This window comes from Equus caballus, chromosome 7 (assembly GCF_041296265.1).
Source record: "Equus caballus isolate H_3958 breed thoroughbred chromosome 7, TB-T2T, whole genome shotgun sequence".
NCBI classification, from domain to species: domain Eukaryota; kingdom Metazoa; phylum Chordata; class Mammalia; order Perissodactyla; family Equidae; genus Equus; species Equus caballus.
Genome location: NC_091690.1, coordinates 44,769,250 through 44,838,334, shown reverse-complemented (window position 1 = coordinate 44,838,334; position 69,085 = coordinate 44,769,250).

The following is a 69,085-nucleotide window of genomic DNA, read 5'->3' as shown; positions in this document are numbered from 1 at the left end:
AGTCTGCCCTTGAGGACACAAGACAGGACTTTCTCCCTTTGAGCTCTAGGCCCATGTAGGAAACGGCAGAGCTGAACTTCTGCTTCAGCGAGATCAGGCCTGGGAAGAAAGTGCGTTTCGCAGGCCTTTGTAAGACATGTTCCTGGTAGGCTTGTAGGAGCCCTGTGCAGAGCGAGTTGTTTCTTAGCTGCCCAAAGAGCTGGAAGCCGGACTCTGAGGGACTTGCCTCCCCTTGTGGAAACAAGGCAGGACTTTGTGAATTGCAGGTCTAGGGTCAAATAGGACACGGCAGAGCAGAAGTTCTACTTCAGCGAGATCAGGTCTGGGAAGAAACTGCGTTTCACTGGCCTTTGTAAGACATGTTCCCGGTAGGCTGTAAAACAGCAGTGCAGAGCAAGCTGTTTCTCAGCTGCCCAAAGAGCTGGAAGTCGGACGCTGTGCGGTCTCTCTGCCCTTGAGGACACAAGGCTGGACTCTCTCCCTTTGAGCTCTAGGGCCATGTAGCACACGGCAGAGCTGAACTTCTGCTTCAGCGAGATCAGGCCTGGGAAGAAAGTGCGTTTCGCAGGCCTTTGTAAACATGTTCCTGGTAGGCTTGTGGGAGCCGTGTGCAGAGCGAGTTGTTTCTTAGCTGCCCAAAGAGCTGGAAGCCGGACGCTGAGGGACTTGACTCCCCTTGTGGAAACAAGGCAGGACTTTGTGAATTGCAGCTCTAGGGTTAAATAGGACACTGCAGAGCAGAAGTTCTACTTCAGCGAGATCAGGCCTGGGAAGAAACTGCGTCTCACAGGCCTTTGGAAGACATGCTCCCGGTAGGCTTGTAAAAGCCCTGTGCAGAGTGAGCTGTTTCTTAGCTTCCCAAAGAGCTGGAAGCCGGACGCTGTGGGACCTGTCTGCCCTTGAGGACAAAAGGCAGAACTTTGTCCCTTTCAGCTCCAGGCCCATGTAGAACACGGCAGAGCAGAAGTTCTACTTCAGCGAGATCAGGCCTGGGAAGAAACTGCTTTTCACAGGCCTTTGTAAGACATGTTCCCGGTAGGCTGTAAAACAGAAGTGCAGAGCAAGCTGTTTCTCAGTTGCCCAAAGAGCTGGAAGCAGGACGCTGTGGGGCCTGTCTGCCCTTGAAGACACAGCACAGGACTTTGTCCCTTTCAGCTCTAGGCCCATGTAGGCCACGGCAGAGCAGAAGTTCCACTTCAGCGAGATCAGGCCTGGGAAGAAACTGCGTTTCACAGGCCTTTGTAAGTCATGTTCCCGGTAGGCTTTAAGAGCCCTGTGCAGAGCGAGTTGTTTGTTAGCCTGCCTAAGAGCTGGAAGCCGGACGCTGTGGGACCAGTCTGCCCTTGAGGACACAAGACAGGACTTTGTCCCTTTTAGCTCTAGGCCCATGCAGGACACGGCAGAGCGGAAGTTCTACTTCAGCGAGATCGGGCCTGGGAAGAAACTGCGTTTCACAGGCCTTTGTAAGACATGTTCCCGGTAGGCTGTAAAACAGCAGTGCAGAGCAAGCTGTTTCTCAGCTGCCCAAAGAGCTGGAAGCCGGAAGCTGTGGGGCCTCTCTGCCCTTGAGGACACAAGGCTGGACTTTCTCCCTTTGAGCTCTAGGCCAGTGTAGGACACGGCAGAGCTGAACTTCTGCTTCAGCGAGATCAGGCCTGGGAAGAAATTGCGTTTCCCAGGCCTTTGTAAACATGTTCCTGTTAGGCTTGTAGGAGCCCTGTGCAGAGCGAGTTGTTTCTTAGCCTGCCAAAGACCTGGAAGCCGGACGCTGTGGGACCAGTCTGCCCTTGAGGACACAAGACAGGACTTTGTCCCTTTCAGCTCTAGGCCCATGCAGGACACGGCAGAGCAGAAGTTCTACTTCAGCGAGATCAGATCTGAGAAGAAACTGCGTTTCACAGGCCTTTGTAAGACATGTTCCCGGCAGGCTGTAATACAGCAGTGCAGAGCAAGCTGTTTCTCAGTTGCCCAAAGAGCTGGAAGCCGGATGCTGTGCGGTCTCTCTGCCCTTGAGGACACAAGGCTGGACTTTCTCCCTTTGAGCTCTAAGCCCATGTAGGACACGGCAGAGCTGAACTTCTATTTCAGCGAGATCAGGCCTGGGAAGAAACTGCGTTTCACAGGCCTTTGTAACCATGTTCCTGGTAGGCTTGTAGGAGCCGTGTGCAGAGCGAGTTGTTTCTTAGCTGCCCAAAGAGCTGGAAGCCGGACGCTGAGGGACTTGCCTCCCCTTGTGGAAACAAGGCAGGACTTTGTGAATTGCAGCTCTAGGGTCAAATAGGACACGGCAGAGCAGAAGCTCTACTTCAGCGAGATCAGGCCTGGGAAGAAACTGCGTTTCACAGGCCTTTGTAACACATGCTCCCGGTAGGCTTGTAAAAGCCGTGAGCAGAGTGAGCTGTTTCTTAGCTTCCCAAACAGCTGGAAGCCGGACGCTGTGGGACCAGTCTGCCCTTGAGGACAAAAGGCAGAACTTTGTCCCTTTCAGCTCTAGGCCAGTGTAGGACATGGCTGAGCACAAGTTCTACTTCAGCGAGATCAGGCCTGGGAAGAAACTGCGGCTCACAGGCCTTTGTAAGACATGTTCCCGGTAGGCTTTAAGAACCCTGTGCAGAGCGAGTTGTTTCTTAGCCTCCCAAAGAGCTGGAAGCCGGACGCTGTGGGACCAGTCTGCCCTTGAGGACACAAGACAGGACTTTGTCCCTTTCAGCTCTAGGCCCATGCAGGACACGTCAGAGCAGAAGTTCTACTTCAGCGAGATCAGGTCTGGGAAGAAACTGCGTTTCACAGGCCTTTGTAAGACATGTTCCCGGTAGGCTGTAAAACACCAGTGCAGAGCGAGCTGTTTCTTAGCTGCCCAAAGAGCTGGAAGCCGGACGCTGTGGGGCCTGTCTGCCCTTGAGGACAAAAGGCAGAACTTTGTCCCTTTTAGCTCTAGGCCCATGTAGGACACGGCAGAGCAGAAGCTCTACTTCAGCGAGATCAGTCCTGGGAAGAAACTGCGTTTCACATGCCTTTGTGAGACATGCTCCCGGGAGGCTTGTAAAAGCCCTGAGCAGAGTGAGCTGTTTCTTAGCTTCCCAAAGAGGTGAAGCCGGACGCTGTGGGACCTGTCTGGCCTTGAGGACAAAAGGCAGAACTTTGTCCCTTTCAGCTCTAGGCCCATGTAGGACACGGCAGAGCAGAAGTTCTACTTCAGCGAGATCAGGCCTGGGAAGAAACTGCGTTTCACAGGCCTTAGTGAGACATGTTCCCGGTAGGCTTTAAGAGCCCTGTGCAGAGCGAGTTGTTTCTTAGCCTGCCAAAGAGCTGGAAGCCGGACGCTGTGGGACAAGTCTGCCCTTGAGGACAGAAGACAGGACTTTCTCCCTTTGATCTCTAGGCCCATGTAGGACACGGCAGAGCTGAACTTCTACTTCAGCGAGATCAGGCCTGGGAAGAAACTGCGTTTCACAGGCCTTTGTAAACATGTTCCTGGTAGGCTTGTAGGAGCCGTGTGCAGAGCGAGTTGTTTCTTAGCTGCCCAAAGAGCTGGAAGCCGGACGCTGAGGGACTTGCCTCCCCTTGTGGAAACAAGGCAGGACTTTGTGAATTGCAGCTCTAGGGTCAAATAGGACACGGCAGAGCAGAAGTACTACTTCAGCGAGATCAGGCCTGGGAAGAAACTGCGTTTCACAGGCCTTTGTAAGACATGTTCCCGGTAGGCTTTAAGAGCCCTGTGCAGAGCGAGTTGTTTCTTAGCCTGCCAAAGAGCTGGAAGTCGGACGCTGTGGGACCAGTCTGCCCTTGAGGACACAAGACAGGACTTTGTCCCTTTCAGCTCTAGGCCCATGCAGGACACGGCAGAGCAGAAGTTCTACTTCAGCGAGATCAGATCTGAGAAGAAGCTGCGTTTCACAGGCCTTTGTAAGACATGTTCCCGGTAGGCTGTAAAACAGCAGTGCAGAGCAAGCTGTTTCTCAGCTGCCCAAAGAGCTGGAAGCCGGACGCTGTGGGGCCTCTCTGCCCTTGAGGACACAAGGCTGGACTTTTTCCCTTTGAGCTCTAGGCCCATGTAGGACACGGCAGAGCTGAACTTCTACTTCAGCGAGATCAGGCCTGGGAAGAAACTGCGTTTCACAGGACTTTGTAAACATGTTCCTGGTTGGCTTGTAGGAGCCGTGTGCAGAGCGAGTTGTTTCTTAGCTGCCCAAAGAGCTCGAAGCCGGATGCTGAGGGACTTGCCTCCCCTTGTGGAAACAAGGCAGGACTTTGTGAATTGCAGCTCTAGGGTCAAATAGGACACGGCAGAGCAGAAGCTCTACTTCAGCGAGATCAGGCCTGGGAAGAAACTGCGTTTCACAGGCCTTTGTAAGACCTGCTCCCGGTAGGCTTGTAAAAGCCCTGAGCAGAGTGAGCTGTTTCTTAGCTTCCCAAAGAGCTGGAAGCCGGACGCTGTGGGACCAGTCTGCCCTTGAGGACAAAAGGCAGAACTTTGTCCCTTTCAGCTCTAGGCCAGTGTAGGACATGGCTGAGCACAAGTTCTACTTCAGCGAGATCAGGCCTGGGAACAAACTGCGTCTCACAGGCCTTTGTAAGACATGTTCCCGGTAGGCTGTAAAACACCAGTGCAGAGCGAGCTGTTTCTTAGCTGCCCAAAGAGCTGGAAGCCGGACCCTGCGGGGCCTGTCTGCCCTTGAAGACACAGCAGAGGACTTTGTCCCTTTCAGCTCTAGGCCCAGGTAGGACACGGCTTAGCAGAAGTTCTACTTCAGCGAAAGCAGGCCTGAGATGAAACTGCGTTTCATAGGCCTTTGTAAGACATGCTCCCGGTAGGCTTGTAAAAGCCCTGAGCAGAGCGAGCTGTTTCTTAGCTGCCAAAAGAGCTGGAATCCGGACGCTGTGGGACCTGTCTGCCCTTGAGGACAAAAGGAAGAACTTTGTCCCTTTCAGCTATAGGCCCATGTAGAACACGGCAGAGCAGAAGTTCTACTTCAGCGAGAGCAGGCCTGAGATGAAACTGCGTTTCACAGGCCTTTGTAAGACATGCTCCCGGTAGGCTTGTAAAAGCCCTGAGAAGAGTGAGCTGTATCTTAGCTTCCCAAAGAGCTGGAAGCCGGACGCTGTGGGACCTGTCTGCCCTTGAGGACAAAAGGCAGAACTTTGTCCCTTTCAGCTCTAGGCCCATGTAGGCCACGGCAGAGCAGAAGTTCCACTTCAGCGAGATCAGGCCTGGGAAGAAACTGCGTTTCACAGGCCTTTGTAAGTCATGTTCCCGGTAGGCTTTAAGAGCCCTGTGCAGAGCGAGTTGTTTGTTAGCCTGCCTAAGAGCTGGAAGCCGGACGCTGTGGGGCCTCTCGGCCCTTGAGGACATAAGGCTGGACTTTCTCCCTTTCAGCTCTAAGCCCATGTAGGACACGGCAGAGCTGAACTTCTACTTCAGCGAGATCAGGCCTGGGAAGAAACTGCGTTTCACAGGCCTTTGTAACCATGTTCCTGGTAGGCTTGTAGGAGCCGTGTGCAGAGCGAGTTGTTTCTTAGACTGCAAAAGAGCTGGAAGCCGGACACGGTGGGGCCTCTCTGCCCTTATGGACACAAGGCTGGACTTTCTCCCTTTGAGCTCTAGGCCCATGTAGGACACGGCAGAGCAGAAGTTCTACTTCAGCGAGATCAGGCCTGGGAAGAAACTGCGTTTCACAGGCCTTTGTAAGACATGTTCCCGGTAGGCTTTAAGAGCCCTGTGCAGAGCGAGTTGTTTCTTAGACTGCAAAAGAGCTGGAAGCCGGACACGGTGGGGCCTCTCTGCCCTTATGGACACAAGGCTGGACTTTCTCCCTTTGAGCTCTAGGCCCATGTAGGACACGGCAGAGCAGAAGTTCTACTTCAGCGAGAGCAGGCCTGGGAAGAAACTGCGTTTCATAGGCCTTTGTAAGACATGCTCCCGGTAGGCTTGTAAAAGCCCTGCGTAGAGTGAGCTGTTTCTCGGCTTCCCAAAGAGCTGGAAGCCGGACGCTGTGGGACCTGTCTGCCCTTGAGGACAAAAGGCAGAACTTTGTCCCTTTCAGCTCTAGGCCCATGTAGGACACGGCAGAGCAGAAGTTCTACTTCAGCGAGATAAGGCCTGGGAAGAAACTGCGTTTCACAGGCCTTTGTAAGACATGTTCCCGGTAGGCTTTAAGAGCCCTGTGCAGAGCGAGTTGTTTCTCAGCCTGCCAAAGAACTGGAAGCCGGACGCTGTGGGACCAGTCTGCCCTTGAGGACACAAGACAGGACTTTGTCCCTTTCAGCTCTAGGCCCATGCAGGACACGGCAGAGCAGAAGTTCTACTTCAGCGAGATCAGGTCTGGGAAGAAACTGCGTTTCACTGGCCTTTGTAAGACATGTTCCCGGTAGGCTGTAAAACAGCAGTGCAGAGCAAGCTGTTTCTCAGCTGCCCAAAGAGCTGGAAGTCGGACGCTGTGCGGCCTCTCTGCCCTTGAGGACACAAGGCTGGACTCTCTCCCTTTGAGCTCTAGGGCCATGTAGCACACGGCAGAGCTGAACTTCTGCTTCAGCGAGATCAGGCCTGGGAAGAAAGTGCGTTTCGCAGGCCTTTGTAAGCATGTTCCTGGTAGGCTTGTAGGAGCCGTGTGCAGAGCGAGTTGTTTCTTAGCTGCCCAAAGAGCTGGAAGCCGGACGCTGAGGGACTTGCCTCCCCTTGTGGAAACAAGGCAGGACTTTGTGAATTGCAGCTCTAGGGTCAAATAGGACACTGCAGAGCAGAAGTTCTACTTCAGCGAGATTAGGCCTGGGAAGAAACTGCGTCTCACAGGCCTTTGTAAGACATGCTACCGGTAGGGTTGTAAAAGCCCTGAGCAGAGTGAGCTATTTCTTAGCTTCCCAAAGGGCAGGAAGCCGGACGCTGTGGGACGAGTCTGCCCTTGAGGACAAAAGGCAGAACTTTGTCCCTTTCAGCTCTAGGTCCATGTAGGACATGGCAGAGAAGAAGTTCTACTTCAGCGAGATCAGGTCTGGGAAGAAACTGCGTCTCACAGGCCTTTGTAAGACATGTTCCCGGTAGGCTTTAAGAGCCCTGTGCAGAGCGAGTTGTTTCTTAGCCTGCCAAAGAGCTGGAAGCCGGACGCTGTGGGACCAGTCTGCCCTGGAGGACACAAGACAGGACTTTCTCCCTTTGAGCTCTAGGCCCATGTAGGAAACGGCAGAGCTGAACTTCTGATTCAGCGAGATCAGGCCTGGGAAGAAAGTGCGTTTCGCAGGCCTTTGTAAACATGTTCCTGGTAGGCTTGTAGGAGCCCTGTGCAGAGCGAGTTGTTTCTTAGCTGCCCAAAGAGCTGGAAGCCGGACTCTGAGGGACTTGCCTCCCCTTGTGGAAACAAGGCAGGACTTTGTGAATTGCAGGTCTAGGGTCAAATAGGACACGGCAGAGCAGAAGTTCTACTTCAGCGAGATCAGGCCTGGGAAGAAACTGCGTCTCACAGGCCTTTGTAAGACATGTTCCCGGTAGGCTGTAAAACAGAAGTGCAGAGCAAGCTGTTTCTCAGTTGCCCAAAGAGCTGGAAGCAGAACGCTGTGGGGCCTGTCTGCCCTTGAAGACACAGCACAGGACTTTGTCCCTTTCAGCTCTAGGCCCATGTAGGACACGGCAGAGCAGAAGTTCTACTTCACCGAGTTCAGGTCTGGCAAGAAACTGCGTTTCACAGGCCTTTGTAGGACATGTTCCCAATAGGCTGTAAAACACCAGTGCAGAGCGAGCTGTTTCTTAGCTGCCCATAGAGCTGGAATCAGGACGCTGTGGGGCCTGTCTGCCCTTGAAGACACAGCAGAAGACTTTGTCCCTTTCAGCTCTAGGCCCATGTAGGACACGGCAGAGCAGAAGTTCTACTTCAGCGAGATTAGGCCTGGGAAGAAACTGCGTCTCACAGGCCTTTGTAAGACATGCTACCGGTAGGGTTGTAAAAGCCCTGTGCAGAGTGAGCTATTTCTTAGCTTCCCAAAGAGCAGGAAGCCGGACGCTGTGGGACGAGTCTGCCCTTGAGGACAAAAGGCAGAACTTTGTCCCTTTCAGCTCTAGGTCCATGTAGGACATGGCAGAGAAGAAGTTCTACTTTAGCGAGATCAGGCCTGGTAGGAAACTGCGTCTCACAGGACTTTGTAAGACATGTTCCCGGTAGGCTTTAAGAGCCCTGTGCAGAGCGAGTTGTTTCTTAGCCTGCCAAAGAGCTGGAAGCCGGACGCTGTGGGACCAGTCTGCCCTTGAGGACACAAGACAGGACTTTGTCCCTGTCAGCTCTAGGCCCATGCAGGACACGGCAGAGCAGAAGTTCTACTTCAGCGAGATCAGGCCTGGCAAGAAACTGCGTTTCGCAGGCCTTTGTAAGACATGTTCCCGGTAGGCTGTAAAACACCAGTGCGGAGCGAGCTGTTTCTTAGCTGCCCAAAGAGCTGGAAGCCGGACGCTTGGGACCTGTCAGCCCTTGAAGACACAGCACAGGACTTTGTCCCTTTCAGATCTAGGCCCATGTAGGACACGGCAGAGCAGAAGTTCTACTTCAGCGAGAGCATGCCTGAGATGAAACTGCGTTTCATAGGCCTTTGTAAGACATGCTCCCGGTAGGCTTGTAAAAGCCCTGAGCAGAGTGAGCTGTTTCTTAGCTTCCCAAAGAGCTGGAAGCCGGACGCTGTGGGACCAGTCTGCCCTTGAGGACACAAGACAGGACTTTCTCCCTTTGAGCTCTAGGCCCATGTAGGAAACGGCAGAGCTGAACTTCTGCTTCAGCGAGATCAGGCCTGGGAAGAAAGTGCGTTTCGCAGGCCTTTGTAAGACATGTTCCTGGTAGGCTTGTAGGAGCCCTGTGCAGAGCGAGTTGTTTCTTAGCTGCCCAAAGAGCTGGAAGCCGGACTCTGAGGGACTTGCCTCCCCTTGTGGAAACAAGGCAGGACTTTGTGAATTGCAGGTCTAGGGTCAAATAGGACACGGCAGAGCAGAAGTTCTACTTCAGCGAGATCAGGTCTGGGAAGAAACTGCGTTTCACTGGCCTTTGTAAGACATGTTCCCGGTAGGCTGTAAAACAGCAGTGCAGAGCAAGCTGTTTCTCAGCTGCCCAAAGAGCTGGAAGTCGGACGCTGTGCGGCCTCTCTGCCCTTGAGGACACAAGGCTGGACTCTCTCCCTTTGAGCTCTAGGGCCATGTAGCACACGGCAGAGCTGAACTTCTGCTTCAGCGAGATCAGGCCTGGGAAGAAAGTGCGTTTCGCAGGCCTTTGTAAACATGTTCCTGGTAGGCTTGTGGGAGCCGTGTGCAGAGCGAGTTGTTTCTTAGCTGCCCAAAGAGCTGGAAGCCGGACGCTGAGGGACTTGACTCCCCTTGTGGAAACAAGGCAGAACTTTGTGAATTGCAGCTCTAGGGTTAAATAGGACACTGCAGAGCAGAAGTTCTACTTCAGCGAGATCAGGCCTGGGAAGAAACTGCGTCTCACAGGCCTTTGGAAGACATGCTCCCGGTAGGCTTGTAAAAGCCCTGTGCAGAGTGAGCTGTTTCTTAGCTTCCCAAAGAGCTGGAAGCCGGACGCTGTGGGACCTGTCTGCCCTTGAGGACAAAAGGCAGAACTTTGTCCCTTTCAGCTCCAGGCCCATGTAGAACACGGCAGAGCAGAAGTTCTACTTCAGCGAGATCAGGCCTGGGAAGAAACTGCTTTTCACAGGCCTTTGTAAGACATGTTCCCGGTAGGCTGTAAAACAGAAGTGCAGAGCAAGCTGTTTCTCAGTTGCCCAAAGAGCTGGAAGCAGGACGCTGTGGGGCCTGTCTGCCCTTGAAGACACAGCACAGGACTTTGTCCCTTTCAGCTCTAGGCCCATGTAGGCCACGGCAGAGCAGAAGTTCCACTTCAGCGAGATCAGGCCTGGGAAGAAACTGCGTTTCACAGGCCTTTGTAAGTCATGTTCCCGGTAGGCTTTAAGAGCCCTGTGCAGAGCGAGTTGTTTGTTAGCCTGCCTAAGAGCTGGAAGCCGGACGCTGTGGGACCAGTCTGCCCTTGAGGACACAAGACAGGACTTTGTCCCTTTTAGCTCTAGGCCCATGCAGGACACGGCAGAGCGGAAGTTCTACTTCAGCGAGATCGGGCCTGGGAAGAAACTGCGTTTCACAGGCCTTTGTAAGACATGTTCCCGGTAGGCTGTAAAACAGCAGTGCAGAGCAAGCTGTTTCTCAGCTGCCCAAAGAGCTGGAAGCCGGAAGCTGTGGGGCCTCTCTGCCCTTGAGGACACAAGGCTGGACTTTCTCCCTTTGAGCTCTAGGCCAGTGTAGGACACGGCAGAGCTGAACTTCTGCTTCAGCGAGATCAGGCCTGGGAAGAAATTGCGTTTCCCAGGCCTTTGTAAACATGTTCCTGTTAGGCTTGTAGGAGCCCTGTGCAGAGCGAGTTGTTTCTTAGCCTGCCAAAGACCTGGAAGCCGGACGCTGTGGGACCAGTCTGCCCTTGAGGACACAAGACAGGACTTTGTCCCTTTCAGCTCTAGGCCCATGCAGGACACGGCAGAGCAGAAGTTCTACTTCAGCGAGATCAGATCTGAGAAGAAACTGCGTTTCACAGGCCTTTGTAAGACATGTTCCCGGCAGGCTGTAATACAGCAGTGCAGAGCAAGCTGTTTCTCAGTTGCCCAAAGAGCTGGAAGCCGGATGCTGTGCGGTCTCTCTGCCCTTGAGGACACAAGGCTGGACTTTCTCCCTTTGAGCTCTAAGCCCATGTAGGACACGGCAGAGCTGAACTTCTATTTCAGCGAGATCAGGCCTGGGAAGAAACTGCGTTTCACAGGCCTTTGTAACCATGTTCCTGGTAGGCTTGTAGGAGCCGTGTGCAGAGCGAGTTGTTTCTTAGCTGCCCAAAGAGCTGGAAGCCGGACGCTGAGGGACTTGCCTCCCCTTGTGGAAACAAGGCAGGACTTTGTGAATTGCAGCTCTAGGGTCAAATAGGACACGGCAGAGCAGAAGCTCTACTTCAGCGAGATCAGGCCTGGGAAGAAACTGCGTTTCACAGGCCTTTGTAACACATGCTCCCGGTAGGCTTGTAAAAGCCGTGAGCAGAGTGAGCTGTTTCTTAGCTTCCCAAACAGCTGGAAGCCGGACGCTGTGGGACCAGTCTGCCCTTGAGGACAAAAGGCAGAACTTTGTCCCTTTCAGCTCTAGGCCAGTGTAGGACATGGCTGAGCACAAGTTCTACTTCAGCGAGATCAGGCCTGGGAAGAAACTGCGGCTCACAGGCCTTTGTAAGACATGTTCCCGGTAGGCTTTAAGAACCCTGTGCAGAGCGAGTTGTTTCTTAGCCTCCCAAAGAGCTGGAAGCCGGACGCTGTGGGACCAGTCTGCCCTTGAGGACACAAGACAGGACTTTGTCCCTTTCAGCTCTAGGCCCATGCAGGACACGTCAGAGCAGAAGTTCTACTTCAGCGAGATCAGGTCTGGGAAGAAACTGCGTTTCACAGGCCTTTGTAAGACATGTTCCCGGTAGGCTGTAAAACACCAGTGCAGAGCGAGCTGTTTCTTAGCTGCCCAAAGAGCTGGAAGCCGGACGCTGTGGGGCCTGTCTGCCCTTGAGGACAAAAGGCAGAACTTTGTCCCTTTTAGCTCTAGGCCCATGTAGGACACGGCAGAGCAGAAGCTCTACTTCAGCGAGATCAGTCCTGGGAAGAAACTGCGTTTCACATGCCTTTGTGAGACATGCTCCCGGGAGGCTTGTAAAAGCCCTGAGCAGAGTGAGCTGTTTCTTAGCTTCCCAAAGAGGTGAAGCCGGACGCTGTGGGACCTGTCTGGCCTTGAGGACAAAAGGCAGAACTTTGTCCCTTTCAGCTCTAGGCCCATGTAGGACACGGCAGAGCAGAAGTTGTACTTCAGCGAGATCAGGCCTGGGAAGAAACTGCGTTTCACAGGCCTTAGTGAGACATGTTCCCGGTAGGCTTTAAGAGCCCTGTGCAGAGCGAGTTGTTTCTTAGCCTGCCAAAGAGCTGGAAGCCGGACGCTGTGGGACAAGTCTGCCCTTGAGGACAGAAGACAGGACTTTCTCCCTTTGATCTCTAGGCCCATGTAGGACACGGCAGAGCTGAACTTCTACTTCAGCGAGATCAGGCCTGGGAAGAAACTGCGTTTCACAGGCCTTTGTAAACATGTTCCTGGTAGGCTTGTAGGAGCCGTGTGCAGAGCGAGTTGTTTCTTAGCTGCCCAAAGAGCTGGAAGCCGGACGCTGAGGGACTTGCCTCCCCTTGTGGAAACAAGGCAGGACTTTGTGAATTGCAGCTCTAGGGTCAAATAGGACACGGCAGAGCAGAAGTACTACTTCAGCGAGATCAGGCCTGGGAAGAAACTGCGTTTCACAGGCCTTTGTAAGACATGTTCCCGGTAGGCTTTAAGAGCCCTGTGCAGAGCGAGTTGTTTCTTAGCCTGCCAAAGAGCTGGAAGTCGGACGCTGTGGGACCAGTCTGCCCTTGAGGACACAAGACAGGACTTTGTCCCTTTCAGCTCTAGGCCCATGCAGGACACGGCAGAGCAGAAGTTCTACTTCAGCGAGATCAGATCTGAGAAGAAGCTGCGTTTCACAGGCCTTTGTAAGACATGTTCCCGGTAGGCTGTAAAACAGCAGTGCAGAGCAAGCTGTTTCTCAGCTGCCCAAAGAGCTGGAAGCCGGACGCTGTGGGGCCTCTCTGCCCTTGAGGACACAAGGCTGGACTTTTTCCCTTTGAGCTCTAGGCCCATGTAGGACACGGCAGAGCTGAACTTCTACTTCAGCGAGATCAGGCCTGGGAAGAAACTGCGTTTCACAGGACTTTGTAAACATGTTCCTGGTTGGCTTGTAGGAGCCGTGTGCAGAGCGAGTTGTTTCTTAGCTGCCCAAAGAGCTGGAAGCCGGACGCTGCGGGGCCTGTCTGCCCTTGAAGACACAGCAGAGGACTTTGTCCCTTTCAGCTCTAGGCCCAGGTAGGACACGGCTTAGCAGAAGTTCTACTTCAGCGAAAGCAGGCCTGAGATGAAACTGCGTTTCATAGGCCTTTGTAAGACATGCTCCCGGTAGGCTTGTAAAAGCCCTGAGCAGAGCGAGCTGTTTCTTAGCTGCCAAAAGAGCTGGAAGCCGGACGCTGTGGGACCTGTCTGCCCTTGAGGACAAAAGGAAGAACTTTGTCCCTTTCAGCTATAGGCCCATGTAGAACACGGCAGAGCAGAAGTTCTACTTCAGCGAGAGCAGGCCTGAGATGAAACTGCGTTTCACAGGCCTTTGTAAGACATGCTCCCAGTAGGCTTGTAAAAGCCCTGAGAAGAGTGAGCTGTATCTTAGCTTCCCAAAGAGCTGGAAGCCGGACGCTGTGGGACCTGTCTGCCCTTGAGGACAAAAGGCAGAACTTTGTCCCTTTCAGCTCTAGGCCCATGTAGGCCACGGCAGAGCAGAAGTTCCACTTCAGCGAGATCAGGCCTGGGAAGAAACTGCGTTTCACAGGCCTTTGTAAGTCATGTTCCCGGTAGGCTTTAAGAGCCCTGTGCAGAGCGAGTTGTTTGTTAGCCTGCCTAAGAGCTGGAAGCCGGACGCTGTGGGGCCTCTCGGCCCTTGAGGACACAAGGCTGGACTTTCTCACTTTGAGCTCTAAGCCCATGTAGGACACGGCAGAGCTGAACTTCTACTTCAGCGAGATCAGGCCTGGGAAGAAATTGCGTTTCCCAGGCCTTTGTAAACATGTCCCTGTTACGCTTGTAGTAGCCCTGTGCAGAGCGAGTTGTTTCTTAGACTGCAAAAGAGCTGGAAGCCGGACGCTGTGGGGCCTGTCTGCCCTTGAGGACACAAGACAGGACTTTGTCCCTTTTAGCTCTAGGCCCATGTGGGACACGGCAGAGCAGAAGTTCTACTTCAGCGAGAGCAGGCCTAAGATGAAACTGCTTTTCATAGGCCCTTGTAAGACATGCTCCCGGTAGGCTTGTAAAAGCCCTGTGCAGAGCGAGTTGTTTCTTAGCCTGCCAAAGAGCTGGAAGTCGGACGCTGTGGGACCAGTCTGCCCTTGAGGACACAAGACAGGACTTTGTCCCTTTCAGCTCTAGGCCCATGTAGGACACGGCAGAGCAGAAGTTCTACTTCACCGAGATCAGGCCTGGCAAGAAACTGCGTTTCACAGGCCTTTGTAAGACATGTTCCCGGCAGGCTGTAATACAGCAGTGCAGAGCATGCTGTTTCTCAGTTGCCCAAAGAGCTGGAAGCCGGATGCTGTGCGGTCTCTCTGCCCTTGAGGACACAAGGCTGGACTTTCTCCCTTTGAGCTCTAGGCCCATGTAGGACACGGCAGAGCTGAACTTCTACTTCAGCGAGATCAGGCCTGAGATGAAATTGCGTTTCATAGGCCTTTGTAAGGCATGCTCCCGGTAGGCTTGTAAAAGCCCTGAGCAGAGTGAGCTGTTTCTTAGCTTCCCAAAGAGCTGGAAGCCGGACGCTGTGGGACGTGTCTGCCCTTGAGGACAAAAGGCAGAACTTTGTCCCTTTCAGCTCTAGGCCCATGTAGGACACGGCAGAGCAGAAGTTCTACTTCAGCGAGATCAGGCCTGGGAAGAAACTGCGTTTCACAGGCCTTTGTAAGACATGTTCCCTGTAGGCTTTAAGAGCCCTGTGCAGAGCGAGTTGTTTCTTAGCCTGCCAAAGAGCTGGAAGCCGGATGCTGTGGCACCAGTCTGCCCTTGAGGACACAAGACAGGACTTTGTCCCTTTGATCTCTAGGCCCATGCAGGACACGGCAGAGCTGAACTTCTACTTCAGCGAGATCAGGCCTGGGAAGAAACTGCGTTTCACAGGCCTTTGTAAACATGTTCCTTGTAGGCTTGTAGGAGCCGTGTGCAGAGCGAGTTGTTTCTTAGCTGCCCAAACAGCTGGAAGCCGGACGCTTAAGGACTTGCCTCCCCTTGTGGAAACAAGGCAGGACTTTGTGAATTGCAGCTCTAGGGTCAAATAGGACACGGCAGAGCAGAAGTACTACTTCGGCGAGATCAGGCCTGGGAAGAAACTGCGTTTCACAGGCCTTTGTAAGACATGTTCCCGGTAGGCTTTAAGAGCCCTGTGCAGAGCGAGTTGTTTCTTAGCCTGCCAAAGAGCTGGAAGCCGGACGCTGTGGGACCAGTCTGCCCTTGAGGACACAAGACAGGACTTTGTCCCTTTCAGCTCTAGGCCCATGCAGGACACGGCAGAGCAGAAGTTCTACTTCAGCGAGATCAGATCTGAGAAGAAGCTGCGTTTCACAGGCCTTTGTAAGACATGTTCCCGGTAGGCTGTAAAACAGCAGTGCAGAGCAAGCTGTTTCTCAGCTGCCCAAAGAGCTGGAAGCCGGACGCTGTTGGGCCTCTCTGCCCTTGAGGACACAAGGCTGGACTTTCTCCCTTTGAGCTCTAGGCCCATGTAGGACACGGCAGAGCTGAACTTCTACTTCAGCGAGATCAGGCCTGGGAAGAAACTGCGTTTCACAGGACTTTGTAAACATGTTCCTGGTTGGCTTGTAGGAGCCGTGTGCAGAGCGAGTTGTTTCTTAGCTGCCCAAAGAGCTGGAAGCCGGACGCTGTGGGACCAGTCTGCCCTTGAGGACAAAAGGCAGAACTTTGTCCCTTTCAGCTCTAGGCCAGTGTAGGACACGGCAGAGCAGAAGTTCTACTTCAGCGAGATCAGGTCTGGGAAGAAACTGCGTTTCACAGGCCTTTGTAAGACATGTTCCCGGTAGGCTGTAAAACAGCAGTGCAGAGCGAGCTGTTTCTTAGCTTCCCAAAGAGGTGAAGCCGGACGCTGTGGGGCCTCTCGGCCCTTGAGGACACAAGGCTGGACTTTCTCACTTTGAGCTCTAAGCCCATGTAGGACACGGCAGAGCTGAACTTCTACTTCAGCGAGATCAGGCCTGGGAAGAAATTGCGTTTCCCAGGCCTTTGTAAACATGTCCCTGTTACGCTTGTAGTAGCCCTGTGCAGAGCGAGTTGTTTCTTAGACTGCAAAAGAGCTGGAAGCCGGACGCTGTGGGGCCTGTCTGCCCTTGAGGACACAAGACAGGACTTTGTCCCTTTTAGCTCTAGGCCCATGTGGGACACGGCAGAGCAGAAGTTCTACTTCAGCGAGAGCAGGCCTAAGATGAAACTCCTTTTCATAGGCCCTTGTAAGACATGCTCCCGGTAGGCTTGTAAAAGCCCTGTGCAGAGCGAGTTGTTTCTTAGCCTGCCAAAGAGCTGGAAGCCAGACGCTGTGGGACCAGTCTGCCCTTGAGGACACAAGACAGGACTTTGTCCCTTTCAGCTCTAGGACCATGCAGGACACGGCAGAGCAGAAGTTCTACTTCAGCGAGATCAGGTCTGGGAAGAAACTGCGTTTCACAGGCCTTTGTAAGACATGATCCCGGTAGGCTGTAAAACAGCAGTGCAGAGCAAGGTGTTTCTCAGCTGCCCAAAGAGCTGGAAGCTGGACGCTGTGGGGCCTGTCTGCCCTTGAAGAAACAACCGAGGACTTTGTCCCTTTCAGCTCTAGGCCCATGTAGGACACGGCAGAGCAGAAGTTCTACTTCACCGAGATCAGGCCTGCGAAGAAACTGCGTTTCACAGGCCTTTGTAAGACATGTTCCCGGTCAGCTGTAAAACAGCAGTGCAGAGCAAGCTGTTTCTCAGCTGCCCAAAGAGGTGGAAGCCGGACGCTGTGGGACCAGTCTGCCCTTGAGGACACAAGACAGGACTTTGTCCCTTTCAGCTCTAGGCCCATGTAGGACACGGCAGAGCAGAAGTTCTACTTCACCGAGATCAGGCCTGGCAAGAAACTGCGTTTCACAGGCCTTTGTAAGACATGTTCCCGGCAGGCTGTAATACAGCAGTGCAGAGCATGCTGTTTCTCAGTTGCCCAAAGAGCTGGAAGCCGGATGCTGTGCGGTCTCTCTGCCCTTGAGGACACAAGGCTGGACTTTCTCCCTTTGAGCTCTAGGCCCATGTAGGACACGGCAGAGCTGAACTTCTACTTCAGCGAGATCAGGCCTGAGATGAAATTGCGTTTCATAGGCCTTTGTAAGGCATGCTCCCGGTAGGCTTGTAAAAGCCCTGAGCAGAGTGAGCTGTTTCTTAGCTTCCCAAAGAGCTGGAAGCCGGACGCTGTGGGACGTGTCAGCCCTTGAGGACAAAAGGCAGAACTTTGTCCCTTTCAGCTCTAGGCCCATGTAGGACACGGCAGAGCAGAAGTTCTACTTCAGCGAGATCAGGCCTGGGAAGAAACTGCGTTTCACAGGCCTTTGTAAGACATGTTCCCGGTAGGCTTTAAGAGCCCTGTGCAGAGCGAGTTGTTTCTTAGCCTGCCAAAGAGCTGGAAGCCGGATGCTGTGGCACCAGTCTGCCCTTGAGGACACAAGACAGGACTTTGTCCCTTTGATCTCTAGGCCCATGCAGGACACGGCAGAGCTGAACTTCTACTTCAGCGAGATCAGGCCTGGGAAGAAACTGCGTTTCACAGGCCTTTGTAAACATGTTCCTTGTAGGCTTGTAGGAGCCGTGTGCAGAGCGAGTTGTTTCTTAGCTGCCCAAACAGCTGGAAGCCGGACGCTTAAGGACTTGCCTCCCCTTGTGGAAACAAGGCAGGACTTTGTGAATTGCAGCTCTAGGGTCAAATAGGACACGGCAGAGCAGAAGTACTACTTCGGCGAGATCAGGCCTGGGAAGAAACTGCGTTTCACAGGCCTTTGTAAGACATGTTCCCGGTAGGCTTTAAGAGCCCTGTGCAGAGCGAGTTGTTTCTTAGCCTGCCAAAGAGCTGGAAGCCGGACGCTGTGGGACCAGTCTGCCCTTGAGGACACAAGACAGGACTTTGTCCCTTTCAGCTCTAGGCCCATGCAGGACACGGCAGAGCAGAAGTTCTACTTCAGCGAGATCAGATCTGAGAAGAAGCTGCGTTTCACAGGCCTTTGTAAGACATGTTCCCGGTAGGCTGTAAAACAGCAGTGCAGAGCAAGCTGTTTCTCAGCTGCCCAAAGAGCTGGAAGCCGGACGCTGTGGGGCCTCTCTGCCCTTGAGGACACAAGGCTGGACTTTCTCCCTTTGAGCTCTAGGCCCATGTAGGACACGGCAGAGCTGAACTTCTACTTCAGCGAGATCAGGCCTGGGAAGAAACTGCGTTTCACAGGACTTTGTAAACATGTTCCTGGTTGGCTTGTAGGAGCCGTGTGCAGAGCGAGTTGTTTCTTAGCTGCCCAAAGAGCTGGAAGCCGGACGCTGTGGGACCAGTCTGCCCTTGAGGACAAAAGGCAGAACTTTGTCCCTTTCAGCTCTAGGCCAGTGTAGGACATGGCTGAGCACAAGTTCTACTTCAGCGAGATCAGGCCTGGGAAGAAACTGCGTCTCACAGGCCTTTGTAAGACATGTTCCCGTTAGGCTTTAAGAACCCTGTGCAGAGCGAGTTGTTTCTTAGCCTGCCAAAGAGCTGGAAGCCGGACGCTGTGGGACCAGTCTGCCCTTGAGGACGCAAGACAGGACTTTGTCCCTTTCAGCTCTAGGCCCATGCAGGACACGTCAGAGCAGAAGTTCTACTTCAGCGAGATCAGGTCTGGGAAGTAACTGCGTTTCACAGGCCTTTGTAAGACATGTTCCCGGTATGCTGTAAAACACCAGTGCAGAGCGAGCTGTTTCTTAGCTGCCCAAAGAGCTGGAAGCCGGACGCTGTGGGGCCTGTCTGCCCTTGAGGACAAAAGGCAGAACTTTGTCCCTTTTAGCTCTAGGCCCATGTAGGACACGGCAGAGCAGAAGCTCTACTTCAGCGAGATCAGGCCTGGGAAGAAACTGCGTTTCACATGCCTTTGTGAGACATGCTCCCGGGAGGCTTGTAAAAGCCCTGAGCAGAGTGAGCTGTTTCTTAGCTTCCCAAAGAGGTGAAGCCGGACGCTGTGGGGCCTCTCGGCCCTTGAGGACACAAGGCTGGACTTTCTCACTTTGAGCTCTAAGCCCATGTAGGACACGGCAGAGCTGAACTTCTACTTCAGCGAGATCAGGCCTGGGAAGAAATTGTGTTTCCCAGGCCTTTGTAAACATGTCCCTGTTACGCTTGTAGTAGCCCTGTGCAGAGCGAGTTGTTTCTTAGACTGCAAAAGAGCTGGAAGCCGGACGCTGTGGGGCCTGTCTGCCCTTGAGGACACAAGACAGGACTTTGTCCCTTTTAGCTCTAGGCCCATGTGGGACACGGCAGAGCAGAAGTTCTACTTCAGCGAGAGCAGGCCTAAGATGAAACTGCTTTTCATAGGCCCTTGTAAGACATGCTCCCGGTAGGCTTGTAAAAGCCCTGTGCAGAGCGAGTTGTTTCTTAGCCTGCCAAAGAGCTGGAAGCCGGACGCTGTGGGACCAGTCTGCCCTTGAGGACACAAGACAGGACTTTGTCCCTTTCAGCTCTAGGACCATGCAGGACACGGCAGAGCAGAAGTTCTACTTCAGCGAGATCAGGTCTGGGAAGAAACTGCGTTTCACAGGCCTTTGTAAGACATGTTCCCGGTAGGCTGTAAAACAGCAGTGCAGAGCAAGCTGTTCCTCAGCTGCCCAAAGAGCTGGAAGCCGGACGCTGTGGGGCCTCTCTGCCCTTGAGGACACAAGGCTGGACTTTCTCCCTTTGAGCTCTAGGACCATGTAGGACACGGCAGAGCTGATCTTCTGCTTCAGCGAGATCAGGCCTGGGAAGAAATTGCGTTTCCCAGGCCTTTGTAAACATGTCCCTGTTACGCTTGTAGTAGCCCTGTGCAGAGCGAGTTGTTTCTTAGACTGCAAAAGAGCTGGAAGCCGGACGCTGTGGGGCCTGTCTGCCCTTGAGGACAAAAGGCAGAACTTTGTCCCTTTTAGCTCTAGGCCCATGTGGGACACGGCAGAGCAGAAGTTCTACTTCAGCGAGAGCAGGCCTAAGATGAAACTCCTTTTCATAGGCCCTTGTAAGACATGCTCCCGGTAGGCTTGTAAAAGCCCTGTGCAGAGCGAGTTGTTTCTTAGCCTGCCAAAGAGCTGGAAGCCAGACGCTGTGGGACCAGTCTGCCCTTGAGGACACAAGACAGGACTTTGTCCCTTTCAGCTCTAGGACCATGCAGGACACGGCAGAGCAGAAGTTCTACTTCAGCGGGATCAGGTCTGGCAAGAAACTGCGTTTCACAGGCCTTTGTAAGACATGTTCCCGGTAGGCTGTAAAACACCAGTGCAGAGCGAGCTGTTTCTTAGCTGCCCAAAGAGCTGGAAGCCGGACGCTGCGGGGCCTGTCTGCCCTTGAAGACACAGCAGAGGACTTTGTCCCTTTCAGCTCTAGGCCCAGGTAGGACACGGCAGAGCAGAAGTTCTACTTCAGCGAAAGCAGGCCTGAGATGAAACTGCGTTTCATAGGCCTTTGTAAGACATGCTCCCGGTAGGCTTGTAAAAGCCATGAGCAGAGCGAGCTGTTTCTTAGCTGCCAAAAGAGCTGGAAGCCGGAAGCTGTGGGGCATCTCTGCCCTTGAGGACACAAGGCTGGACTTTCTCCCTTTGAGCTCTAGGCCCATGTAGGACACGGCAGAGCTGAACTTCTGCTTCAGCGAGATCAGGCCTGGGAAGAAATTGCGTTTCCCAGGCCTTTGTAAACATGTTCCTGTTAGGCTTGTAGGAGCCCTGTGCAGAGCGAGTTGTTTCTTAGCCTGCCAAAGACCTGGAAGCCGGACGCTGTGGGACCAGTCTGCCTTTGAGGACACAAGACAGGACTTTGTCCCTTTCAGCTCTAGGCCCATGCAGGACACGGCAGAGCAGAAGTTCTACTTCAGCGAGATCAGATCTGAGAACAAACTGCGTTTCACATGCCTTTGTAAGACATGTTCCCGGTAGGCTGTAAAACAGCAGTCTAGAGCAAGCTGTTTCTCAGCTGCCCAAAGAGCTGAAAGCCGGACGCTGTGGGGCCTCTCGGCCCTTGAGGACACAAGGCTGGACTTTCTCCCTTTGAGCTCTAAGCCCATGTAGGACACGGCAGAGCTGAACTTCTACTTCAGCGAGATCAGGCCTGGGAAGAAACTGCGTTTCACAGGCCTTTGTAACCATGTTCCTGGTAGGCTTGTAGGAGCCGTGTGCAGAGCGAGTTGTTTCTTAGCTGCCCAAAGAGCTGGAAGCCGGACGCTGAGGGACTTGCCTCCCCTTGTGGAAACAAGGCAGGACTTTGTGAATTGCAGCTCTAGGGTCAAATAGGACACGGCAGAGCAGAAGCTCTACTTCAGCGAGATCAGGCCTGGGAAGAAACTGCGTTTCACAGGCCTTTGTAACACATGCTCCCGGTAGGCTTGTAAAAGCCGTGAGCAGAGTGAGCTGTTTCTTAGCTTCCCAAACAGCTGGAAGCCGGACGCTGTGGGACCAGTCTGCCCTTGAGGACAAAAGGCAGAACTTTGTCCCTTTCAGCTCTAGGCCAGTGTAGGACATGGCTGAGCACAAGTTCTACTTCAGCGAGATCAGGCCTGGGAAGAAACTGCGGCTCACAGGCCTTTGTAAGACATGTTCCCGGTAGGCTTTAAGAACCCTGTGCAGAGCGAGTTGTTTCTTAGCCTCCCAAAGAGCTGGAAGCCGGACGCTGTGGGACCAGTCTGCCCTTGAGGACAAAAGGCAGAACTTTGTCCCTTTCAGCTCTAGGCCAGTGTAGGACATGGCTGAGCACAAGTTCTACTTCAGCGAGATCAGGCCTGGGAACAAACTGCGGCTCACAGGCCTTTGTAAGACATGTTCCCGGTAGGCTGTAAAACACCAGTGCAGAGCGAGCTGTTTCTTAGCTGCCCAAAGAGCTGGAAGCCGGACGCTGCGGGGCCTGTCTGCCCTTGAAGACACAGCAGAGGACTTTGTCCCTTTCAGCTCTAGGCCCAGGTAGGACACGGCAGAGCAGAAGTTCTACTTCAGCGAAAGCAGGCCTGAGATGAAACTGCGTTTCATAGGCCTTTGTAAGACATGCTCCCGGTAGGCTTGTAAAAGCCCTGAGCAGAGCGAGCTGTTTCTTAGCTGCCAAAAGAGCTGGAATCCGGACGCTGTGGGACCTGTCTGCCCTTGAGGACAAAAGGAAGAACTTTGTCCCTTTCAGCTCTAGGCCCATGTAGGCCACGGCAGAGCAGAAGTTCCACTTCAGCGAGATCAGGCCTGGCAAGAAACTGCGTTTCACAGGCCTTTGTAAGTCATGTTCCCGGTAGGCTTTAAGAGCCCTGTGCAGAGCGAGTTGTTTGTTAGCCTGCCTAAGAGCTGGAAGCCGGACGCTGTGGGGCCTGTCTGCCCTTGAGGACAAAAGGCAGAACTTTGTCCCTTTTAGCTCTAGGCCCATGTAGGACACGGCAGAGCAGAAGCTCTACTTCAGCGAGATCAGGCCTGGGAAGAAACTGCGTTTCACATGCCTTTGTGAGACATGCTCCCGGGAGGCTTGTAAAAGCCCTGAGCAGAGTGAGCTGTTTCTTAGCTTCCCAAAGAGGTGAAGCCGGACGCTGTGGGGCCTCTCGGCCCTTGAGGACACAAGGCTGGACTTTCTCCCTTTGAGCTCTAAGCCCATGTAGGACACGGCAGAGCTGAACTTCTACTTCAGCGAGATCAGGCCTGGGAAGAAATTGCGTTTCCCAGGCCTTTGTAAACATGTCCCTGTTACGCTTGTAGTAGCCCTGTGCAGAGCGAGTTGTTTCTTAGACTGCAAAAGAGCTGGAAGCCGGACGCTGTGGGGCCTGTCTGCCCTTGAAGACAAAAGGCAGAACTTTGTCCCTTTTAGCTCTAGGCCCATGTAGGACACGGCAGAGCAGAAGCTCTACTTCAGTGAGATCAGGCCTGGGAAGAAACTGCGTTTCACATGCCTTTGTGAGACATGCTCCCGGGAGGCTTGTAAAAGCAATGAGCAGAGTGAGCAGTCTCTTAGCTTCCCAAAGAGGTGAAGCCGGACGCTGTGGGACCTGTCTGGCCTTGAGGACAAAAGGCAGAACTTTGTCCCTTTCAGCTCTAGGCCCATGTAGGACACGGCAGAGCAGAAGTTCTACTTCACCGAGATCAGGTCTGGCAAGAAACTGCGTTTCACAGGCCTTTGTAAGACATGTTCCCGGTAGGCTTTAAGAGCCCTGTGCAGAGCGAGTTGTTTCTTAGCCTGCCAAAGAGCTGGAAGCCGGATGCTGTGGCACCAGTCTGCCCTTGAGGACACAAGACAGGACTTTGTCCCTTTGATCTCTAGGCCCATGCAGGACACGGCAGAGCTGAACTTCTACTTCAGCGAGATCAGGCCTGGGAAGAAACTGCGTTTCACAGGCCTTTGTAAACATGTTCCTTGTAGGCTTGTAGGAGCCGTGTGCAGAGCGAGTTGTTTCTTAGCTGCCCAAACAGCTGGAAGCCGGACGCTTAAGGACTTGCCTCCCCTTGTGGAAACAAGGCAGGACTTTGTGAATTGCAGCTCTAGGGTCAAATAGGACACGGCAGAGCAGAAGTACTACTTCGGCGAGATCAGGCCTGGGAAGAAACTGCGTTTCACAGGCCTTTGTAAGACATGTTCCCGGTAGGCTTTAAGAGCCCTGTGCAGAGCGAGTTGTTTCTTAGCCTGCCAAAGAGCTGGAAGCCGGACGCTGTGGGACCAGTCTGCCCTTGAGGACACAAGACAGGACTTTGTCCCTTTCAGCTCTAGGCCCATGCAGGACACGGCAGAGCAGAAGTTCTACTTCAGCGAGATCAGATCTGAGAAGAAGCTGCGTTTCACAGGCCTTTGTAAGACATGTTCCCGGTAGGCTGTAAAACAGCAGTGCAGAGCATGCTGTTTCTCAGCTGCCCAAAGAGCTGGAAGCCGGACGCTGTGGGGCCTCTCTGCCCTTGAGGACACAAGGCTGGACTTTCTCCCTTTGAGCTCTAGGCCCATGTAGGACACGGCAGAGCTGAACTTCTACTTCAGCGAGATCAGGCCTGGGAAGAAACTGCGTTTCACAGGACTTTGTAAACATGTTCCTGGTTGGCTTGTAGGAGCCGTGTGCAGAGCGAGTTGTTTCTTAGCTGCCCAAAGAGCTGGAAGCCGGACGCTGTGGGACCAGTCTGCGCTTGAGGACAAAAGGCAGAACTTTGTCCCTTTCAGCTCTAGGCCAGTGTAGGACATGGCTGAGCACAAGTTCTACTTCAGCGAGATCAGGCCTGGGAAGAAACTGCGTCTCACAGGCCTTTGTAAGACATGTTCCCGGTAGGCTTTAAGAACCCTGTGCAGAGCGAGTTGTTTCTTAGCCTGCCAAAGAGCTGGAAGCCGGACGCTGTGGGACCAGTCTGCCCTTGAGGACGCAAGACAGGACTTTGTCCCTTTCAGCTCTAGGCCCATGCAGGACACGTCAGAGCAGAAGTTCTACTTCAGCGAGATCAGGTCTGGGAAGTAACTGCGTTTCACAGGCCTTTGTAAGACATGTTCCCGGTATGCTGTAAAACACCAGTGCAGAGCGAGCTGTTTCTTAGCTGCCCAAAGAGCTGGAAGCCGGACGCTGTGGGGCCTGTCTGCCCTTGAGGACAAAAGGCAGAACTTTGTCCCTTTTAGCTCTAGGCCCATGTAGGACACGGCAGAGCAGAAGCTCTACTTCAGCGAGATCAGGCCTGGGAAGAAACTGCGTTTCACATGCCTTTGTGAGACATGCTCCCGGGAGGCTTGTAAAAGCCCTGAGCAGAGTGAGCTGTCTCTTAGCTTCCCAAAGAGGTGAAGCCGGACGCTGTGGGACCTGTCTGGCCTTGAGGACAAAAGGCAGAACTTTGTCCCTTTCAGCTCTAGGCCCATGTAGGACACGGCAGAGCAGAAGTTCTACTTCACCGAGATCAGGTCTGGCAAGAAACTGCGTTTCACAGGCCTTTGTAAGACATGTTCCCGGTAGGCTGTAAAACACCAGTGCAGAGCGAGCTGTTTCTTAGCTGCCCAAAGAGCTGGAAGCCGGACGCTGCGGGGCCTGTCTGCCCTTGAAGACACAGCAGAGGACTTTGTCCCTTTCAGCTCTAGGCCCAGGTAGGACACGGCAGAGCAGAAGTTCTACTTCAGCGAAAGCAGGCCTGAGATGAAACTGCGTTTCATAGGCCTTTGTAAGACATGCTCCCGGTAGGCTTGTAAAAGCCCTGAGCAGAGCGAGCTGTTTCTTAGCTGCCAAAAGAGCTGGAAGCCGGACGCTGTGGGACCTGTCTGCCCTTGAGGACAAAAGGAAGAACTTTGTCCCTTTCAGCTATAGGCCCATGTAGAACACGGCAGAGCAGAAGTTCTACTTCAGCGAGAGCAGGCCTGAGATGAAACTGCGTTTCACAGGCCTTTGTAAGACATGCTCCCGGTAGGCTTGTAAAAGCCCTGAGCAGAGTGAGCTGTATCTTAGCTTCCCAAAGAGCTGGAAGCCGGACGCTGTGGGACCTGTCTGCCCTTGAGGACAAAAGGCAGAACTTTGTCCCTTTCAGCTCTAGGCCCATGTAGGACACGGCAGAGCTGAACTTCTGCTTCAGCGAGATCAGGCCTGGGAAGAAATTGCGTTTCCCAGGCCTTTGTAAACATGTTCCTGTTAGGCTTGTAGGAGCCCTGTGCAGAGCGAGTTGTTTCTTAGCCTGCCAAAGACCTGGAAGCCGGACGCTGTGGGACCAGTCTGCCCTTGAGGACACAAGACAGGACTTTGTCCCTTTCAGCTCTAGGCCCATGCAGGACACGGCAGAGCAGAAGTTCTACTTCAGCGAGATCAGATCTGAGAAGAAACTGCGTTTCACATGCCTTTGTAAGACATGTTCCCGGTAGGCTGTAAAACAGCAGTCTAGAGCAAGCTGTTTCTCAGCTGCCCAAAGAGCTGGAAGCCGGACGCTGTGGGGCCTCTCGGCCCTTGAGGACACAAGGCTGGACTTTCTCCCTTTGAGCTCTAAGCCCATGTAGGACACGGCAGAGCTGAACTTCTACTTCAGCGAGATCAGGCCTGGGAAGAAACTGCGTTTCACAGGCCTTTGTAACCATGTTCCTGGTAGGCTTGTAGGAGCCGTGTGCAGAGCGAGTTGTTTCTTAGCTGCCCAAAGAGCTGGAAGCCGGATGCTGAGGGACTTGCCTCCCCTTGTGGAAACAAGGCAGGACTTTGTGAATTGCAGCTCTAGGGTCAAATAGGACACGGCAGAGCAGAAGCTCTACTTCAGCGAGATCAGGCCTGGGAAGAAACTGCGTTTCACAGGCCTTTGTAAGACCTGCTCCCGGTAGGCTTGTAAAACCCCTGAGCAGAGTGAGCTGTTTCTTAGCTTCCCAAAGAGCTGGAAGCCGGACGCTGTGGGACCAGTCTGCCCTTGAGGACAAAAGGCAGAACTTTGTCCCTTTCAGCTCTAGGCCAGTGTAGGACATGGCTGAGCACAAGTTCTACTTCAGCGAGATCAGGCCTGGGAAGAAACTGCGTCTCACAGGCCTTTGTAAGACATGTTCCCGGTAGGCTTTAAGAACCCTGTGCAGAGCGAGTTGTTTCTTAGCCTGCCAAAGAGCTGGAAGCCGGACGCTGTGGGACCAGTCTGCCCTTGAGGACGCAAGACAGGACTTTGTCCCTTTCAGCTCTAGGCCCATGCAGGACACGTCAGAGCAGAAGTTCTACTTCAGCGAGATCAGGTCTGGGAAGTAACTGCGTTTCACAGGCCTTTGTAAGACATGTTCCCGGTATGCTGTAAAACACCAGTGCAGAGCGAGCTGTTTCTTAGCTGCCCAAAGAGCTGGAAGCCGGACGCTGTGGGGCCTGTCTGCCCTTGAGGACAAAAGGCAGAACTTTGTCCCTTTTAGCTCTAGGCCCATGTAGGACACGGCAGAGCAGAAGCTCTACTTCAGCGAGATCAGTCCTGGGAAGAAACTGCGTTTCACATGCCTTTGTGAGACATGCTCCCGGGAGGCTTGTAAAAGCCCTGAGCAGAGTGAGCTGTCTCTTAGCTTCCCAAAGAGGTGAAGCCAGACGCTGTGGGACCTGTCTGGCCTTGAGGACAAAAGGCAGAACTTTGTCCCTTTCAGCTCTAGGCCCATGTAGGACACGGCAGAGCAGAAGTTCTACTTCAGCGGGATCAGGTCTGGCAAGAAACTGCGTTTCACAGGCCTTTGTAAGACATGTTCCCGGTAGGCTGTAAAACACCAGTGCAGAGCGAGCTGTTTCTTAGCTGCCCAAAGAGCTGGAAGCCGGACGCTGCGGGGCCTGTCTGCCCTTGAAGACACAGCAGAGGACTTTGTCCCTTTCAGCTCTAGGCCCAGGTAGGACACGGCAGAGCAGAAGTTCTACTTCAGCGAAAGCAGGCCTGAGATGAAACTGCGTTTCATAGGCCTTTGTAAGACATGCTCCCGGTAGGCTTGTAAAAGCCATGAGCAGAGCGAGCTGTTTCTTAGCTGCCAAAAGAGCTGGAAGCCGGAAGCTGTGGGGCATCTCTGCCCTTGAGGACACAAGGCTGGACTTTCTCCCTTTGAGCTCTAGGCCCATGTAGGACACGGCAGAGCTGAACTTCTGCTTCAGCGAGATCAGGCCTGGGAAGAAATTGCGTTTCCCAGGCCTTTGTAAACATGTTCCTGTTAGGCTTGTAGGAGCCCTGTGCAGAGCGAGTTGTTTCTTAGCCTGCCAAAGACCTGGAAGCCGGACGCTGTGGGACCAGTCTGCCCTTGAGGACACAAGACAGGACTTTGTCCCTTTCAGCTCTAGGCCCATGCAGGACACGGCAGAGCAGAAGTTCTACTTCAGCGAGATCAGATCTGAGAAGAAACTGCGTTTCACATGCCTTTGTAAGACATGTTCCCGGTAGGCTGTAAAACAGCAGTCTAGAGCAAGCTGTTTCTCAGCTGCCCAAAGAGCTGAAAGCCGGACGCTGTGGGGCCTCTCGGCCCTTGAGGACACAAGGCTGGACTTTCTCCCTTTGAGCTCTAAGCCCATGTAGGACACGGCAGAGCTGAACTTCTACTTCAGCGAGATCAGGCCTGGGAAGAAACTGCGTTTCACAGGCCTTTGTAACCATGTTCCTGGTAGGCTTGTAGGAGCCGTGTGCAGAGCGAGTTGTTTCTTAGCTGCCCAAAGAGCTGGAAGCCGGACGCTGAGGGACTTGCCTCCCCTTGTGGAAACAAGGCAGGACTTTGTGAATTGCAGCTCTAGGGTCAAATAGGACACGGCAGAGCAGAAGCTCTACTTCAGCGAGATCAGGCCTGGGAAGAAACTGCGTTTCACAGGCCTTTGTAACACATGCTCCCGGTAGGCTTGTAAAAGCCGTGAGCAGAGTGAGCTGTTTCTTAGCTTCCCAAACAGCTGGAAGCCGGACGCTGTGGGACCAGTCTGCCCTTGAGGACAAAAGGCAGAACTTTGTCCCTTTCAGCTCTAGGCCAGTGTAGGACATGGCTGAGCACAAGTTCTACTTCAGCGAGATCAGGCCTGGGAAGAAACTGCGGCTCACAGGCCTTTGTAAGACATGTTCCCGGTAGGCTTTAAGAACCCTGTGCAGAGCGAGTTGTTTCTTAGCCTCCCAAAGAGCTGGAAGCCGGACGCTGTGGGACCAGTCTGCCCTTGAGGACACAAGACAGGACTTTGTCCCTTTCAGCTCTAGGCCCATGCAGGACACGTCAGAGCAGAAGTTCTACTTCAGCGAGATCAGGTCTGGGAAGAAACTGCGTTTCACAGGCCTTTGTAAGACATGTTCCCGGTAGGCTGTAAAACACCAGTGCAGAGCGAGCTGTTTCTTAGCTGCCCAAAGAGCTGGAAGCCGGACGCTGTGGGGCCTGTCTGCCCTTGAGGACAAAAGGCAGAACTTTGTCCCTTTTAGCTCTAGGCCCATGTAGGACACGGCAGAGCAGAAGCTCTACTTCAGCGAGATCAGTCCTGGGAAGAAACTGCGTTTCACATGCCTTTGTGAGACATGCTCCCGGGAGGCTTGTAAAAGCCCTGAGCAGAGTGAGCTGTTTCTTAGCTTCCCAAAGAGGTGAAGCCGGACGCTGTGGGACCAGTCTGCCCTTGAGGACAAAAGGCAGAACTTTGTCCCTTTCAGCTCTAGGCCCATGTAGGACACGGCAGAGCAGAAGTTCTACTTCAGCGAGATCAGGCCTGGGAAGAAACTGCGTTTCACAGGCCTTAGTGAGACATGTTCCCGGTAGGCTTTAAGAGCCCTGTGCAGAGCGAGTTGTTTCTTAGCCTGCCAAAGAGCTGGAAGCTGGACGCTGTGGGACCCGTCTGCCCTTGAGGACACAAGACAGGACTTTCTCCCTTTGATCTCTAGGCCCATGTAGGACACGGCAGAGCTGAACTTCTACTTCAGCGAGATCAGGCCTGGGAAGAAACTGCGTTTCACAGGCCTTTGTAAACATGTTCCTGGTAGGCTTGTAGGAGCCGTGTGCAGAGCGAGTTGTTTCTTAGCTGCCCAAAGAGCTGGAAGCCGGACGCTGAGGGACTTGCCTCCCCTTGTGGAAACAAGGCAGGACTTTGTGAATTGCAGCTCTAGGGTCAAATAGGACACGGCAGAGCAGAAGTACTACTTCAGCGAGATCAGGCCTGGGAAGAAACTGCGTTTCACAGGCCTTTGTAAGACATGTTCCCGGTAGGCTTTAAGAGCCCTGGGCAGAGCGAGTTGTTTCTTAGCCTGCCAAAGAGCTGGAAGTCGGACGCTGTGGGACCAGTCTGCCCTTGAGGACACAAGACAGGACTTTGTCCCTTTCAGCTCTAGGCCCATGCAGGACACGGCAGAGCAGAAGTTCTACTTCAGCGAAATCAGATCTGAGAAGAAGCTGCGTTTCACAGGCCTTTGTAAGACATGTTCCCGGTAGGCTGTAAAACAGCAGTGCAGAGCAAGCTGTTTCTCAGCTGCCCAAAGAGCTGGAAGCCGGACGCTGTGGGGCCTCTCTGCCCTTGAGGACACAAGGCTGGACTTTCTCCCTTTGAGCTCTAGGCCCATGTAGGACACGGCAGAGCTGAACTTCTACTTCAGCGAGATCAGGCCTGGGAAGAAACTGCGTTTCACAGGACTTTGTAAACATGTTCCTGGTTGGCTTGTAGGAGCCGTGTGCAGAGCGAGTTGTTTCTTAGCTGCCCAAAGAGCTGGAAGCCGGATGCTGAGGGACTTGCCTCCCCTTGTGGAAACAAGGCAGGACTTTGTGAATTGCAGCTCTAGGGTCAAATAGGACACGGCAGAGCAGAAGCTCTACTTCAGCGAGATCAGGCCTGGGAAGAAACTGAGTTTCACAGGCCTTTGTAAGACCTGCTCCCGGTAGGATTGTAAAAGCCCTGAGCAGAGTGAGCTGTTTCTTAGCTTCCCAAAGAGCTGGAAGCCAGACGCTGTGGGACCAGTCTGCCCTTGAGGACAAAAGGCAGAACTTTGTCCCTTTCAGCTCTAGGCCAGTGTAGGACATGGCTGAGCACAAGTTCTACTTCAGCGAGATCAGGCCTGGGAAGAAACTGCGTCTCACAGGCCTTTGTAAGACATGTTCCCGGTAGGCTTTAAGAACCCTGTGCAGAGCGAGTTGTTTCTTAGCCTGCCAAAGAGCTGGAAGCCGGACGCTGTGGGACCAGTCTGCCCTTGAGGACGCAAGACAGGACTTTGTCCCTTTCAGCTCTAGGCCCATGCCGGACACGTCAGATCAGAAGTTCTACTTCAGCGAGATCAGGTCTGGGAAGTAACTGCGTTTCACAGGCCTTTGTAAGACATGTTCCCGGTATGCTGTAAAACACCAGTGCAGAGCGAGCTGTTTCTTAGCTGCCCAAAGAGCTGGAAGCCGGACGCTGTGGGGCCTGTCTGCCCTTGAGGACAAAAGGCAGAACTTTGTCCCTTTCAGCTCTAGGCCCATGTAGGACACGGCAGAGCAGAAGCTCTACTTCAGCGAGATCAGGCCTGGGAAGAAACTGCGTTTCACATGCCTTTGTGAGACATGCTCCCGGGAGGCTTGTAAAAGCCCTGAGCAGAGTGAGCTGTCTCTTAGCTTCCCAAAGAGGTGAAGCCGGACGCTGTGGGACCTGTCTGGCCTTGAGGACAAAAGGCAGAACTTTGTCCCTTTCAGCTCTAGGCCCATGTAGGACACGGCAGAGCAGAAGTTCTACTTCAGCGAGATCAGGCCTGGGAAGAAACTGCGTTTCACAGGCCTTTGTAAGACATGTTCCCGGTAGGCTTTAAGAGCCCTGTGCAGAGCGAGTTGTTTCTTAGCCTGCCAAAGAGCTGGAAGCCGGACGCTGTGGGACCAGTCTGCCCTTGAGTACACAAGACAATACTTTGTCCCTTTCAGCTCTAGGCCCATGCAGGACACGGCAGAGCAGAAGTTCTACTTCAGCGAGATCAGATCTGAGAAGAAGCTGCGTTTCACAGGCCTTAGGAAGACATGTTCCCGGTAGGCTGTAAAACAGCAGTGCAGAGCAAGCTGTTTCTCAGCTGCCCAAAGAGCTGGAAGCCGGACGCTGTGGGGCCTCTCTGCCCTTGAGGACACAAGGCTGGACTTTCTCCCTTTGAGCTCTAGGCCCATGTAGGACACGGCAGAGCTGAACTTCTACTTCAGCGAGATCAGGCCTGGGAAGAAACTGCGTTTCACAGGCCTTTGTAAACATGTTCCTGTTAGGCTTGTAGGAGCCGTGTGCAGAGCGAGTTGTTTCCTGGCTGCCCAAAGAGCTGGAACCCGGACGCTGAGGGACTTGCCTCCCCTTGTGGAAACAAGGCAGGACTTTGTGAATTGCAGCTCTAGGGTCAAATAGGACACGGCAGAGCAGAAGCTCTACTTCAGCGAGATCAGGCCTGGGAAGAAACTGCGTTTCACAGGCCTTTGTAAGACATGTTCCCGGCAGGCTGTAATACAGCAGTGCAGAGCAAGCTGTTTCTCAGTTGCCCAAAGAGCTGGAAGCCGGATGCTGTGGGGCCTCTCTGCCCTTGAGGACACAAGGCTGGACTTTCTCCCTTTGAGCTCTAGGCCCATGTAGGACACGGCAGAGCAGAAGTTCTACTTCAGCGAGATCAGGCCTGGGAAGAAACTGCGTTTCACAGGCCTTTGTAAGACATGTTCCCGGTAGGCTTTAAGAGCCCTGTGCAGAGCGAGTTGTTTCTTAGCCTGCCAAAGAGCTGGAAGCCGGATGCTGTGGCACCAGTCTGCCCTTGAGGACACAAGACAGGACTTTGTCCCTTTCAGCTCTAGGCCCATGCAGGACACGGCAGAGCGGAAGTTCTACTTCAGCGAGATCAGGTCTGGGAAGAAACTGCGTTTCACAGGCCTTTGTAAGACATGTTCCCGGTCAGCCGTAAAAGAGCAGTGCAGAGGAAGCTGTTTCTCAGCTGCCCAAAGAGCAGGAAGCCGGACGCTGTGGGACCAGTCTGCCCTTGAGGACACAAGACAGGACTTTGTCCTTTTCAGTTCTAGGCCCATGCAGGACACGGCAGAGCAGAAGTTCTACTTCAGCGAGATCAGGTCTGGGAAGAAACTGCGTTTCACAGGCCTTTGTAAGACATGTTCCCGGTAGGCTGTAAAACAGCAGTGCAGAGCAAGCTGTTTCTCAGCTGCCCAAAAAGCTGGAAGCCGGACGCTGTGGGGCCTCTCTGCCCTTGAGGACACAAGGCTGGACTTTCTCCCTTTGAGCTCTAGGCCCATGTAGGACACGGCAGAGCTGAACTTCTGCTTCAGCGAGATCAGGCCTGGGAAGAAACTGAGTTTCGCAGGCCTTTGTAAACATGTTCCTGGTAGGCTTGTAGGAGCCCTGTGCAGAGCGAGTTGGTTCTTAGCTGCCCAAAGAGCTGGAAGCCGGACGCTGAGGGACTTGCCTCCCCTTGTGGAAACAAGGCAGGACTTTGTGAATTGCAGCTCTAGGGTCAAATAGGACACGGCAGAGCAGAGGTTCTACTTCGGCGAGGTCAGGCCTGGGAAGAAACTGCGTCTCACAGGCCTTTGTAAGACATGTTCCCGGTAGGCTTTAAGAGCCCTGTGCAGAGCGAGTTTTTTCTTAGACTGCAAAAGAGCTGGAAGCCGTACGCGGTGGGGCCTCTCGGCCCTTATGGACACAAGGCTGGACTTTCTCCCTTTGAGCTCTAGGCCCATGTAGGACACGGCAGAGCAGAAGTTCTACTTCAGCGAGAGCAGGCCTGAGATGAAACTGCGTTTCATAGGCCTTTGAAAGACATGCTCCCGGTAGGCTTGTAAAAGCCCTGAGCAGAGTGAGCTGTTTCTTAGCTTCCCAAAGAGCTGGAAGCCGGACGCTGTGGGACGTGTCTGCCCTTGAGGACAAAAGGCAGAACATTGTCCCTTTCAGCTCTAGGCCCATGTAGGACACGGCAGAGCAGAAGTTCTACTTCAGCGAGATCAGGCCTGGGAAGAAACTGCGTTTCACAGGCCTTTGTAAGACATGTTCCCGGTAGGCTGTAAAACAGCAGTGCAGAGCAAGCTGTTTCTCAGCTGCCCAAAGAGCTAGAAGCCGGACGCTGTGGGGCCTGTCTGCCCTTGAAGACACAACCGAGGACTTTGTCCATTTCAGCTCTAGGCCCATGTAGGACACGGCAGAGGTGAAGTTCTACTTCAGCGATATCAGGCCTGGCAAGAAACTGCGTCTCACAGGCCTTTGTAAGACATGTTCCCGGTAGGCTTTAAGAACCCTGTGCAGAGCGAGTTGTTTCTTAGCCTCCCAAAGAGCTGGAAGCCGGACGCTGTGGGACCAGTCTGCCCTTGAGGACACAAGACAGGACTTTGTCCCTTTCAGCTCTAGGCCCATGTAGGACACGGCAGAGCAGAAGTTCTACTTCAGCGGGATCAGGTCTGGCAAGAAACTGCGTTTCACAGGCCTTTGTAAGACATGTTCCCGGTAGGCTGTAAAACACCAGTGCAGAGCGAGCTGTTTCTTAGCTGCCAAAAGAGCTGGAAGCCGGAAGCTGTGGGGCCTCTCTGCCCTTGAGGACACAAGGCTGGACTTTCTCCCTTTGAGCTCTAGGCCCATGTAGGACACGGCAGAGCTGAACTTCTGCTTCAGCGAGATCAGGCCTGGGAAGAAATTGCGTTTCCCAGGCCTTTGTAAACATGTTCCTGTTAGGCTTGTAGGAGCCCTGTGCAGAGCGAGTTGTTTCTTAGCCTGCCAAAGACCTGGAAGCCGGACGCTGTGGGACCAGTCTGCCCTTGAGGACACAAGACAGGACTTTGTCCCTTTCAGCTCTAGGCCCATGCAGGACACGGCAGAGCAGAAGTTCTACTTCAGCGAGATCAGATCTGAGAAGAAACTGCGTTTCACATGCCTTTGTAAGACATGTTCCCGGTAGGCTGTAAAACAGCAGTCTAGAGCAAGCTGTTTATCAGCTGCCCAAAGAGCTGAAAGCCGGACGCTGTGGGGCCTCTCGGCCCTTGAGGACACAAGGCTGGACTTTCTCCCTTTGAGCTCTAAGCCCATGTAGGACACGGCAGAGCTGAACTTCTACTTCAGCGAGATCAGGCCTGGGAAGAAACTGCGTTTCACAGGCCTTTGTAACCATGTTCCTGGTAGGCTTGTAGGAGCCGTGTGCAGAGCGAGTTGTTTCTTAGCTGCCCAAAGAGCTGGAAGCCGGACGCTGAGGGACTTGCCTCCCCTTGTGGAAACAAGGCAGGACTTTGTGAATTGCAGCTCTAGGGTCAAATAGGACACGGCAGAGCAGAAGCTCTACTTCAGCGAGATCAGGCCTGGGAAGAAACTGCGTTTCACAGGCCTTTGTAACACATGCTCCCGGTAGGCTTGTAAAAGCCGTGAGCAGAGTGAGCTGTTTCTTAGCTTCCCAAACAGCTGGAAGCCGGACGCTGTGGGACCAGTCTGCCCTTGAGGACACAAGACAGGACTTTGTCCCTTTCAGCTCTAGGCCCATGCAGGACACGTCAGAGCAGAAGTTCTACTTCAGCGAGATCAGGTCTGGGAAGAAACTGCGTTTCACAGGCCTTTGTAAGACATGTTCCCGGTAGGCTGTAAAACACCAGTGCAGAGCGAGCTGTTTCTTAGCTGCCCAAAGAGCTGGAAGCCGGACGCTGTGGGGCCTGTCTGCCCTTGAGGACAAAAGGCAGAACTTTGTCCCTTTTAGCTCTAGGCCCATGTAGGACACGGCAGAGCAGAAGCTCTACTTCAGCGAGATCAGTCCTGGGAAGAAACTGCGTTTCACATGCCTTTGTGAGACATGCTCCCGGGAGGCTTGTAAAAGCCCTGAGCAGAGTGAGCTGTTTCTTAGCTTCCCAAAGAGGTGAAGCCGGACGCTGTTGGACCTGTCTGGCCTTGAGGACAAAAGGCAGAACTTTGTCCCTTTCAGCTCTAGGCCCATGTAGGACACGGCAGAGCAGAAGTTCTACTTCAGCGAGATCAGGCCTGGGAAGAAACTGCGTTTCACAGGCCTTAGTGAGACATGTTCCCGGTAGGCTTTAAGAGCCCTGTGCAGAGCGAGTTGTTTCTTAGCCTGCCAAAGAGCTGCAAGCCGGACGCTGTGGGACCAGTCTGCCCTTGAGGACACAAGACAGGACTTTCTCCCTTTGATCTCTAGGCCCATGTAGGACACGGCAGAGCTGAACTTCTACTTCAGCGAAATCAGATCTGAGAAGAAGCTGCGTTTCACAGGCCTTTGTAAGACATGTTCCCGGTAGGCTGTAAAACAGCAGTGCAGAGCAAGCTGTTTCTCAGCTGCCCAAAGAGCTGGAAGCCGGACGCTGTGGGGCCTCTCTGCCCTTGAGGACACAAGGCTGGACTTTCTCCCTTTGAGCTCTAGGCCCATGTAGGACACGGCAGAGCTGAACTTCTACTTCAGCGAGATCAGGCCTGGGAAGAAACTGCGTTTCACAGGACTTTGTAAACATGTTCCTGGTTGGCTTGTAGGAGCCGTGTGCAGAGCGAGTTGTTTCTTAGCTGCCCAAAGAGCTGGAAGCCGGATGCTGAGGGACTTGCCTCCCCTTGTGGAAACAAGGCAGGACTTTGTGAATTGCAGCTCTAGGGTCAAATAGGACACGGCAGAGCAGAAGCTCTACTTCAGCGAGATCAGGCCTGGGAAGAAACTGCGTTTCACAGGCCTTTGTAAGACCTGCTCCCGGTAGGATTGTAAAAGCCCTGAGCAGAGTGAGCTGTTTCTTAGCTTCCCAAAGAGCTGGAAGCCGGACGCTGTGGGACCAGTCTGCCCTTGAGGACAAAAGGCAGAACTTTGTCCCTTTCAGCTCTAGGCCAGTGTAGGACATGGCTGAGCACAAGTTCTACTTCAGCGAGATCAGGCCTGGGAAGAAACTGCGTCTCACAGGCCTTTGTCAGACATGTTCCCGGTAGGCTTTAAGAACCCTGTGCAGAGCGAGTTGTTTCTTAGCCTGCCAAAGAGCTGGAAGCCGGACGCTGTGGGACCAGTCTGCCCTTGAGGACGCAAGACAGGACTTTGTCCCTTTCAGCTCTAGGCCCATGCCGGACACGTCAGATCAGAAGTTCTACTTCAGCGAGATCAGGTCTGGGAAGTAACTGCGTTTCACAGGCCTTTGTAAGACATGTTCCCGGTATGCTGTAAAACACCAGTGCAGAGCGAGCTGTTTCTTAGCTGCCCAAAGAGCTGGAAGCCGGACGCTGTGGGGCCTGTCTGCCCTTGAGGACAAAAGGCAGAACTTTGTCCCTTTCAGCTCTAGGCCCATGTAGGACACGGCAGAGCAGAAGCTCTACTTCAGCGAGATCAGGCCTGGGAAGAAACTGCGTTTCACATGCCTTTGTGAGACATGCTCCCGGGAGGCTTGTAAAAGCCCTGAGCAGAGTGAGCTCTCTCTTAGCTTCCCAAAGAGGTGAAGCCGGACGCTGTGGGACCTGTCTGGCCTTGAGGACAAAAGGCAGAACTTTGTCCCTTTCAGCTCTAGGCCCATGTAGGACACGGCAGAGCAGAAGTTCTACTTCAGCGAGATCAGGCCTGGGAAGAAACTGCGTTTCACAGGCCTTTGTAAGACATGTTCCCGGTAGGCTTTAAGAGCCCTGTGCAGAGCGAGTTTTTTCTTAGACTGCAAAAGAGCTGGAAGCCGTACGCGGTGGGGCCTCTCGGCCCTTATGGACACAAGGCTGGACTTTCTCCCTTTGAGCTCTAGGCCCATGTAGGACACGGCAGAGCAGAAGTTCTACTTCAGCGAGAGCAGGCCTGAGATGAAACTGCGTTTCATAGGCCTTTGAAAGACATGCTCCCGGTAGGCTTGTAAAAGCCCTGAGCAGAGTGAGCTGTTTCTTAGCTTCCCAAAGAGCTGGAAGCCGGACGCTGTGGGACGTGTCTGCCCTTGAGGACAAAAGGCAGAACATTGTCCCTTTCAGCTCTAGGCCCATGTAGGACACGGCAGAGCAGAAGTTCTACTTCAGCGAGATCAGGCCTGGGAAGAAACTGCGTTTCACAGGCCTTTGTAAGACATGTTCCCGGTAGGCTGTAAAACAGCAGTGCAGAGCAAGCTGTTTCTCAGCTGCCCAAAGAGCTGGAAGCCGGACGCTGTGGGGCCTGTCTGCCCTTGAAGACACAACCGAGGACTTTGTCCATTTCAGCTCTAGGCCCATGTAGGACACGGCAGAGGTGAAGTTCTACTTCAGCGAGATCAGGCCTGGCAAGAAACTGCGTCTCACAGGCCTTTGTAAGACATGTTCCCGGTAGGCTTTAAGAACCCTGTGCAGAGCGAGTTGTTTCTTAGCCTCCCAAAGAGCTGGAAGCCGGACGCTGTGGGACCAGTCTGCCCTTGAGGACACAAGACAGGACTTTGTCCCTTTCAGCTCTAGGCCCATGTAGGACACGGCAGAGCAGAAGTTCTACTTCAGCGGGATCAGGTCTGGCAAGAAACTGCGTTTCACAGGCCTTTGTAAGACATGTTCCCGGTAGGCTGTAAAACACCAGTGCAGAGCGAGCTGTTTCTTAGCTGCCCAAAGAGCTGGAAGCCGGACGCTGCGGGGCCTGTCTGCCCTTGAAGACACAGCAGAGGACTTTGTCCCTTTCAGCTCTAGGCCCAGGTAGGACACGGCAGAGCAGAAGTTCTACTTCAGCGAAAGCAGGCCTGAGATGAAACTGCGTTTCATAGGCCTTTGTAAGACATGCTCCCGGTAGGCTTGTAAAAGCCCTGAGCAGAGTGAGCTGTTTCTTAGCTGCCAAAAGAGCTGGAAGCCGGACGCTGTGGGACCTGTCTGCCCTTGAGGACAAAAGGAAGAACTTTGTCCCTTTCAGCTATAGGCCCATGTAGAACACGGCAGAGCAGAAGTTCTACTTCAGCGAGAGCCGGCCTGAGATGAAACTGCGTTTCACAGGCCTTTGTAAGACATGCTCCCGGTAGGCTTGTAAAAGCCCTGAGCAGAGTGAGCTGTATCTTAGCTTCCCAAAGAGCTGGAAGCCGGACGCTGTGGGACCTGTCTGCCCTTGAGGACAAAAGGCAGAACTTTGTCCCTTTCAGCTCTAGGCCCATGTAGGCCACGGCAGAGCAGAAGTTCCACTTCAGCGAGATCAGGCCTGGGAAGAAACTGCGTTTCACAGGCCTTTGTAAGTCATGTTCCCGGTAGGCTTTAAGAGCCCTGTGCAGAGCGAGTTGTTTGTTAGCCTGCCAAAGAGCTGGAAGCCGGACGCTGTGGGACCAGTCTGCCCTTGAGGACACAAGACAGGACTTTGTCCCTTTTAGCTCTAGGCCCATGCAGGACACGGCAGAGCGGAAGTTCTACTTCAGCGAGATCAGGCCTGGGAAGGAACTGCGTTTCACAGGCCTTTGTAAGACATGTTCCCGGTAGGCTGTAAAACAGCAGTGCAGAGCAAGCTGTTTCTCAGCTGCCCAAAGAGCTGGAAGCCGGAAGCTGTGGGGCCTGTCTGCCCTTGAGGACACAAGGCTGGACTTTCTCCCTTTGAGCTCTAGGCCCATGTAGGACACGGCAGAGCTGAACTTCTGCTTCAGCGAGATCAGGCCTGGGAAGAAATTGCGTTTCCCAGGCCTTTGTAAACATGTTCCTGTTAGGCTTGTAGGAGCCCTGTGCAGAGCGAGTTGTTTCTTAGCCTGCCAAAGACCTGGAAGCCGGACGCTGTGGGACCAGTCTGCCCTTGAGGACACAAGACAGGACTTTGTCCCTTTCAGCTCTAGGCCCATGCAGGACACGGCAGAGCAGAAGTTCTACTTCAGCGAGATCAGATCTGAGAAGAAACTGCGTTTCACAGGCCTTTGTAAGACATGTTCCCGGTAGGCTGTAAAACAGCAGTCTAGAGCAAGCTGTTTCTCAGCTGCCCAAAGAGCTGGAAGCCGGACGCTTTGGGGCCTCTCGGCCCTTGAGGACACAAGGCTGGACTTTCTCCCTTTGAGCTCTAAGCCCATGTAGGACACGGCAGAGCTGAACTTCTACTTCAGCGAGATCAGGCCTGGGAAGAAACTGCGTTTCACAGGCCTTTGTAACCATGTTCCTGGTAGGCTTGTAGGAGCCGTGTGCAGAGCGAGTTGTTTCTTAGCTGCCCAAAGAGCTGGAAGCCGGACGCTGAGGGACTTGCCTCCCCTTGTGGAAACAAGGCAGGACTTTGTGAATTGCAGCTCTAGGGTCAAATAGGACACGGCAGACCAGAAGCTCTACTTCAGCGAGATCAGGCCTGGGAAGAAACTGCGTTTCACAGGCCTTTGTAACACATGCTCCCGGTAGGCTTGTAAAAGCCGTGAGCAGAGTGAGCTGTTTCTTAGCTTCCCAAACAGCTGGAAGCCGGACGCTGTGGGACCAGTCTGCCCTTGAGGACAAAAGGCAGAACTTTGTCCCTTTCAGCTCTAGGCCAGTGTAGGACATGGCTGAGCACAAGTTCTACTTCAGCGAGATCAGGCCTGGGAAGAAACTGCGGCTCACAGGCCTTTGTAAGACATGTTCCCGGTAGGCTTTAAGAACCCTGTGCAGAGCGAGTTGTTTCTTAGCCTCCCAAAGAGCTGGAAGCCGGACGCTGTGGGACCAGTCTGCCCTTGAGGACACAAGACAGGACTTTGTCCCTTTCAGCTCTAGGCCCATGCAGGACACGGCAGAGCAGAAGTTCTACTTCAGCGAGATCAGGTCTGGGAAGAAACTGCGTTTCACAGGCCTTTGTAAGACATGTTCCCGGTAGGCTGTAAAACACCAGTGCAGAGCGAGCTGTTTCTTAGCTGCCCAAAGAGCTGGAAGCCGGACGCTGTGGGACCTGTCTGCCCTTGAGGACAAAAGGCAGAACTTTGTCCCTTTTAGCTCTAGGCCCATGTAGGACACGGCAGAGCAGAAGCTCTACTTCAGCGAGATCAGGCCTGGGAAGAAACTGCGTTTCACATGCCTTTGTGAGACATGCTCCCGGGAGGCTTGTAAAAGCCCTGAGCAGAGTGAGCTGTTTCTTAGCTTCCCAAAGAGGTGAAGCCGGACGCTGTGGGACCTGTCTGGCCTTGAGGACAAAAGGCAGAACTTTGTCCCTTTCAGCTCTAGGCCCATGTAGGACACGGCAGAGCAGAAGTTCTACTTCAGCGAGATCAGGCCTGGGAAGAAACTGCGTTTCACAGGCCTTAGTGAGACATGTTCCCGGTAGGCTTTAAGAGCCCTGTGCAGAGCGAGTTGTTTCTTAGCCTGCCAAAGAGCTGGAAGCTGGACGCTGTGGGTCCAGTCTGCCCTTGAGGACACAAGACAGGACTTTCTCCCTTTGATCTCTAGGCCCATGTAGGACACGGCAGAGCTGAACTTCTACTTCAGCGAGATCAGGCCTGGGAAGAAACTGCGTTTCACAGGCCTTTGTAAACATGTTCCTGGTAGGCTTGTAGGAGCCGTGTGCAGAGCGAGTTGTTTCTTAGCTGCCCAAAGAGCTGGAAGCCGGACGCTGAGGGACTTGCCTCCCCTTGAGGAAACGAGGCAGGACTTTGTGAATTGCAGCTCTAGGGTCAAATAGGACACGGCAGAGCAGAAGTACTACTTCAGCGAGATCAGGCCTGGGAAGAAACTGCGTTTCACAGGCCTTTGTAAGACATGTTCCCGGTAGGCTTTAAGAGCCCTGGGCAGAGCGAGTTGTTTCTTAGCCTGCCAAAGAGCTGGAAGTCGGACGCTGTGGGACCAGTCTGCCCTTGAGGACACAAGACAGGACTTTGTCCCTTTCAGCTCTAGGCCCATGCAGGACACGGCAGAGCAGAAGTTCTACTTCAGCGAAATCAGATCTGAGAAGAAGCTGCGTTTCACAGGCCTTTGTAAGACATGTTCCCGGTAGGCTGTAAAACAGCAGTGCAGAGCAAGCTGTTTCTCAGCTGCCCAAAGAGCTGGAAGCCGGACGCTGTGGGGCCTCTCTGCCCTTGAGGACACAAGGCTGGACTTTCTCCCTTTGAGCTCTAGGCCCATGTAGGACACGGCAGAGCTGAACTTCTACTTCAGCGAGATCAGGCCTGGGAAGAAACTGCGTTTCACAGGACTTTGTAAACATGTTCCTGGTTGGCTTGTAGGAGCCGTGTGCAGAGCGAGTTGTTTCTTAGCTGCCCAAAGAGCTGGAAGCCGGATGCTGAGGGACTTGCCTCCCCTTGTGGAAACAAGGCAGGACTTTGTGAATTGCAGCTCTAGGGTCAAATAGGACACGGCAGAGCAGAAGCTCTACTTCAGCGAGATCAGGCCTGGGAAGAAACTGCGTTTCACAGGCCTTTGTAAGACCTGCTCCCGGTAGGATTGTAAAAGCCCTGAGCAGAGTGAGCTGTTTCTTAGCTTCCCAAAGAGCTGGAAGCCGGACGCTGTGGGACCAGTCTGCCCTTGAGGACAAAAGGCAGAACTTTGTCCCTTTCAGCTCTAGGCCAGTGTAGGACATGGCTGAGCACAAGTTCTACTTCAGCGAGATCAGGCCTGGGAAGAAACTGCGTCTCACAGGCCTTTGTAAGACATGTTCCCGGTAGGCTTTAAGAACCCTGTGCAGAGCGAGTTGTTTCTTAGCCTGCCAAAGAGCTGGAAGCCGGACGCTGTGGGACCAGTCTGCCCTTGAGGACGCAAGACAGGACTTTGTCCCTTTCAGCTCTAGGCCCATGCCGGACACGTCAGATCAGAAGTTCTACTTCAGCGAGATCAGGTCTGGGAAGTAACTGCGTTTCACAGGCCTTTGTAAGACATGTTCCCGGTATGCTGTAAAACACCAGTGCAGAGCGAGCTGTTTCTTAGCTGCCCAAAGAGCTGGAAGCCGGACGCTGTGGGGCCTGTCTGCCCTTGAGGACAAAAGGCAGAACTTTGTCCCTTTCAGCTCTAGGCCCATGTAGGACACGGCAGAGCAGAAGCTCTACTTCAGCGAGATCAGGCCTGGGAAGAAACTGCGTTTCACATGCCTTTGTGAGACATGCTCCCGGGAGGCTTGTAAAAGCCCTGAGCAGAGTGAGCTGTCTCTTAGCTTCCCAAAGAGGTGAAGCCGGACGCTGTGGGACCTGTCTGGCCTTGAGGACAAAAGGCAGAACTTTGTCCCTTTCAGCTCTAGGCCCATGTAGGACACGGCAGAGCAGAAGTTCTACTTCAGCGAGATCAGGCCTGGGAAGAAACTGCGTTTCACAGGCCTTTGTAAGACATGTTCCCGGTAGGCTTTAAGAGCCCTGTGCAGAGCGAGTTGTTTCTTAGCCTGCCAAAGAGCTGGAAGCCGGACGCTGTGGGACCAGTCTGCCCTTGAGGACACAAGACAGGACTTTGTCCCTTTCAGCTCTAGGCCCATGCAGGACACGGCAGAGCGGAAGTTCTACTTCAGCGAGATCAGGTCTGGGAAGAAACTGCGTTTCACAGGCCTTTGTAAGACATGTTCCCGGTCAGCCGTAAAAGAGCAGTGCAGAGGAAGCTGTTTCTCAGCTGCCCAAAGAGCAGGAAGCCGGACGCTGTGGGACCAGTCTGCCCTTGAGGACACAAGACAGGACTTTGTCCTTTTCAGTTCTAGGCCCATGCAGGACACGGCAGAGCAGAAGTTCTACTTCAGCGAGATCAGGTCTGGGAAGAAACTGCGTTTCACAGGCCTTTGTAAGACATGTTCCCGGTAGGCTGTAAAACAGCAGTGCAGAGCAAGCTGTTTCTCAGCTGCCCAAAAAGCTGGAAGCCGGACGCTGTGGGGCCTCTCTGCCCTTGAGGACACAAGGCTGGACTTTCTCCCTTTGAGCTCTAGGCCCATGTAGGACACGGCAGAGCTGAACTTCTGCTTCAGCGAGATCAGGCCTGGGAAGAAACTGAGTTTCGCAGGCCTTTGTAAACATGTTCCTGGTAGGCTTGTAGGAGCCCTGTGCAGAGCGAGTTGGTTCTTAGCTGCCCAAAGAGCTGGAAGCCGGACGCTGAGGGACTTGCCTCCCCTTGTGGAAACAAGGCAGGACTTTGTGAATTGTAGCTCTAGGGTCAAATAGGACGCGGCAGAGAAGAGGTTCTACTTCGGCGAGGTCAGGCCTGGGAAGAAACTGCGTCTCACAGGCCTTTGTAAGACATGTTCCCGGTAGGCTTTAAGAGCCCTGTGCAGAGCGAGTTTTTTCTTAGACTGCAAAAGAGCTGGAAGCCGTACGCGGTGGGGCCTCTCGGCCCTTATGGACACAAGGCTGGACTTTCTCCCTTTGAGCTCTAGGCCCATGTAGGACACGGCAGAGCAGAAGTTCTACTTCAGCGAGAGCAGGCCTGAGATGAAACTGCGTTTCATAGGCCTTTGAAAGACATGCTCCCGGTAGGCTTGTAAAAGCCCTGAGCAGAGTGAGCTGTTTCTTAGCTTCCCAAAGAGCTGGAAGCCGGACGCTGTGGGACGTGTCTGCCCTTGAGGACAAAAGGCAGAACATTGTCCCTTTCAGCTCTAGGCCCATGTAGGACACGGCAGAGCAGAAGTTCTACTTCAGCGAGATCAGGCCTGGGAAGAAACTGCGTTTCACAGGCCTTTGTAAGACATGTTCCCGGTAGGCTGTAAAACAGCAGTGCAGAGCAAGCTGTTTCTCAGCTGCCCAAAGAGCTGGAAGCCGGACGCTGTGGGGCCTGTCTGCCCTTGAAGACACAACCGAGGACTTTGTCCATTTCAGCTCTAGGCCCATGTAGGACACGGCAGAGGTGAAGTTCTACTTCAGCGAGATCAGGCCTGGCAAGAAACTGCGTCTCACAGGCCTTTGTAAGACATGTTCCCGGTAGGCTTTAAGAACCCTGTGCAGAGCGAGTTGTTTCTTAGCCTCCCAAAGAGCTGGAAGCCGGACGCTGTGGGACCAGTCTGCCCTTGAGGACACAAGACAGGACTTTGTCCCTTTCAGCTCTAGGCCCATGTAGGACACGGCAGAGCAGAAGTTCTACTTCAGCGGGATCAGGTCTGGCAAGAAACTGCGTTTCACAGGCCTTTGTAAGACATGTTCCCGGTAGGCTGTAAAACACCAGTGCAGAGCGAGCTGTTTCTTAGCTGCCCAAAGAGCTGGAAGCCGGACGCTGCGGGGCCTGTCTGCCCTTGAAGACACAGCAGAGGACTTTGTCCCTTTCAGCTCTAGGCCCAGGTAGGACACGGCAGAGCAGAAGTTCTACTTCAGCGAAAGCAGGCCTGAGATGAAACTGCGTTTCATAGGCCTTTGTAAGACATGCTCCCGGTAGGCTTGTAAAAGCCCTGAGCAGAGTGAGCTGTTTCTTAGCTGCCAAAAGAGCTGGAAGCCGGACGCTGTGGGACCTGTCTGCCCTTGAGGACAAAAGGAAGAACTTTGTCCCTTTCAGCTATAGGCCCATGTAGAACACGGCAGAGCAGAAGTTCTACTTCAGCGAGAGCCGGCCTGAGATGAAACTGCGTTTCACAGGCCTTTGTAAGACATGCTCCCGGTAGGCTTGTAAAAGCCCTGAGCAGAGTGAGCTGTATCTTAGCTTCCCAAAGAGCTGGAAGCCGGACGCGGTGGGACCTGTCTGCCCTTGAGGACAAAAGGCAGAACTTTGTCCCTTTCAGCTCTAGGCCCATGTAGGCCACGGCAGAGCAGAAGTTCCACTTCAGCGAGATCAGGCCTGGGAAGAAACTGCGTTTCACAGGCCTTTGTAAGTCATGTTCCCGGTAGGCTTTAAGAGCCCTGTGCAGAGCGAGTTGTTTGTTAGCCTGCCAAAGAGCTGGAAGCCGGACGCTGTGGGACCAGTCTGCCCTTGAGGACACAAGACAGGACTTTGTCCCTTTTAGCTCTAGGCCCATGCAGGACACGGCAGAGCGGAAGTTCTACTTCAGCGAGATCAGGCCTGGGAAGGAACTGCGTTTCACAGGCCTTTGTAAGACATGTTCCCGGTAGGCTGTAAAACAGCAGTGCAGAGCAAGCTGTTTCTCAGCTGCCCAAAGAGCTGGAAGCCGGAAGCTGTGGGGCCTGTCTGCCCTTGAGGACACAAGGCTGGACTTTCTCCCTTTGAGCTCTAGGCCCATGTAGGACACGGCAGAGCTGAACTTCTGCTTCAGCGAGATCAGGCCTGGGAAGAAATTGCGTTTCCCAGGCCTTTGTAAACATGTTCCTGTTAGGCTTGTAGGAGCCCTGTGCAGAGCGAGTTGTTTCTTACCCTGCCAAAGACCTGGAAGCCGGACGCTGTGGGACCAGTCTGCCCTTGAGGACACAAGACAGGACTTTGTCCCTTTCAGCTCTAGGCCCATGCAGGACACGGCAGAGCAGAAGTTCTACTTCAGCGAGATCAGATCTGAGAAGAAACTGCGTTTCACATGCCTTTGTAAGACATGTTCCCGGTAGGCTGTAAAACAGCAGTCTAGAGCAAGCTGTTTCTCAGCTGCCCAAAGAGCTGGAAGCCGGACGCTTTGGGGCCTCTCGGCCCTTGAGGACACAAGGCTGGACTTTCTCCCTTTGAGCTCTAAGCCCATGTAGGACACGGCAGAGCTGAACTTCTACTTCAGCGAGATCAGGCCTGGGAAGAAACTGCGTTTCACAGGCCTTTGTAACCATGTTCCTGGTAGGCTTGTAGGAGCCGTGTGCAGAGCGAGTTGTTTCTTAGCTGCCCAAAGAGCTGGAAGCCGGACGCTGAGGGACTTGCCTCCCCTTGTGGAAACAAGGCAGGACTTTGTGAATTGCAGCTCTAGGGTCAAATAGGACACGGCAGACCAGAAGCTCTACTTCAGCGAGATCAGGCCTGGGAAGAAACTGCGTTTCACAGGCCTTTGTAACACATGCTCCCGGTAGGCTTGTAAAAGCCGTGAGCAGAGTGAGCTGTTTCTTAGCTTCCCAAACAGCTGGAAGCCGGACGCTGTGGGACCAGTCTGCCCTTGAGGACAAAAGGCAGAACTTTGTCCCTTTCAGCTCTAGGCCAGTGTAGGACATGGCTGAGCACAAGTGCTACTTCAGCGAGATCAGGCCTGGGAAGAAACTGCGTTTCACAGGCCTTTGTAAGACATGTTCCCGGTAGGCTTTAAGAGCCCTGTGCAGAGCGAGTTGTTTGTTAGCCTGCCAAAGAGCTGGAAGCCGGACGCTGTGGGACCAGTCTGCCCTTGAGGACACAAGACAGGACTTTGTCCCTTTCAGCTCTAGGCCCATGCAGGACACGGCAGAGCAGAAGTTCTACTTCAGCGATATCAGGTCTGGGAAGAAACTGCGTTTCACAGGCCTTTGTAAGACATGTTCCCGGTAGGCTGTAAAACAGCAGTGCAGAGCAAGCTGTTTCTCAGCTGCCCAAAGAGCTGGAAGCCGGACGCTGCGGGGCCTCTCTGCCCTTGAGGACACGAGGCTGGACTTTCTCCCTTTGAGCTCTAGGCCCATGTAGGACATGGCAGAGCTGAACTTCTACTTCAGTGAGATCAGGCCTGGGAAGAAACTGCGTTTCACAGGCCTTTGTAAACATGTTCCTGGTAGCCTTGTAGGAGCCCTGTCCAGAGCGAGTTGTTTCTCAGCTGCCCAAAGAGCTGGAAACCGGACCTGAGGGACTTGCCTCCCCTTGTGGAAACAAGGCAGGACTTTGTGAATTGCAGCTCTAGGGGCAAATAGGACACGGCAGAGCAGATATTCTACTTCAGCGAGATTAGGCCTGGGAAGAAACTGCGTTTCACAGGCCTTTGTCAGACATGCTCCCGGTAGGCTTGTAAAAGCCCTGTGCAGAGTGAGCTATTTCTTAGCTTCCCAAACAGCTGGAAGCCGGACGCTGTGGGACCAGTCTGCCCTTGAGGGCTAAAGGCAGAACTTTGTCCCTTTCAGCTCTAGGCCCATGCAGGACACGGCAGAGCAGAATTTCTACTTCAGCGAGATCAGGTCTGAGAAGAAACTGCGTTTCACAGGCCTTTGTAAGACATGTTCCCGGTAGGCTGTAAAACAGCAGTGCAGAGCAAGCTGTTTCTCAGCTGCCCAAAGAGCTGGAAGCTGGACGCTGTGGGGCCTGTCTGCCCTTGAAGTCACAACGGATTAGTTTGTCCCTTTCAGCTCTAGGCCCATGTAGGACACGGCAGAGCAGAAGTTCTACTTCACCGAGATCAGGCCTGCTAAGAAACTGCGTTTCACAGGCCTTTGTAAGACATGTTCCCTGTAGGCTTTAAGAGCCCTGTGCAGAGCGAGTTGTTTCTTAGCCTGCCAAAGAGCTGGAAGCCGGACGCTGTGGGACCAGTCTGCCCTTGAGGACACAAGACAGGACTTTGTCCCTTTCAGCTCTAGGCCCATGCAGGACACGGCAGAGCAGAAGTTCTACTTCAGCGAGATCAGGTCTGGGAAGAAACTGCGTTTCACAGGCCTTTGTAAGACATGTTCCCGGTAGGCTGTAAAACAGCACTGCAGAGCAAGCTGTTTCTCAGCTGCCCAAAGAGCTGGAAGCCGGACGCTGTGGGGCCTCTCTGCCCTTGAGGACACAAGGCTGGACTTTCTCCCTTTGAGCTCTACGCCCATGTAGGACACGGCAGAGCTGAACTTCTACTTCAGCGAGATCAGGCCTGGGAAGAAACTGCGTTTCACAGGCCTTTGTAGGACATGTTCCCAGTACCCTGTAGAACACCAGTGGGCAGCGAGCTGTTTCTTAGCTACCCAAAGAGCTGGAAGCCGGACGCTGTGGGGCCTGTCTGCCCTTGAAGACACAGCAGAGGACTTTGTCCCTTTCAGCTCTAGGCCCATGTAGGACACGGCAGAGCAGAAGTTCTACTTCACCGAGATCAGGTCTGAGAAGAAACTGCGTTTCACAGGCCTTTGTAAACATGTTCCTGGTAGGCTTGTAGGAGCACTGTGCAGAGCGAGTTGTTTCTCAGCTGCCCAAAGAGCTGGAAACCGGACGCTGAGGGACTTGCCTCCCCTTGTGGAAACAAGGCAGGACTTTGTGAATTGCAGCTCTAGGGTCAAATAGGACACGGCAGAGCAGAAGTTCTACTTCAGCGAGATCAGGCCTGGGAAGAAACTGCGTTTCACAGGCCTTTGTAAGACATGTTCCCGGTAGGCTTTAAGAGCCCTGTGCAGAGCGAGTTGTTTGTTAGCCTGCCAAAGAGCTGGAAGCCGGACGCTGTGGGACCAGTCTGCCCTTGAGGACACAAGACAGGACTTTGTCCCTTTCAGCTCTAGGCCCATGCAGGACACGGCAGAGCAGAATTTCTACTTCACCGAGATCAGGTCTGAGAAGAAACTGCGTTTCACAGGCCTTTGTAAGACATGTTCCCGGTAGGCTGTAAAACAGCAGTGCAGAGCAAGCTGTTTCTCAGCTGCCCAAAGAGCTGGAAGCTGGACGCTGTGGGGCCTGTCTGCCCTTGAAGTCACAACGGATTACTTTGTCCCTTTCAGCTCTAGGCCCATGTAGGACACGGCAGAGCAGAAGTTCTACTTCACCGAGATCAGGCCTGGCAAGAAACTGCGTTTCACAGGCCTTTGTAAGACATGTTCCCTGTAGGCTTTAAGAGCCCTGTGCAGAGCGAGTTGTTTCTTAGCCTGCCAAAGAGCTGGAAGCCGGACGCTGTGGGACCAGTCTGCCCTTGAGGACACAAGACAGGACTTTGTCCCTTTCAGCTCTAGGCGCATGCAGGACACGGCAGAGCAGAAGTTCTACTTCAGCGAGATCAGGTCTGGGAAGAAACTGCGTTTCACAGGCCTTTGTAAGACATGTTCCCGGCAGGCTGTAATACAGCAGTGCAGAGCAAGCTGTTTCTCAGCTGCCCAAAGAGCTGGAAGCCGGATGCTGTGGGGCCTGTCTGCCCTTGAGGACACAAGGCTGGACTTTCTCCCTTTGAGCTCTAGGCCCATGTAGGACACGGCAGAGCTGAACTTCTACTTCAGCGAGATCAGGCCTGAGAAGAAACTGCGTTTCCCAGGCCTTTGTAAACATGTCCCTGTTACGCTTGTAGTAGCCCTGTGCAGAGCGAGTTGTTTCTTAGACTGCAAAAGAGCTGGAAGCCGGACGCTGTGGGGCCTGTCTGCCCTTGAGGACACAAGGCAGGACTTTGTCCCTTTTAGCTCTAGGCCCATGTGGGACACGGCAGAGCAGAAGTTCTACTTCACCGAGATCAGGCCTGGCAAGAAGCTGCGTTTCACAGGCCTTTTTAAGACATGTTACCGGTAGGCTTGTGGGATCCCTGTGCAGAGCGAGTTGTTTCTTAGCTGCCCAAAGAGCTGGAAACCGGACGCTGAGGGACTTGCCTCCCCTTGTGGAAACAAGGCAGGACTTTGTGAATTGCAGCTCCAGGGTTAAATAGGACACGGCAGAGCAGAAGTTCTACTTCACCGAGATCAGGCCTGCTAAGAAACTGCGTTTCACAGGCCTTTGTAAGACATGTTCGCGGTCAGCTGTAAAACAGCAGTGCAGAGCAAGCTGTTTCTCAGCTGCCCAAAGAGGTGGAAGCCGGACGCTGTGGGACCTGTCTGCCCTTGAGGACACAAGACAGGACTTTGTCCCTTTCAGCTCTAGGCCCATGCAGGACACGGCAGAGCAGAAGTTCTACTTCAGCGAGATCAGGTCTGGGAAGAAACTGCGTTTCACAGGCCTTTGTAAGACATGTTCCCTGTAGGCTGTAAAACAGCAGTGCAGAGCAAGCTGTTTCTCAGCTGCCCAAAGAGCTGGAAGCCGGATGCTCTGGGGCCTCTCTGCCCTTGAGGACACAAGGCTGGACTTTCATCCTTTGAGCTCTAGGCCCATGTAGGACACGGCAGAGCTGAACTTCTGCTTCAGCGAGATCAGGCCTGGGAAGAAACTGCGTTTCACAGGCCTTTGTAAACATGTTCCTGGAAGGCTTGTAGGAGCCCTGAGCAGAGTGAGTTGTTTCTTAGCTGCCCAAAGAGCTGGAAGCCGGACGCTGAGGAACTTGCCTCCCCTTGTGGGAACAAGGCCGGACTTTGTGAATTGCAGCTCTAGGGTCAAATAGGACACGGCAGAGCAGAAGTTCTACTTCAGCGAGATCAGGCCTGGGAAGAAACTGCGTCTCACAGGCCTTTGTAAGACATGTTCCCGGTAGGCTTTAAGAGCCCTGTGCAGAGCGAGTTGTTTCTTAGACTGCAAAAGAGCTGGAAGCCGGACGCGGTGGGGCCTCTCTGCCCTTATGGACACAAGGCTGGACTTTCTCCCTTTGAGGTCTAGGCCCATGTAGGACACGGCAGGGCGGAAGTTCTACTTCAGCGAGATCTGGTCTGGGAAGAAACTGCGTTTCACAGGCCTTTGTAAGACATGTTCCCGGTCAGCTGTAAAAGAGCAGTGCAGAGCAAGCTGTTTCTCAGCTGCCCAAAGAGCTGGAAGCTGGACGCTGTGGGACCAGTCTGCCCTTGAGGACACAAGACAGGACTTTGTCCTTTTCAGCTCTAGGCCCATGTAGGACACGGCAGAGCAGAAGTTCTACTTCACCGAGATCAGGCCTGCTAAGAAACTGCGTTTCACAGGCCTTTGTAAGACATGTTCCCGGTCAGCTGTAAAAGAGCAGTGCAGAGCAAGCTGTTTCTCAGCTTCCCAAAGAGCTGGAAGCCGGACGCTGTGGGACCAGCCTGCCCTTGAGGACACAAGACAGGACTTTGTCCTTTTCAGCTCTAGGCCCATGCAGGACACGGCAGAGCAGAAGTTCTACTTCAGCGAGATCAGGTCTGGGAAGAAACTGCGTTTCACATGCCTTTGTAAGACATGTTCCCGGTAGGCTGTAAAACAGCAGTCTAGAGCAAGCTGTTTCTCAGCTGCCCAAAGAGCTGGAAGCCGGACGCTTTGGGGCCTCTCGGCCCTTGAGGACACAAGGCTGGACTTTCTCCCTTTGAGCTCTAAGCCCATGTAGGACACGGCAGAGCTGAACTTCTACTTCAGCGAGATCAGGCCTGGGAAGAAACTGCGTTTCACAGGCCTTTGTAACCATGTTCCTGGTAGGCTTGTAGGAGCCGTGTGCAGAGCGAGTTGTTTCTTAGCTGCCCAAAGAGCTGGAAGCCGGACGCTGAGGGACTTGCCTCCCCTTGTGGAAACAAGGCAGGACTTTGTGAATTGCAGCTCTAGGGTCAAATAGGACACGGCAGAGCAGAAGCTCTACTTCAGCGAGATCAGGCCTGGGAAGAAACTGCGTTTCACAGGCCTTTGTAACACATGCTCCCGGTAGGCTTGTAAAAGCCGTGAGCAGAGTGAGCTGTTTCTTAGCTTCCCAAACAGCTGGAAGCCGGACGCTGTGGGACCAGTCTGCCCTTGAGGACAAAAGGCAGAACTTTGTCCCTTTCAGCTCTAGGCCAGTGTAGGACATGGCTGAGCACAAGTGCTACTTCAGCGAGATCAGGCCTGGGAAGAAACTGCGTTTCACAGGCCTTTGTAAGACATGTTCCCGGTAGGCTTTAAGAGCCCTGTGCAGAGCGAGTTGTTTGTTAGCCTGCCAAAGAGCTGGAAGCCGGACGCTGTGGGACCAGTCTGCCCTTGAGGACACAAGACAGGACTTTGTCCCTTTCAGCTCTAGGCCCATGCAGGACACGGCAGAGCAGAAGTTCTACTTCAGCGATATCAGGTCTGGGAAGAAACTGCGTTTCACAGGCCTTTGTAAGACATGTTCCCGGTAGGCTGTAAAACAGCAGTGCAGAGCAAGCTGTTTCTCAGCTGCCCAAAGAGCTGGAAGCCGGACGCTGCGGGGCCTCTCTGCCCTTGAGGACACGAGGCTGGACTTTCTCCCTTTGAGCTCTAGGCCCATGTAGGACATGGCAGAGCTGAACTTCTACTTCAGTGAGATCAGGCCTGGGAAGAAACTGCGTTTCACAGGCCTTTGTAAACATGTTCCTGGTAGCCTTGTAGGAGCCCTGTCCAGAGCGAGTTGTTTCTCAGCTGCCCAAAGAGCTGGAAACCGGACCTGAGGGACTTGCCTCCCCTTGTGGAAACAAGGCAGGACTTTGTGAATTGCAGCTCTAGGGGCAAATAGGACACGGCAGAGCAGATATTCTACTTCAGCGAGATTAGGCCTGGGAAGAAACTGCGTTTCACAGGCCTTTGTCAGACATGCTCCCGGTAGGCTTGTAAAAGCCCTGTGCAGAGTGAGCTATTTCTTAGCTTCCCAAACAGCTGGAAGCCGGACGCTGTGGGACCAGTCTGCCCTTGAGGGCTAAAGGCAGAACTTTGTCCCTTTCAGCTCTAGGCCCATGCAGGACACGGCAGAGCAGAATTTCTACTTCACCGAGATCAGGTCTGAGAAGAAACTGCGTTTCACAGGCCTTTGTAAGACATGTTCCCGGTAGGCTGTAAAACAGCAGTGCAGAGCAAGCTGTTTCTCAGCTGCCCAAAGAGCTGGAAGCTGGACGCTGTGGGGCCTGTCTGCCCTTGAAGTCACAACGGATTAGTTTGTCCCTTTCAGCTCTAGGCCCATGTAGGACACGGCAGAGCAGAAGTTCTACTTCACCGAGATCAGGCCTGCTAAGAAACTGCGTTTCACAGGCCTTTGTAAGACATGTTCCCTGTAGGCTTTAAGAGCCCTGTGCAGAGCGAGTTGTTTCTTAGCCTGCCAAAGAGCTGGAAGCCGGACGCTGTGGGACCAGTCTGCCCTTGAGGACACAAGACAGGACTTTGTCCCTTTCAGCTCTAGGCCCATGCAGGACACGGCAGAGCAGAAGTTCTACTTCAGCGAGATCAGGTCTGGGAAGAAACTGCGTTTCACAGGCCTTTGTAAGACATGTTCACGGTAGGCTGTAAAACAGCACTGCAGAGCAAGCTGTTTCTCAGCTGCCCAAAGAGCTGGAAGCCGGACGCTGTGGGGCCTCTCTGCCCTTGAGGACACAAGGCTGGACTTTCTCCCTTTGAGCTCTACGCCCATGTAGGACACGGCAGAGCTGAACTTCTACTTCAGCGAGATCAGGCCTGGGAAGAAACTGCGTTTCACAGGCCTTTGTAGGACATGTTCCCAGTAGGCTGTAGAACACCAGTGGGCAGCGAGCTGTTTCTTAGCTACCCAAAGAGCTGGAAGCCGGACGCTGTGGGGCCTGTCTGCCCTTGAAGACACAGCAGAGGACTTTGTCCCTTTCAGCTCTAGGCCCATGTAGGACACGGCAGAGCAGAAGTTCTACTTCACCGAGATCAGGTCTGAGAAGAAACTGCGTTTCACAGGCCTTTGTAAACATGTTCCTGGTAGGCTTGTAGGAGCACTGTGCAGAGCGAGTTGTTTCTCAGCTGCCCAAAGAGCTGGAAACCGGACGCTGAGGGACTTGCCTCCCCTTGTGGAAACAAGGCAGGACTTTGTGAATTGCAGCTCTAGGGTCAAATAGGACACGGCAGAGCAGAAGTTCTACTTCAGCGAGATCAGGCCTGGGAAGAAACTGCGTTTCACAGGCCTTTGTAAGACATGTTCCCGGTAGGCTTTAAGAGCCCTGTGCAGAGCGAGTTGTTTGTTAGCCTGCCAAAGAGCTGGAAGCCGGACGCTGTGGGACCAGTCTGCCCTTGAGGACACAAGACAGGACTTTGTCCCTTTCAGCTCTAGGCCCATGCAGGACACGGCAGAGCAGAAGTTCTACTTCAGCGATATCAGGTCTGGGAAGAAACTGCGTTTCACAGGCCTTTGTAAGACATGTTCCCGGTAGGCTGTAAAACAGCAGTGCAGAGCAAGCTGTTTCTCAGCTGCCCAAAGAGCTGGAAGCCGGACGCTGCGGGGCCTCTCTGCCCTTGAGGACACGAGGCTGGACTTTCTCCCTTTGAGCTCTAGGCCCATGTAGGACATGGCAGAGCTGAACTTCTACTTCAGTGAGATCAGGCCTGGGAAGAAACTGCGTTTCACAGGCCTTTGTAAACATGTTCCTGGTAGGCTTGTAGGAGCCCTGTCCAGAGCGAGTTGTTTCTCAGCTGCCCAAAGAGCTGGAAACCGGACCTGAGGGACTTGCCTCCCCTTGTGGAAACAAGGCAGGACTTTGTGAATTGCAGCTCTAGGGGCAAATAGGACACGGCAGAGCAGATATTCTACTTCAGCGAGATTAGGCCTGGGAAGAAACTGCGTTTCACAGGCCTTTGTCAGACATGCTCCCGGTAGGCTTGTAAAAGCCCTGTGCAGAGTGAGCTATTTCTTAGCTTCCCAAACAGCTGGAAGCCGGACGCTGTGGGACCAGTCTGCCCTTGAGGGCTAAAGGCAGAACTTTGTCCCTTTCAGCTCTAGGCCCATGCAGGACACGGCAGAGCAGAATTTCTACTTCACCGAGATCAGGTCTGAGAAGAAACTGCGTTTCACAGGCCTTTGTAAGACATGTTCCCGGTAGGCTGTAAAACAGCAGTGCAGAGCAAGCTGTTTCTCAGCTGCCCAAAGAGCTGGAAGCTGGACGCTGTGGGGCCTGTCTGCCCTTGAAGTCACAACGGATTACTTTGTCCCTTTCAGCTCTAGGCCCATGTAGGACACGGCAGAGCAGAAGTTCTACTTCACCGAGATCAGGCCTGGCAAGAAACTGCGTTTCACAGGCCTTTGTAAGACATGTTCCCTGTAGGCTTTAAGAGCCCTGTGCAGAGCGAGTTGTTTCTTAGCCTGCCAAAGAGCTGGAAGCCGTACGCTGTGGGACCAGTCTGCCCTTGAGGACACAAGACAGGACTTTGTCCCTTTCAGCTCTAGGCGCATGCAGGACACGGCAGAGCAGAAGTTCTACTTCAGCGAGATCAGGTCTGGGAAGAAACTGCGTTTCACAGGCCTTTGTAAGACATGTTCCCGGCAGGCTGTAATACAGCAGTGCAGAGCAAGCTGTTTCTCAGCTGCCCAAAGAGCTGGAAGCCGGATGCTGTGGGGCCTGTCTGCCCTTGAGGACACAAGGCTGGACTTTCTCCCTTTGAGCTCTAGGCCCATGTAGGACACGGCAGAGCTGAACTTCTACTTCAGCGAGATCAGGCCTGAGAAGAAACTGCGTTTCCCAGGCCTTTGTAAACATGTCCCTGTTACGCTTGTAGTAGCCCTGTGCAGAGCGAGTTGTTTCTTAGACTGCAAAAGAGCTGGAAGCCGGACGCTGTGGGGCCTGTCTGCCCTTGAGGACACAAGGCAGGACTTTGTCCCTTTTAGCTCTAGGCCCATGTGGGACACGGCAGAGCAGAAGTTCTACTTCACCGAGATCAGGCCTGGCAAGAAGCTGCGTTTCACAGGCCTTTTTAAGACATGTTACCGGTAGGCTTGTGGGATCCCTGTGCAGAGCGAGTTGTTTCTTAGCTGCCCAAAGAGCTGGAAACCGGACGCTGAGGGACTTGCCTCCCCTTGTGGAAACAAGGCAGGACTTTGTGAATTGCAGCTCCAGGGTTAAATAGGACACGGCAGAGCAGAAGTTCTACTTCACCGAGATCAGGCCTGCTAAGAAACTGCGTTTCACAGGCCTTTGTAAGACATGTTCGCGGTCAGCTGTAAAACAGCAGTGCAGAGCAAGCTGTTTCTCAGCTGCCCAAAGAGGTGGAAGCCGGACGCTGTGGGACCTGTCTGCCCTTGAGGACACAAGACAGGACTTTGTCCCTTTCAGCTCTAGGCCCATGCAGGACACGGCAGAGCAGAAGTTCTACTTCAGCGAGATCAGGTCTGGGAAGAAACTGCGTTTCACAGGCCTTTGTAAGACATGTTCCCTGTAGGCTGTAAAACAGCAGTGCAGAGCAAGCTGTTTCTCAGCTGCCCAAAGAGCTGGAAGCCGGATGCTCTGGGGCCTCTCTGCCCTTGAGGACACAAGGCTGGACTTTCATCCTTTGAGCTCTAGGCCCATGTAGGACACGGCAGAGCTGAACTTCTGCTTCAGCGAGATCAGGCCTGGGAAGAAACTGCGTTTCACAGGCCTTTGTAAACATGTTCCTGGAAGGCTTGTAGGAGCCCTGAGCAGAGTGAGTTGTTTCTTAGCTGCCCAAAGAGCTGGAAGCCGGACGCTGAGGAACTTGCCTCCCCTTGTGGGAACAAGGCCGGACTTTGTGAATTGCAGCTCTAGGGTCAAATAGGACACGGCAGAGCAGAAGTTCTACTTCAGCGAGATCAGGCCTGGGAAGAAACTGCGTCTCACAGGCCTTTGTAAGACATGTTCCCGGTAGGCTTTAAGAGCCCTGTGCAGAGCGAGTTGTTTCTTAGACTGCAAAAGAGCTGGAAGCCGGACGCGGTGGGGCCTCTCTGCCCTTATGGACACAAGGCTGGACTTTCTCCCTTTGAGGTCTAGGCCCATGTAGGACACGGCAGGGCGGAAGTTCTACTTCAGCGAGATCTGGTCTGGGAAGAAACTGCGTTTCACAGGCCTTTGTAAGACATGTTCCCGGTCAGCTGTAAAAGAGCAGTGCAGAGCAAGCTGTTTCTCAGCTGCCCAAAGAGCTGGAAGCCGGACGCTGTGGGACCAGTCTGCCCTTGAGGACACAAGACAGGACTTTGTCCTTTTCAGCTCTAGGCCCATGTAGGACACGGCAGAGCAGAAGTTCTACTTCACCGAGATCAGGCCTGCTAAGAAACTGCGTTTCACAGGCCTTTGTAAGACATGTTCCCGGTCAGCTGTAAAAGAGCAGTGCAGAGCAAGCTGTTTCTCAGCTGCCCAAAGAGCTGGAAGCCGGACTCTGTGGGACCAGCCTGCCCTTGAGGACACAAGACAGGACTTTGTCCTTTTCAGCTCTAGGCCCATGCAGGACACGGCAGAGCAGAAGTTCTACTTCAGCGAGATCAGGTCTGGGAAGAAACTGCGTTTGACAGGCCTTTGTAATACATGTTCCCGGTAGGCTGTAAAACAGCAGTGCAGAACAAGCTGTTTCTCAGCTGCCCAAAGAGCTGGAAGCCGGACGATGTGGGGACTCTCTGCCCTTGAGGACACAAGGCTGGACTTTCTCCCTTTGAGCTCTAGGCCCATGTAGGACACGGCAGAGCTGAACTTCTGCTTCAGCGAGATCAGGCCTGGGAAGAAACTGCGTTTCACAGGCCTTTATAAACATGTTCCTGGTAGGCTTGTAGGAGCCGTGTGCAGAGCGAGTTGTTTCTTAGCTGCCCAAAGAGCTGGAAGCTGGACGCTGAGGGACTTGCCTCCCCTTGTGGAAACAAGGCAGGACTTTTTGAATTGCAGCTCTAGGGTCAAATAGGACACGGCAGAGCAGAAGTGCTACTTCAGCGAGATCAGGCCTGGGAAGAAACTGCGTCTCACAGGCCTTTGTAAGACATGTTCCCGGTATGCTGTAAAACACCAGTGCAGAGCGAGCTGTTTCTTAGCTGCCCAAAGAGCTGGAAGCCGGACGCTGTGGGGCCTGTCTGCCCTTGAGGACAAAAGGCAGAACTTTGTCCCTTTTAGCTCTAGGCCCATGTAGGACACGGCAGAGCAGAAGCTCTACTTCAGCGAGATCAGGCCTGGGAAGAAACTGCGTTTCACAGGCCTTTGTAAGACATGTTCCCGGTAGGCTTTAAGAGCCCTGTGCAGAGCGAGTTGTTTCTTAGCCTGCCAAAGAGCTGGAAGCCGGACGCTGTGGGACCAGTCTGCCCTTGAGGACACAAGGCAGGACTTTGTCCCTTTCAGCTCTAGGCCCATGCAGGACACGGCAGAGCTGAACTTCTACTTCAGCGAGATCAGGCCTGAGATGAAACTGCGTTTCATAGGCCTTTGTAAGACATGCTCCCGGTAGGCTTGTAAAAGCCCTGAGCAGAGTGAGCTGTTTCTTAGTTTCCCAAAGAGCTGGAAGCCGGACGCTGTGGGACGTGTCTGCCCTTGAGGACAAAAGGCAGAACTTTGTCCCTTTCAGCTCTAGGCCCATGTAGGACACGGCAGAGCAGAAGTTCTACTTCAGCGAGATCAGGCCTGGGAAGAAACTGCGTTTCCCAGGCCTTTGTAAACATGTCCCTGTTACGCTTGTAGTAGCCCTGTGCAAAGCGAGTTGTTTCTTAGACTGCAAAAGAGCTGGAAGCCGGACGCTGTTGGGCCTGTCTGCCCTTGAGGACACAAGAGAGGACTTTGTCCCTTTTACCTCTAGGCCCATGTAGGACACGGCAGAGCAGAACTTCTACTTCAGAGAGATCAGGCCTGGTTCGAAACTGCTTCTCACAGACCTTTGTAAGACATGTTCCCGGTAGGCTTTAAGAGCCCTGTGCAGAGTGAGCTGTTTCTTAGCTGCCCAAAGAGCTGGAAGCCGGACGCTGTGGGGCCTGTCAGCCCTTGAACACACAACGGAGGACTTTGTCCCTTTCAGCTCTAGGCCCATGTAGGACACGGCAGAGCGGAAGTTCTACTTCACCGAGATCAGGCCTGGCAAGAAACTGCGTTTCACAGGCCTTTGTAGGACATGTTCCCAGTAGGCTGTAAAACACCAGTGCAGAGCGAGCTGTTTCTTAGCTGCCCAAAGAGCTGGAAGCCGGACGCTGTGGGGCCTGTCTGCCCTTGAAGACACAGCAGAGGACTTTGTCCCTTTCAGCTCTAGGCCCATGTAGGGCACTGCAGAGCAGAAGTTCTACGTCAGCGAGAGCATGCCTGAGATGAAACTGCGATTCATAGGCCTTTGTAAGGCATGCTCCCGGTAGGCTTGTAAAAGCCCTGAGCAGAGTGAGCTGTTTCTTAGCTTCCCAAAGGGCTGGAAGCCAGACGCTGTGGGACGTGTCTGCCCTTGAGGACAAAACCAGAACTTTGTCCCTTTCAGCTCTAGGCCCATGTAGGACACGGCAGACCAGAAGTTCTACTTCAGCGAGATCAGGCCTGGGAAGAAACTGCGTTTCACAGGCCTTTGTAAGACATGTTCCTGGTAGGCTTTAAGATCCCTGTGCAGAGCGAGTTGTTTCTTAGCCTGCCAAAGAGCTGGAAGCCGGACGCTGTGGGACCAGTCTGCCCTTGAGGACACAAGACAGGACTTTGTCCCTTTTAGCTCTAGGCCCATGTAGGACACGGCAGAGCAGAAGTTTTACTTCAGCGAGATCAGGCCTGGTTCAAAACTGCGTCTCACAGGCCTTTGTAAGACATGTTCCCGGTAGGCTTTAAGAGCCCTGTGCAGAGCGATTTGTTTCTTAGACTGCCAAAGAGCTGGAAGCCGGACGCTGTGGGACCACTCTGCCCTTGAGGACACAAGACAGGACTTTGTCCCTTTTAGCTCTAGGCCCATGTAGGACACGGCAGAGCAGAAGTTTTACTTCAGCGAGATCAGGCCTGGTTCAAAACTGCGTCTCACAGGCCTTTGTAAGACATGTTCCCGGTAGGCTTTAAGAGCCCTGTGCAGAGCGATTTGTTTCTTAGACTGCCAAAGAGCTGGAAGCCGGAAGCTGTGGGGCCTGTCTGCCCTTGAGGACACAAGACAGGACTTTGTCCCTTTTAGCTCTAGGCCCATGTAGGACACGGCAGAGCAGAAGTTCTACTTCAGCGAGAGCAGGCCTGAGATGAAACTGCGTTTTATAGGCCTTTGTAAGACATGCTCCCGGTAGGCTTGTAAAAGCCCTGTGCAGAGTGAGCTGTTTCTTAGCTTCACAAAGAGCTGGAAGCCGGACGCTGTGGGGCCTGGCTGCTCTTGAAGGCACAACGGAGGACTTTGTCCCTTTCTGCTCTAGGCCCATGTAGGACACGGCAGAGCAGAAGTTCTACTTCAGCGAGATCAGGCCTGGGAAGAAACTGTGTTTCACAGGCCTTTGTAAGACATGTTCCCGGTAGGCTGTAAAACACCAGTGCAGAGCGAGCTGTTTCTTAGACTGAAAAAGAGCTGGAAGCCGGACGCTGTGGGGCCTGTCTGCCCTTGAAGACACAGCAGAGGACTTTGTCCCTTTCAGCTCTAGGCCCATGTAGGACACGGCAGAGGAGAAGTTCTACTTCAGCGAGATAAGGCCTGGGAAGAAACCGCATTTCACAGGCCTTTGGAAGACATGTTCCCGGTAGGCTGTAAAACACCAGTCCTGAGCCAGCTGTTTCTCAGCTGGCAAAAGAGCTGGAAGCCGGACGCTGTGGGGCCTGTCTGCCCTTGAAGACACAACAGTGGACTTTGTCCCTTTCAGCTCTAGGCCCATGAGCAGAAGTTCTACTTCAGCGAGATCAGGCCTGGGAAGAAACTGCGTTTCACAGGCCTTTGTAAGACATGTTCCCGGTAGGCTTGTAGGAGCCCGATGCAGAGCGAGTTGTTTCTTAGTTCCCCAAAAGCGGGAAGGCGGTCACTGTGCTGCCGCCCTGCCCTTGAGAAGAGAAGGCAGGAGTTTGGCCCTTTCAACTCTAGGCCCATGTAGAACACGGCAGTGGAGAAGTTCTAATTCAACGAGATCTGGCCTGGGAAGAAACTGCGTTTCACAGGCCTTTGTAAGACATGTTCCCGGTAGGCTGTAAAACACCAGAGCAGAGCGAGCTGATTCTTAGCTGCCCAAGGAGCTGGAAGCCGGACGGTGTGGGACCTGTCTGCCCTTGAAGACACAACAGAGGACTTTGTCCCTTTCAACTCTAGGCCCATGTAGGACACCGCAGAGCAGAAGTTCAACTTCAGCGAGATCAGGCCTGGGAAGAAACTCCGTTTCACAGGACTTTGTAAGACATGTTCCCGGTAGACTTTAAGAGCCCTGTGCAGAGCGAGTTGTTTCTTAGCCTGCCAAAGAGCTGGAAGCCGGACGCTGTGGGACCAGTCTGCCCTTGAGGACACAAGACAGGACTTTGTCCCTTTCAGCTCTAGGCCCATGCAGGACACGGCAGAGCAGAAGTTCTACTTCACCGAGATCAGGCCTGGCAAGAAACTGCGTTTCACAGGCCTTTGTAAGACATGTTCCCGGTAGGCTTGTGGGAGCCCGATGCAGAGCGAGTTTTTTCTTAGTTGCCCAAAAGCTGGAAGGCGGACACTGTGCTTCCGCACTGCCCCTGAGGAGAGAAGGCAGGAGTTTGTCCCTTTCAGCTCTAGGCCCAAGTAGGACACGGCAGAGGAGAACTTCTACTTCACCGAGATCAGGCCTGGGAAGAAACTGCGTTTCAGATGCCTTTGTAAGACATGTTCCCTGTAGGCTGAAAAACACCAGTGCAGAGCGAGGTGATTCTTAGCTGCCCAAAGAGCTGGAAGCCGGACGCTGTGGGACCTGTCTGCCCTTGAAGACACAACAGAGGACTTTGTCCCTTTCAGCTCTAGGCCCATGTAGGACACGGCAGAGCAGAAGTTCTACTTCAGCGAGATCAGGCCTGGGAAAAAACTGCGTTTCACAGGCCTTTGTAAGACATGTTCCCGGTAGGCTGTAAAACAGCAGTGCAGAGCAAGCTGTTTCTCAGCTGCCCAAAGAGCTGGAAGCCGGACGCTGTGGGGCCTCTCTGCCCTTGAGGACACAAGGCTGGACTTTCTCCCTTTGAGCTCTAGGCCCATGTAGGACACGGCAGAGCTGAACTTCTACTTCAGCGAGATCAGGCCTGGGAAGAAACTGCGTTTCACAGGCCTTTGTAAGACATGTTCCCGGTAGGCTTTAAGAGATCTGTGCAGAGCAAGTTGTTTCTTAGACTGCAAAAGAGCTGGAAGCCGGACACTGTGGGGCCTGTCTGCCCTTGAGGACACAAGACAGGACTTTGTCCCTTTTAGCTCTAGGCCCATGTAGGATACGGCAGAGCAGAAGTTCTACTTCAGAGAGATCAGGCCTGGTTCGAAACTGCTTCTCACAGGCCTATGTAAGACATGTTCCCGGTAGGCTTTAAGAGCCCTGTGCAGAGTGAGCTGTTTCTTAGCTTCCCAAAGAGCTGGAAGCCGGACGCTGTGGGGCCTGTCAGCCCTTGAAGACACAACGGAGGACTTTGTCCCTTTCAGCTCTAGGCCCATGTAGGACACGGCAGAGCAGAAGTTCTACTTCACCGAGATCAGGCCTGGCAAGAAACTGCGTTTCACAGGCCTTTGTAGGACATGTTCCCAGTAGGCTGTAAAACACCAGTGCAGAGCGAGCTGTTTCTTAGCTGCCCAAAGAGCTGGAAGCCGGACGCTGTGGGGCCTGTCTGCCCTTGACGACACAGCAGAGGACTTTGTCCCTTTCAGCTCTAGGCCCATTTAGGGCACTGCAGAGCAGAAGTTCTACGTCAGCGAGAGCATGCCTGAGATGAAACTGCGTTTCATAGGCCTTTGTAAGACATGCTCCCGGTAGGCTGTAAAACACCAGTGCAGAGCGAGCTGTTTCTTAGCTGCCCAAAGAGCTGGAAGCCGGACGCTGTGGGACCTGTCTGCCCTTGAGGACAAAAGGCAGAACTTTGTCCCTTTTAGCTCTAGGCCCATGTAGGACACGGCAGAGCAGAAGCTCTACTTCAGCGAGATCAGGCCTGGGAAGAAACTGCGTTTCACATGCCTTTGTGAGACATGCTCCCGGGAGGCTTGTAAAAGCCCTGAGCAGAGTGAGCTGTTTCTTAGCTTCCCAAAGAGGTGAAGCCGGACGCTGTGGGACCTGTCTGGCCTTGAGGACAAAAGGCAGAACTTTGTCCCTTTCAGCTCTAGGCCCATGTAGGACACGGCAGAGCAGAAGTTCTACTTCAGCGAGATCAGGCCTGGGAAGAAACTGCGTTTCACAGGCCTTAGTGAGACATGTTCCCGGTAGGCTTTAAGAGCCCTGTGCAGAGCGAGTTGTTTCTTAGCCTGCCAAAGAGCTGGAAGCTGGACGCTGTGGGACCAGTCTGCCCTTGAGGACACAAGACAGGACTTTCTCCCTTTGATCTCTAGGCCCATGTAGGACACGGCAGAGCTGAACTTCTACTTCAGCGAGATCAGGCCTGGGAAGAAACTGCGTTTCACAGGCCTTTGTAAACATGTTCCTGGTAGGCTTGTAGGAGCCGTGTGCAGAGCGAGTTGTTTCTTAGCTGCCCAAAGAGCTGGAAGCCGGACGCTGAGGGACTTGCCTCCCCTTGAGGAAACGAGGCAGGACTTTGTGAATTGCAGCTCTAGGGTCAAATAGGACACGGCAGAGCAGAAGTACTACTTCAGCGAGATCAGGCCTGGGAAGAAACTGCGTTTCACAGGCCTTTGTAAGACATGTTCCCGGTAGGCTTTAAGAGCCCTGGGCAGAGCGAGTTGTTTCTTAGCCTGCCAAAGAGCTGGAAGTCGGACGCTGTGGGACCAGTCTGCCCTTGAGGACACAAGACAGGACTTTGTCCCTTTCAGCTCTAGGCCCATGCAGGACACGGCAGAGCAGAAGTTCTACTTCAGCGAAATCAGATCTGAGAAGAAGCTGCGTTTCACAGGCCTTTGTAAGACATGTTCCCGGTAGGCTGTAAAACAGCAGTGCAGAGCAAGCTGTTTCTCAGCTGCCCAAAGAGCTGGAAGCCGGACGCTGTGGGGCCTCTCTGCCCTTGAGGACACAAGGCTGGACTTTCTCCCTTTGAGCTCTAGGCCCATGTAGGACACGGCAGAGCTGAACTTCTACTTCAGCGAGATCAGGCCTGGGAAGAAACTGCGTTTCACAGGACTTTGTAAACATGTTCCTGGTTGGCTTGTAGGAGCCGTGTGCAGAGCGAGTTGTTTCTTAGCTGCCCAAAGAGCTGGAAGCCGGATGCTGAGGGACTTGCCTCCCCTTGTGGAAACAAGGCAGGACTTTGTGAATTGCAGCTCTAGGGTCAAATAGGACACGGCAGAGCAGAAGCTCTACTTCAGCGAGATCAGGCCTGGGAAGAAACTGCGTTTCACAGGCCTTTGTAAGACCTGCTCCCGGTAGGATTGTAAAAGCCCTGAGCAGAGTGAGCTGTTTCTTAGCTTCCCAAATAGCTGGAAGCCGGACGCTGTGGGACCAGTCTGCCCTTGAGGACAAAAGGCAGAACTTTGTCCCTTTCAGCTCTAGGCCAGTGTAGGACATGGCTGAGCACAAGTTCTACTTCAGCGAGATCAGGCCTGGGAAGAAACTGCGTCTCACAGGCCTTTGTAAGACATGTTCCCGGTAGGCTTTAAGAACCCTGTGCAGAGCGAGTTGTTTCTTAGCCTGCCAAAGAGCTGGAAGCCGGACGCTGTGGGACCAGTCTGCCCTTGAGGACGCAAGACAGGACTTTGTCCCTTTCAGCTCTAGGCCCATGCCGGACACGTCAGATCAGAAGTTCTACTTCAGCGAGATCAGGTCTGGGAAGTAACTGCGTTTCACAGGCCTTTGTAAGACATGTTCCCGGTATGCTGTAAAACACCAGTGCAGAGCGAGCTGTTTCTTAGCTGCCCAAAGAGCTGGAAGCCGGACGCTGTGGGGCCTGTCTGCCCTTGAGGACAAAAGGCAGAACTTTGTCCCTTTCAGCTCTAGGCCCATGTAGGACACGGCAGAGCAGAAGCTCTACTTCAGCGAGATCAGGCCTGGGAAGAAACTGCGTTTCACATGCCTTTGTGAGACATGCTCCCGGGAGGCTTGTAAAAGCCCTGAGCAGAGTGAGCTGTCTCTTAGCTTCCCAAAGAGGTGAAGCCGGACGCTGTGGGACCTGTCTGGCCTTGAGGACAAAAGGCAGAACTTTGTCCCTTTCAGCTCTAGGCCCATGTAGGACACGGCAGAGCAGAAGTTCTACTTCAGCGAGATCAGGCCTGGGAAGAAACTGCGTTTCACAGGCCTTTGTAAGACATGTTCCCGGTAGGCTTTAAGAGCCCTGTGCAGAGCGAGTTGTTTCTTAGCCTGCCAAAGAGCTGGAAGCCGGACGCTGTGGGACCAGTCTGCCCTTGAGGACACAAGACAGGACTTTGTCCCTTTCAGCTCTAGGCCCATGCAGGACACGGCAGAGCGGAAGTTCTACTTCAGCGAGATCAGGTCTGGGAAGAAACTGCGTTTCACAGGCCTTTGTAAGACATGTTCCCGGTCAGCCGTAAAAGAGCAGTGCAGAGGAAGCTGTTTCTCAGCTGCCCAAAGAGCAGGAAGCCGGACGCTGTGGGACCAGTCTGCCCTTGAGGACACAAGACAGGACTTTGTCCTTTTCAGTTCTAGGCCCATGCAGGACACGGCAGAGCAGAAGTTCTACTTCAGCGAGATCAGGTCTGGGAAGAAACTGCGTTTCACAGGCCTTTGTAAGACATGTTCCCGGTAGGCTGTAAAACAGCAGTGCAGAGCAAGCTGTTTCTCAGCTGCCCAAAAAGCTGGAAGCCGGACGCTGTGGGGCCTCTCTGCCCTTGAGGACACAAGGCTGGACTTTCTCCCTTTGAGCTCTAGGCCCATGTAGGACACGGCAGAGCTGAACTTCTGCTTCAGCGAGATCAGGCCTGGGAAGAAACTGAGTTTCGCAGGCCTTTGTAAACATGTTCCTGGTAGGCTTGTAGGAGCCCTGTGCAGAGCGAGTTGGTTCTTAGCTGCCCAAAGAGCTGGAAGCCGGACGCTGAGGGACTTGCCTCCCCTTGTGGAAACAAGGCAGGACTTTGTGAATTGTAGCTCTAGGGTCAAATAGGACGCGGCAGAGAAGAGGTTCTACTTCGGCGAGGTCAGGCCTGGGAAGAAACTGCGTCTCACAGGCCTTTGTAAGACATGTTCCCGGTAGGCTTTAAGAGCCCTGTGCAGAGCGAGTTTTTTCTTAGACTGCAAAAGAGCTGGAAGCCGTACGCGGTGGGGCCTCTCGGCCCTTATGGACACAAGGCTGGACTTTCTCCCTTTGAGCTCTAGGCCCATGTAGGACACGGCAGAGCAGAAGTTCTACTTCAGCGAGAGCAGGCCTGAGATGAAACTGCGTTTCATAGGCCTTTGAAAGACATGCTCCCGGTAGGCTTGTAAAAGCCCTGAGCAGAGTGAGCTGTTTCTTAGCTTCCCAAAGAGCTGGAAGCCGGACGCTGTGGGACGTGTCTGCCCTTGAGGACAAAAGGCAGAACATTGTCCCTTTCAGCTCTAGGCCCATGTAGGACACGGCAGAGCAGAAGTTCTACTTCAGCGAGATCAGGCCTGGGAAGAAACTGCGTTTCACAGGCCTTTGTAAGACATGTTCCCGGTAGGCTGTAAAACAGCAGTGCAGAGCAAGCTGTTTCTCAGCTGCCCAAAGAGCTGGAAGCCGGACGCTGTGGGGCCTGTCTGCCCTTGAAGACACAACCGAGGACTTTGTCCATTTCAGCTCTAGGCCCATGTAGGACACGGCAGAGGTGAAGTTCTACTTCAGCGATATCAGGCCTGGCAAGAAACTGCGTCTCACAGGCCTTTGTAAGACATGTTCCCGGTAGGCTTTAAGAACCCTGTGCAGAGCGAGTTGTTTCTTAGCCTCCCAAAGAGCTGGAAGCCGGACGCTGTGGGACCAGTCTGCCCTTGAGGACACAAGACAGGACTTTGTCCCTTTCAGCTCTAGGCCCATGTAGGACACGGCAGAGCAGAAGTTCTACTTCAGCGGGATCAGGTCTGGCAAGAAACTGCGTTTCACAGGCCTTTGTAAGACATGTTCCCGGTAGGCTGTAAAACACCAGTGCAGAGCGAGCTGTTTCTTAGCTGCCCAAAGAGCTGGAAGCCGGACGCTGCGGGGCCTGTCTGCCCTTGAAGACACAGCAGAGGACTTTGTCCCTTTCAGCTCTAGGCCCAGGTAGGACACGGCAGAGCAGAAGTTCTACTTCAGCGAAAGCAGGCCTGAGATGAAACTGCGTTTCATAGGCCTTTGTAAGACATGCTCCCGGTAGGCTTGTAAAAGCCCTGAGCAGAGTGAGCTGTTTCTTAGCTGCCAAAAGAGCTGGAAGCCGGACGCTGTGGGACCTGTCTGCCCTTGAGGACAAAAGGAAGAACTTTGTCCCTTTCAGCTATAGGCCCATGTAGAACACGGCAGAGCAGAAGTTCTACTTCAGCGAGAGCCGGCCTGAGATGAAACTGCGTTTCACAGGCCTTTGTAAGACATGCTCCCGGTAGGCTTGTAAAAGCCCTGAGCAGAGTGAGCTGTATCTTAGCTTCCCAAAGAGCTGGAAGCCGGACGCGGTGGGACCTGTCTGCCCTTGAGGACAAAAGGCAGAACTTTGTCCCTTTCAGCTCTAGGCCCATGTAGGCCACGGCAGAGCAGAAGTTCCACTTCAGCGAGATCAGGCCTGGGAAGAAACTGCGTTTCACAGGCCTTTGTAAGTCATGTTCCCGGTAGGCTTTAAGAGCCCTGTGCAGAGCGAGTTGTTTGTTAGCCTGCCAAAGAGCTGGAAGCCGGACGCTGTGGGACCAGTCTGCCCTTGAGGACACAAGACAGGACTTTGTCCCTTTTAGCTCTAGGCCCATGCAGGACACGGCAGAGCGGAAGTTCTACTTCAGCGAGATCAGGCCTGGGAAGGAACTGCGTTTCACAGGCCTTTGTAAGACATGTTCCCGGTAGGCTGTAAAACAGCAGTGCAGAGCAAGCTGTTTCTCAGCTGCCCAAAGAGCTGGAAGCCGGAAGCTGTGGGGCCTGTCTGCCCTTGAGGACACAAGGCTGGACTTTCTCCCTTTGAGCTCTAGGCCCATGTAGGACACGGCAGAGCTGAACTTCTGCTTCAGCGAGATCAGGCCTGGGAAGAAATTGCGTTTCCCAGGCCTTTGTAAACATGTTCCTGTTAGGCTTGTAGGAGCCCTGTGCAGAGCGAGTTGTTTCTTAGCCTGCCAAAGAGCTGGAAGCCGGACGCTGTGGGACCAGTCTGCCCTTGAGGACACAAGACAGGACTTTGTCCCTTTCAGCTCTAGGCCCATGCAGGACACGGCAGAGCAGAAGTTCTACTTCAGCGAGATCAGATCTGAGAAGAAACTGCGTTTCACATGCCTTTGTAAGACATGTTCCCGGTAGGCTGTAAAACAGCAGTCTAGAGCAAGCTGTTTCTCAGCTGCCCAAAGAGCTGGAAGCCGGACGCTTTGGGGCCTCTCGGCCCTTGAGGACACAAGGCTGGACTTTCTCCCTTTGAGCTCTAAGCCCATGTAGGACACGGCAGAGCTGAACTTCTACTTCAGCGAGATCAGTCCTGGGAAGAAACTGCGTTTCACAGGCCTTTGTAACCATGTTCCTGGTAGGCTTGTAGGAGCCGTGTGCAGAGCGAGTTGTTTCTTAGCTGCCCAAAGAGCTGGAAGCCGGACGCTGAGGGACTTGCCTCCCCTTGTGGAAACAAGGCAGGACTTTGTGAATTGCAGCTCTAGGGTCAAATAGGACACGGCAGACCAGAAGCTCTACTTCAGCGAGATCAGGCCTGGGAAGAAACTGCGTTTCACAGGCCTTTGTAACACATGCTCCCGGTAGGCTTGTAAAAGCCGTGAGCAGAGTGAGCTGTTTCTTAGCTTCCCAAACAGCTGCAAGCCGGACGCTGTGGGACCAGTCTGCCCTTGAGGACAAAAGGCAGAACTTTGTCCCTTTCAGCTCTAGGCCAGTGTAGGACATGGCTGAGCACAAGTGCTACTTCAGCGAGATCAGGCCTGGGAAGAAACTGCGTTTCACAGGCCTTTGTAAGACATGTTCCCGGTAGGCTTTAAGAGCCCTGTGCAGAGCGAGTTGTTTGTTAGCCTGCCAAAGAGCTGGAAGCCGGACGCTGTGGGACCAGTCTGCCCTTGAGGACACAAGACAGGACTTTGTCCCTTTCAGCTCTAGGCCCATGCAGGACACGGCAGAGCAGAAGTTCTACTTCAGCGATATCAGGTCTGGGAAGAAACTGCGTTTCACAGGCCTTTGTAAGACATGTTCCCGGTAGGCTGTAAAACAGCAGTGCAGAGCAAGCTGTTTCTCAGCTGCCCAAAGAGCTGGAAGCCGGACGCTGCGGGGCCTCTCTGCCCTTGAGGACACGAGGCTGGACTTTCTCCCTTTGAGCTCTAGGCCCATGTAGGACATGGCAGAGCTGAACTTCTACTTCAGTGAGATCAGGCCTGGGAAGAAACTGCGTTTCACAGGCCTTTGTAAACATGTTCCTGGTAGCCTTGTAGGAGCCCTGTCCAGAGCGAGTTGTTTCTCAGCTGCCCAAAGAGCTGGAAACCGGACCTGAGGGACTTGCCTCCCCTTGTGGAAACAAGGCAGGACTTTGTGAATTGCAGCTCTAGGGGCAAATAGGACACGGCAGAGCAGATATTCTACTTCAGCGAGATTAGGCCTGGGAAGAAACTGCGTTTCACAGGCCTTTGTCAGACATGCTCCCGGTAGGCTTGTAAAAGCCCTGTGCAGAGTGAGCTATTTCTTAGCTTCCCAAACAGCTGGAAGCCGGACGCTGTGGGACCAGTCTG